Source organism: Molothrus ater, chromosome 4 (assembly GCF_012460135.2).
Source record: "Molothrus ater isolate BHLD 08-10-18 breed brown headed cowbird chromosome 4, BPBGC_Mater_1.1, whole genome shotgun sequence".
Classification (NCBI taxonomy): domain Eukaryota; kingdom Metazoa; phylum Chordata; class Aves; order Passeriformes; family Icteridae; genus Molothrus; species Molothrus ater.
Window position 1 is genome coordinate 3,590,490 of NC_050481.2, and position 61,680 is coordinate 3,652,169.

Below are 61,680 nucleotides of genomic sequence, written 5' to 3' on the forward strand. Positions count from 1 at the left end.
ACTCTTATTCTGAAATACCTACTCTGTAAATGAGGAGAAAAATCCTTGGTATCACTTGAAGGCATCTCTTCAGCATTATCTGTACTTTTCCACATCAAACCTTGAGCTTTTCACGGTGAAAAGTGGAAAGAGAGGGCTGATTTTTTTCTCACTTTGATGGCCAGTAGTTAAACCAAGTGGGTAAGCAAGACTTCTAGGCTGTCCTTGGAACCACTACTGAGAAAAACATCCACCTCCAGAGGGCATTTCATCCCATTCCACAACAAAAGTCACAATACAGAATTGCAGTCACCTGTCTGCTCACCACTGAATAACTGAAACAGATCCTTTTTGTCAGATAACTAAAGATGAGCAAGCCATCTCATGGAGTGTCTCTGACCAAAGCAAACCATGCAATACATCAAGAAAAGCAAACCTCAACCTCAAAAATAATATATTTTCGTTTTCAGTAAACATCTTGTTGTCCATTTTTCCTGTTTTTCCTATAATTTCATTTAACATTTGTTTTCTCCAATTCTTTTGAGCATTTGTGGAATGGTGGCTCCAGTAAAACAGGAATTCCTGGCCTATTTGGACATCAACAGTTAGAGTGTTTTAGAGGAAAATAAAGAATATATTATGATTAAGTATAACTATGCTACAGATATTTTTATTATCCTAAAGATAAAATGCTATACAAACGTAACAGTATTTTTTCTATGATCAGAATACTCCTTTTAAAAGCTTTATGAGGGAAAAGGTGTTCTTTTTCAAAAGCTTGGCTGAAACCCTTGGCTGAAAAAGCATTAGCCCATCACTTACCTGAGAGACTGGATTTTATGGATGACTATGAAAAGAAAACAATTTTTTCAAGCCTAATTTTATATTTTCTACCTTTGTCAGCTTCCATTCCCTTTTGCACAGCTTTCAATATATTAAAAAATAATGAATAAAGGAGGCTCTAATGGGAGAGGTCAAATTTAGCAAAATAATTAAATTACTAAACATCCAGAAATCTCTTGCTTTCCAGATCTATGAGTAAAATATATGGCAATTCAATTTCCTTAAACACTTGACAGGACCTACTTTGTATGAGATTTATTTGCTAACAGGCTTTCAGTCACATTAAGTGCTCACAAAGTGCACAGAAGCTATATTTTACTGCACAGCCCTAATTGAGCTGTCTGGGCTAAAGTAGCTGAATGTTACAGAAATGTTTATTATACAAATCCATTTACTCTCAAACTAGAAAAGGACATTCCTGTACATTTGAGTGCAATTTATCCTAGAAAAAAGAAAGCAAAAGATCTTTTATCACCCTCTCAGATCAATGAATTATTCTTATGGACTTCTTTTACAACTCAAAATCTGATTTCACTCCAAACTGCAAAAGAGAAAAGTCTCAAATGCTTCTCAGTTATTTTTCAATTACATTTAATATCTCTTTCTCAACAAGAAATATAACTTAGTGAATTGCAGCATTCCAGCAGCACTCTCTGAATGGGGAAATTACATATTTTTGTTTTCAGTAAACATCTTGTTATCCTTTTTTCCTGTTTTTCCTATAATTTCCTTTAGCATTTGTTTTTTCCAATTCTTTTGAGCATTTAACCATCCAATTTGAGTTGACTGCTTAGACACACAAAAGTTACACAGAAAACAAGAAGGAAAAAGTCCTAAAACTTGCATGTGAAACACAACTGTGGCTGAAATGTCACATATCCCCAGACTCCATATCTATGTATCCCATAGGTTTTCCTCATGGCACCAAAGGAGGTAGATGATGGAAATCAACTTCTCTCAAACAGGGGATTAAAATCCAGCTCTCTTACAGAGTAGGGATGTGTTACAGGACCTAATTCAAGGGTAAAAGCTGTAGCAAAGGTATTTTAGATGCAAGAACATTAAATAAAAACTTGACCTGTTGTCCTCATTTCCAAATACTTCTGGAACTGCTTATTAAATAAATAAAGGGGCTGAGAAAGAAAAAAAAACAAAGGCAAAACAAAACCACAACACAAAAAAAATTATATTTTGGTTGAAACCCAGCTTTTGCCTCAATCTGGTCCTACTTAGGCAACCCAAGGTACTTCAACCTGAAAAGAGGGGGGGGCAAAGAACACAAATGAAAAGCAGAGCCTCAGAACTGAGTTCATTTGTAACCATAAGACTCCAAAATAATCTAAAATACATTTTTTAGTAGGCCTCCATGCCAGCACACCAACACTGTAATTGCAGGCACAGACATTAGGCCACAAGGTAGAAAGGAGCTTGCACATAGAACCATAAAGTAGAGGAGACCTCTGTTCTCCTCTCAAGTCCTCTTTCCCACCTCTGCTTTTCTAAATAACTAATTTTATTTTATTTCATTTACTTGTCTCAAATGTCCTCTGATTACAGTTCATTGTCTACACCAGACCTGCACCTTGACTGACTGATTTTTCTCCCTCTGTCCATGCATGGAAAGCATTAAATAATAATTAAAGATTCCTCTATTCAGATATTCCTCTATACAGATAATCAAGAGGCAAGTGACTTTGATTGATAGTCACTGTCTTGGAAACTGGAGGATGAAATTTTCTGAGTTTCCTTGAAGGAAAGCTGGGTAGATGACATGTTCCAAACTATCACTGAGACATATTTTTGCCACACGCCACGTTGCTTAGAAAGATGGTACAAATACCAGTGATTGGCACAATGAAGGAGATTTGCTGCATCCATCTGAATTCCTTATGCATCTCATTTGCTCTGGAACAAAGCATCTCCTCAATATTCCTTGACCCTCCTTGGTGGCATGAGAATGAGCAAATAAAACTGCAGTGAAGCAATTTTCATCGCAGAGAAATTAAGAGAGGAACTGAATCTGACGGAATTCAAAATAATAAGATGTGTGAGCAAGGAACAGTGTCACAAGGTCTTCACAGGATGCAGATGTATGTGAAACAGAAAAAAAACCATGGGCTGCATCTCAAATCCCAGCATGGAAATGGTTAAGATAATTCTGACACACACTGGTGCCAGCAAAAGTTTCAAAAGGGAGGAAACATGAAAGGTGTCTTGCCTCAAATATTAAGAGGTGTGAGTTAACTCAGTGGATTTGAAAGCATTTGAAGTTGAAATCTACCATTAAGTTCACCTTTAAACAAATGGTAAAAAACCTCTGAATACAAGATTAGTCTCTAGTAAAAAAGAGAAATCCTGCACAAAAAAAATCTACTTTGTTGAACACATTGCTCTGTTCTGTTTATTAATAATGTTAAACAGCATGACTTTACATCTGAGACAAATTTGGCAATTTTGTCCTTCCCTCTCTTCAAGGCTGGACAGGAAATACCTCTTAATCTTCAGTAAAATATTGCCTGGGATCAATTTGAATCTTACTTCCAAGTGGGCTTAGCAAAAGTGATGTGAACCACTTAATATAAAAGCTCTAGGTGATCTTAAACTTCACATAAACTAAGCTAAAAGCTTATGAATAACTAAAAGTTATAAATAACACTTTTAAGGACTTCAGGACAGATCTCCCTGAGATGAACAACTTAGTTGAAGTACATATTTCAGGAAAAATTGTAGTGTTGATTTGGTTTTTTTAAACACAGATTAACAGTTTATTATGAAGAAAATAGCATAAATCAGGATGTATTCCATGAAACAGAGTGTGGTGAGATACATCAAAATCTCTACTCAGTGTTTCTTTTGCTATCTTTAATATAGTCTTGCTTTAAGGTTACTGCCTTAATAAAGTGCCCTCTGCCATTTTATGTTTAGCCTTAGAGGGTTTAGCTTCTATGCTGTGTAGTAGGAAATTCTGATTAAGATCTCCTGTCTGTTCACTTGCCATAATAAGTAATTCATCTTTCATAAATATATCTGACTTGCCTTCATTAAAACTTGAGGGGCAAAGCTGAAAATTTAAACCTTAGGGAACCTCAAACCCCTTAAGCAAGGAGGACTTCTCAGCACCTCATGACTCAGCAGCAGGAAGGATTCTTTAATCAACTTTGTCTGAAGCTACCACTCCACCCATGGCATCACCTAAACAATAAAAATTAAAATCTTCTAAGGAGATCTAAAATACTTTTCTAATGGCTTTACCTTGGTATTTTAAAATACAGGGATTCCTTTCTGCTCACGCACACTAGCTACAATGTTTTCACATGTTCTATTATGGTAGTAATTCTATTGTTATTATTATTCCATTATACGTAAAAACAGCGTTAATAATGTTTGTGATTCCTCTATTTCACAAAAAGCCATTTTTGGCTGAAACAGTGGGTGGATAAAACAGGAAATAGTGCAAGAAGCTGCTTATGGGGAAAGAGTAGCAGAGAGACGCTACTTCAGTCACACCTGCCACCAAAGGGACACTTTAGAATCACACTGTCATTGCTGCTGCCACACACACTGGGCAAGAACACACAGTAGAGATAAAATCCAACTTTGCTGCACTTGAACTCAGCAAGAAAGAAACACTGCCTGACAAAAACTGCTCAGCTTTTCCATTCCCCATTCCTACCAACCATAGGAAGCTGCCAGGCTTCTTGCTTCCTTCCTCTTCAAGCAAGTATTAGGAATACCATTGAACACCAAGGAACACCTAAAGGTATTCCTTTAGGACATTTGCCAATGACCTAAAATGGACATTGGGAAAGGCCACTGAGCCCCTACATTGCAGGGAATAGGCTCTGCTTATTGATTTTCATGGAAGCTCCAGCAAAAAGGCCACAGTTGTAGGGGACAGCCCCTTTCCCTGTCACACACACCTCTCCTGGCTCTGCTTCCATGAAGTTGCTATTCCAGCATTCCCATCACTGAAATGAAAGGAGGGAAGCAAGACCTCAAAGCTGGATTTTTTTTTCTTGTTAGGCAGATCCCTCTTTCCCTCAATACTACGTTTTAGTGAGCTTATTGCTTCACAAAGAACAAACATCAAGTTTCTCCTGAACGTGACATCTTCTGATCCTCTGACGCCTTTCACACAAGCTAGAATTTAGACACACAGGTGAAGTGGGAACTGAGAAGTTGCTCCACCTCTGCCTATATTGTGTCTATGAATAAAATGAATAAATGGCTCCATACTGCCAGGCCTTTTTGTTAAGCCCACACCAAAAAACCCCAAACAAAACAAACAAAAAAAAAACCCAGCTGTGCATTTGCAAAAACTTACACTATTTTCTTTACCAAAAAAAAACCCTAAACATTTAGACAGATCTAAAATGAACTTTCCAGCTTTGGGCTGCTACCCTGTAGAACATTCTGGCCATGGCTTTTTATCAATTCCACAAACCAGTATTTTGACAAACAAGTTGGACATTGAAACCAACAGCTGCAATTTGGCAGCCACGGGTTTTCTGCTTTTCATTTTAATAATGTTTCTGCCCAGCACTCCCAGCTCTTGTTATTCCAGCTGCAGCAGCCATAACTCATGTCTCTGGGGCGTTTTTGTGTGTGTGCTTTGGAGTAAAGAGGCCTCACAGGATGTCTAATATGATGTCCTTTGCAATCCATTATTAGGGTATGAATCACCTTGCCAGTTAATCACACCATTATGAATGCTGAAGGCATAAAAAAACCAAGAGGGATTGAAATACTTATATTTCCAGATTAAGGAAAGCTCTTTAAAAAAAAATGCAGGCAGACTAGTGAATATAGGTTTTTGAACAGTGCCAGATTGGCACACAAAAATGAAAAATTTTAATCAAAAGGGCTTTTTGTCTTAGTTGCTTGAAATGATACTGGAAAAGAAAGGGGAAAATACACGAACTTCTATCTTCTGCTAAAAATGGATGAAGTGGGAATTCAGTGCACTTGGAGCAAACCCAAGATGATTTCAAACAATAATAGATAAATACATCAGCCCTCGATTTACCTGCTCTGTCATTTGAAGCTAGCAGAGGCTGATGCAGTTAGTCAAAGTCATCAGCAGCACTGCAGAGCAGCATTAACCTCTCACTCGTTTCTCCATTCGTGGCCTCCTTCCTTCCCTTGCGTGTACTTTGCTGCCACCTCCAGGACACACCTGATTTTAGCCTCGAAGTTTAAAAAAAACTTTTCACCAACACCAAAAGTTAGTTTCCTCTGAGGTGCAATATTTCAAATTGTAAGCATGGGTTTGGTTACATTTAAAAAGGAAACCCCCAAAACTCTGTTTGCAGACACCATTCACAAGCACGGGTGTTGGGAGAGCTTACAGATGCTTCTTCCTTAGAAAAAAGCAAAATGGTGCTTTAAAATAACAGCCTGGTTAGCAAATTACACAGCAAAGTCTATAAAAAAAAAATTATGGCACACACTCATTGCAGAGTCTTTTGTGAGTATTATTGCCCCTAATTACAGGGCAACAAAAAGTAAACAGACTGTTCTTAGCTGGAAGTATTTTATAACATTAGGATTTATTTTTTTAAAGGTGTGTTAGGTCATTGAAGTCACACTCCTACACCCTCAGAAGCAAGCAATAATTGCAATTTTAAAATAAGATTCCAAATCCTCTACAATGAGAAGGTAGTAGCCCTATCTTTCTCCTCTTTTATTAATGAGAGGATCAGGTTCAAGTGGATGGAGTATAGGCATCATTAAGAAATTCATTCTTCCAAAAGCCATAGTGAGGTGTCACAGTGCAGAGCTGGACACTATGGACTATAGAAAATTTGTCCTAAAATTACGACTAACATTAGACTAGAGGAAATCCTTTTAAGATGTTCTACAATTAGCAACATCTGCTTAATATAAACAATGCAAAACAAGTTGCTAAGGCTAATGGGATGGACTGGTTCCAGAAATAATATCTTTATTATTTTATTACTTTATCTTTTGGTACCTTCAAAAACATAAGATTTTGAAGTAATCATTTACAATCCTGAAGAAAAGCTCACCAAAGTGATTAATTAATTTCTATTTAACTATAAGAATCAGTGAAAGCTAGGTCATATTAGGAACCTTTCCATCTCAAAAGCACAGGGTTAATTCCACTGTCTAACACATATTCCAGGTTTCTATGTGCCTGATTAAAGGTAGCAAGGGGGAAATGAACACATCACACACCTTTGCAGAAATGGGCTGTGCCACTCACTGGGTTCTTTCTCTGCAGAGATCATCAGCACAGGTACTGTACATCATAGAAGTTATTAAACAAATTTAGTGACATCTAATCAGAGTCCGTAATTTATTAGACTTTTGTAGAATTTACCAGCACAAACCACATTTTGCCTGGCTTCTGCCAAAGCCTGTGGAGATGGAAGCTGCAACACAGACACAAACATTTTTCCACGCTGTAGCTCAAGCACTTTGCCAAGCATCATTAAAAATTATGTATTTAGGGTAAGCTGTCTCCATTTTTACTTTATTCTTACACTTCTTGAAGACTTCTGTTGCTTAAAATGAGGTGTGTGTTCACTGGGTTCTTCTAAAATTGCAATAATCCTGCCAGAGAAAAGTATTTAATACGATTTCCATCGATTTCCTGTACCAATCATTACAAATTTATCAAAGCATAAAAATGCATAGAATAGGCTCTCACTGGCTTTACAATGCTGAACTACTCTTACCTTTTGGAAGTCAAAAGGCTCAATTACTTTTCCACTGTTTTTGATAGAATTCACTTGCTTTCCAATGTGACCAGAATTCGAAGTAGCTATTAATTTGTACACAGTAAACGTAATATTCCTTTAGAGCTGAGGAGAGCAGTGTGAGAGGAAGAAAAGATAAAAAATTCAGTGGAATGTTTGTATGTAACCTGATTAAATTTGAGCCTCAGTCCAGAAAACAGCCCATTATATGCCAATATTTCAGAACTACTACAGATATTCTAACAAAATAAAAGAACTGCACTCAAAGTAAAGACTCAGTTGCCTGGAAAATCAATCCATATGGAAATACTGCTCTGGGACCTTGGACTAACATGATCATTTCCTGAAAACCCCTTTAAAAAGACTAACACTTTGAAGATACTCAAATTTAACATTTATTTATTTTACTCAAAAGGAAAACCTGTGCTAATTCACAGCATATCAGCACCTCATCAACATGGCACATTGGGAAAAGGGTTTGTCTGCCAAAAGAAATACAGACCATGAAGTAACAAGGGTTTTTGGGATCATTTTCCTCTTGGTTGGCTTTTTTTTTTTTTTTTGCTTGCCTTTTACATGCTCCACATGTAAATATTAGAATTTACACTGAAATATTAGAATTTACACTGAAAAATATTAGAATTTACACTGAAAAAAAAACCCTGTAAATCCAGAGAAGATAGAAATTAAAATGAAAATAGTAAATAAACAGACTTCCCAAGAAAAGACAATTTTTCGTTGTTCACATCAACTTATTTTTCCTATATAGAACAGATAAGGATATCAAGATGCTTTTGCCATCCTGATTAAAGGGTAACAGGCTTTCTGGAATCCCTAACAGAATTTATACACTCCATTACCATATAGTATCATCAATTTCATCTTTTTCAGGTAAGCCTTGTCTCATTTGTCAAAATACAAAAGTGCAACTTTTTTTTTTTTTATAATTTACACTGCTGGTGTGACAAGACTGCTAATTACACTGCTAATGTAGATAAGAGTTCCAGTCTCCTGTGTGGAGAATCAATGCAAATTTCTGACACATTTAAACCTTGTCCTCAGCACATGAGGTTGAGTGGAAACAGTATTGCTTTGTGCTAAAAGGAGGAGTTAATCCTTCCTTAGCTTTGCTTTAGAAATAATGTTCATAAGAGTACTGCAACCCCAAAAAACCCAAGGGGGTACAATTTATAATTTCACACCACTGCAGCAAAAGGTGGTCAGGGTCTCTAAATTCTCTGAACACAGGCATAAAATTCATGACGTCAAAGAACACGGGGGGAAAAAAATCCACATCAAGATAAGCCACAAAGGAAAAAATTAAATTAGTGACCACTGTGGGCATAGTGCAACTCCTATTTCAGGTTATATCTCATTGAGATGAGAGTCCCAAGACAGTCCTACTTAAACTAATTTAGCATAAAACACCACTCAATACAATGGTGGCAATATCTAGTCTCTACTGTCTCCTGCAATTTACTTTTCATCTGTAACCTTCCCCACCTTCTGTGCAATTTCACAGCAGAAAAAATAATAGCTATAAAGGCTACTTGAAAAGAGCATTTCCAGTTACAGACAATTAGTTGTAAAGACATTGAGGTACCCTAGTGCTTCTATTGAAATGTAAATATTTATGATTTTAACAGCTTACTATTCAAAGCAAGACAAGCTACTCATTTACCACACTTCTTTTGTTCAGAACACTTGGAATAATATTTACAGTCAACATTTTATTTTTTTTCAGGGAAAGTATTTTTTTTTCCATTAGTTCCAAATTCAAATGTTCTTATATTATTGCTACTAAATACTATGGCATCTTTTTCAGAAACTATAAAAACTGCAGGAAAAGGGAAAATATTTCAATATTTCAAATATTTCAAAAGCACACTGTAAACAATAAATTGTCTAATTCATAACTGCTGTGCCTGAAATAATGGTAATCATTTCCTTGCTATATTTTTGCCTCAAGACCTTTATCAGTGACATGTTCTTCCCATTTTCCACCCCTTACTCATGCCCACCCTACCCAGCAGGAGTTAGAAAGGCCAGTGCAGCAAAAGCTAAATTTTAAGTGTTATTTCCCACTTTTCCCAACTCACCTCACCCAGCAAAAGCAATAGACACAAGAGCCAGCAGGAACAGGCAGCTGAGAAAAAAGAATCACACAGGAGAGGGCCCTGAAGGTCCCTTACTCCCTGGAATCCTGACCCTCAGCACCCATGGAAGTCAATGCTGAATATCTCAATAAAAACACACTGTTTGAGAAAGCAGATTTTGTAGAACCTGAGAGAAATGGAGCAGCATTCTGTTACTTGCAATGACAAGTGTTTTATTGGCATGCTTTTTATTCCCAGAACTTGTTTAGGTGTTACACTTCACAACTATAATGAGTTTCTAATTCTGTGCAATTCTATATTTGAACAGTAGTGCTAGAGATCCTTTTTTTGTTAGTGGTATATTAGAACAGTCCATTTTCTCCCCAGTATGTGCTTCCTTAGGAATATTTTTACAGCTGCTCTCCAAGTCTTGAATTTCATTTTCCACAATGGACGTCCTACTTGTGTCTTGTTCCCCATTCAGGATTGCACACAATCAAATGAGACTGGAATACTTCTCCATCAATATTTTGCAGTTTAGCATACAAAACAGGCAAAACCATTTCAGATGGCCTCTGGGACACTATCTAGCTGAATATAAGTAAACAAGTTTACAGATTCAAGATTATTTCAGATTATTCTAACATATCTCCCACTCATTCCCAGTAATTTTTGAAACTATCAACATTTTCTCCTAAAAGTTCTTAGCAATTATCATCCCATGGTAGACCAGAAGTTCTAATGATTTGCACAGAAATAATTGGTAATGGGGCAAATATTTTACATCCAAGTATTGTTAATGCATTGGGCAAATTGACTGGAATAACTCTTTTCTCACAGGTACTGGAAAGGCATTTTTACTGCCTTAACCACAATTAAATAATAACCTGATGGGTAATTTTAAAGAAAATCTAAATTTATTACAAAATAGAATTGAAGATCTGAACTGCTTTAATGGGAAGGGAGAGGAAGGGGAAGTAAAAATGTTGCCCACAAGTGCCAGGCTTCATAGTTACTCTTATGCCTCTACCTTCTAATTCTTTTCTCTTCTTTTCCTTCTTACTTCAAGGGAAAACCACAGACTTTGGACAGTCCCTTTTTTAGCCATTCAAGCCAGGTTGCTCCCAGAAATGGGAATGCACAATAAACATCATCCTGGTTTCAAACTCCTTGATTATTATTTAAAGGTAAGAAGATGCTAGATAACACCAAAAAGTTAAATAACCATTGGCACAATTCTCTTTTCACTGAAAAAAAAAAAAAAAAAGGCAGCTAATCTCTGGAAAGTTTCTAAATGCAAGTCTTGATATTTCAAAATATTTCAGCTCTTAAGGGCTGTTATTAAAGGGAACTGGCAAACCAGTCCTCTTGCTGGGTGTGGGAATATGTACATCCATAAACATATAACCTAAGCAGAGAGAGTAAATGCCTCAGAAAAGCTCTGTTTTCATTTTCTAATGTGTTCTACACCTTTTAAAGCTAAAGGGATATTTATGGAATGACAAATTTTAAAAAAAGCAGCAAGATCAAAATTTGTTGATGGTATGGTCAAAGTTATATATGAAGCGGTTTTCAGGCCAGAAATTAATCATGGGTGCATTTATACTCTAAAACAATAAGTTTTGGGTAATCATTTTCACAAGTTTCACAAAACCACACAGTTTCAAACTCAGTGGGAAGGTAATAAGATCTCCCTTCTGTTCTAATTTAACAGAAGGCAAAGCGATGAATTTAAGAGATGCATGATGATACCCAAAGTCTCCCTAAGGAAAAGCAAGTTATTTTGTTGCTGGGGCCACAGCAGCATGCCAAACAGCATTTGTGAACTTGGATACCCTTCCCAAAATTGCAGCAGTGCACTTAATGAGCCATACTTCAAAGGTACATAAAATTAGGACTGAGGTAGACTGCAGACCTAATAAATCTTTCATTACCACTTGTTCAGGTATCACTTTTCCCAATGTCACAATGAAACCACAAGTGAGGGAAGGCCCATTGACTCCAAGGAAGAATCCCACTCCATTCCACAGTGACCCTACTGCTTGAGAGGTGCTACCAAAGGCTTAGATAAAGCTCTGCTTTTGACAACAGCCTGTTTAATCCAGGCTGAACCTGAAAACAGCCTGTTTAATCCAGGCTGAACCTGACACACCATCATTGGTTCACCCTTCCAGCCAGGGATACAGAATGCTCCTCAGGAACCCAGCACAGGAATTAGCAATAAACAAGCTTGCCAGCTATTTCCAAGGGTATCATGTTGAGCATTTTTCACAAGCACACAATTCAGTGAAATGGAATGGGGTTTACTAAAAGAATTGGCAATTATGAAATCAGCAGTGGGGTGTTGACAGTACCTGAGAGTTTTGCCTTCAGGACCCTCTCTAAGCAGCAACAAAGCGTTTAACTAGAATCTAGCTTAGCATGAACTTGCAATCAAAATTAATTAATTCATAATCTAATAAGCCCCAAGAGCACTCAAGACTCCTTCCCCCTGCTCTCCCATTTACTTTTTTCACCAGTATAGGGACAACTGGTAAATGGCAGAAACCTGCCAAGGAACTATGGAGCTGGTCTAGGAGTTTGAGACCTATCACCATATCTTATTTTCTCACTTGAAAATGACCAGCCATGAATCAAAGCTCCATAATTTTGAGTCATTAGAAAGACATTTCATTCCATCATCATTATTTACTGTGACTTGACAAATATGGTGAAGTGCTAAGAATAATGGCATCTATTTTCTTCTATTTTTTCTGGGGAAGAGGGAAGAAATGTACATCCCTGCTAAAGGGCATGTATCATATCAAGGTATTTGTTACACATGACAACTCAGAAGAAGACAAATAATTTCCAAGTGAGAGGTTTAGAAAACTTTAAAGGTCTTACTGTAGTATCTTCTATGCCACTCAGGTTCAAGTCATTTAATAAATTCACCAGCTTAAAGCTTAAACTATTTAAGTAAGGACACACAGTAGGAAAAGACACATTAAAAGTAAAAGCCATATTCAGATGTAGCCATGGTAAAAAATAGAGAAATTGCAATGAGCCCTATGCTTAGGAGAGAGTATTGTGCAGTTAATGTAAGTAATGAACCTTTCATGTGAAATGATGTAGTGTCACAACTCATTTGCATCCCACTTAAAGTGTAATTAAGTTTCCCTGACAGCCTGGCTTATGGCTGAAAGAACAGACCTGGCTGCTAAATTAATCCAGAATCCCTCTAGTTAAACAACCCTCTGCAAAGAAAACTTAACACACTTTCATTTAAAGTTCCTCAACTTACATTTAAAGTGGCCCTACACAGAATTTCAGAGACAAAGACTTCAAGATGCCCTCAGTCACAGAGCTGACTTGAAAACAAGTGTGCTGAACCCACACCAAGGTTTGGCCCAAAGCACAGTGCACAAGACAAGGCAGAAACATGTCTAAATGTTACCATTTTGGGGTTTTCTTGGAACTGACCTACAACATGGCAGGAACTCCATTACCAGGACAGGATTCTCAAACGCAGAAAAAGGTCAAAAAAATATTGAAAAGGTGCTACTGAACTAACTACAGCAAAATGGGTAACCATCAGTTGGATCATTACCTGTAATGATACCAACGTCTGATTTTTTGATAGAGTAACATCCAGCAATAATAAGTTCAATATTAGACAGGTGTTTTGGTTCTAATTGAAGGAAGCCAGACTATTAACCATTCTTTTCAGCCACCTACAAAAATCATTCCCTAAAACCAAGTTACTAAAAACATGATAGGAGTGAGTGGCTTGTGGTCTGGAGAGCCTCAGAGGGGACATGGAATTGTGGAGTAGTATTCCTAAACCAAAACAGGGAGTAGCATCTTATGGCTCATGACTCAGTTTATTCTTTACTGATTTTCATCCTAAAGGTTCTATTTAGAGCAAAGAAAGTTGAAACACTCCAGTATATATAATCCTGTAAGATTACATATGAAATAGATTACATATATTTCTAGATCCATATGGATCTCAGAAAAGTGAACTTTTTACCATGAACCACAAGTATGGACTGTCCAGAATAAACAGCCATCCTATTTTCCATTATATTCCTACCTGCACGTCACAAACAGTGAGCCATCTGTGCGGTCTCTCCATGGTTCTGAAAATCTCCTTAGAGGGAATTCCATTTTGGCCACTGGAAATAATCCAATTTTAGCAGCATCACAAGATCACTCCCAAGAGCCACCCTGAAACATCCAGCATGAAAATCTGCAAAGTCAAAATCTGTATCAAAAAGGAACAGGTACATCATGGCTGTAATTAAACTGTAGCTCTTAGAAAGGTCTGAGTCCTTTCCTATAAGGGAAGAAGTTTCAGCAGCTTTTTTAATGAGTGAAAAACAAAAATCGTGTTTGGCAAAATGATCTGATGTTCTGGAAAATTATTTTATTCCATAAAATTATTTTACTCCAGTTAAAGAAAGGGTAAGCTGGTAGCAGTTATTTTATACATAATGAATGTTTGAAATAGACACAGAAATCATGGTTTTAGAGATGGTAGTAACAGAACATGAACAACCACATCTCTGAATTTGAGAGATTAAGCTATAGCATTTTAATAGAAATACCATCACTACTTGGAAGATTGGGAAAAATAATTTCAAGTATTTTCCATTAAGGGAATGTTTCAGGAAAGATTTTTGTGCCCAAGAAGAGAAGTTTAAAGCCCCGCTTATCCCTCCACAGTCAGAATTGGTAACAATCAAGGCAAAACACAAAAAATATTCAAGTGTGGCCCCTTAGAACTTGAACATTTGCCTGACTGGGATTTTCAGCATGAGACAACATGGTTTAACAAGCTGGATCAGATGCTTATTTTCATGTAGTTTCAGTCATTACTCGACAGTAGCAACGGATTTATCCACATCCACAACAGTAAGGCAGTTGGCTCCCAGATCCTTCCCACATTCCATTTTTGACTCAACATTTTCAAATACACCAAATGGCAGCTCGTGATGAAAAGAAGGAACAGGAAAACACTCTGCAAGTAAATGCTATGAGTTCCACTAACCATTTCCACTTAAATTCTCTTAGGTGTGATGAAACCAGAATTTAGTCTCTGGCTCTCATATGAAGCCACTTGGAAGTCTACCACAGCACTCTAGGATGTACCTTGCCAAATACTGCTGTGTGTTGGACACACATTTCAGGGCAGCAAAATTCAATTTTGCTTCAAATGCAATGGGGTTTTAAATTAATGTAGCAAGTCATTATAAGGAGTTAATTGGCATTAACCAAAGCAGAATTTCAGAATAACAATTCTATAGTAATATTGTGTAACATTACAAATGGAAATGCTATTATATTCCCACCAATCAGGTAGCTACACATCAAAACACTAATTTATTTTTTAAGCAGCACAAATATGGTTTTTTGACTGGGACTGAGCAGGAAGTGGTGTTCTAATAGAGTAAACCAGAGACCACCTAGGTCCTTCAGGGAGCCAGAAAATTCTGAGTTCCTATGGAACCACCAAGCCTAAAATGAAGGAAAAACTCCCATAGTTTTTTTGGAAAAACTCCCATAGTTTTGTCTCCAACAGCATTCTGCTCAAGTTCTGAAATCAGGGCCTCTGTGCCCTATAAATCAGCCCTGGATCTTTCAAGTCAATGGAATCCCCCATGTAAGGAATACAGTTAAATATATCATATTCTCTGCCAGTTGTTTGTATATTCCTTCTGTATTTCCTCTAAAACATTCATTCCTTGTAACTGTATGCAAATAATCTACTTCACAAAGGATGCTGTGTATTCTCATTAGATGAAAGGTCCTGGTTTGCAGAAATTCCATTCTGCATTTAACCCAAAACATTCAAGTCAAAAGGAAAAAAAAAAAAACTTACATTGGCCTTAAAGCCCAGTCTTGCTTTTTTGACAAAAATAAACTGTTCCTACTCACAAATCAGACCCATGAATCAGTTTCATCTCTTCTTTAGGTATTGGATAAAATGGTTATATATTCTTCCACTCCTATTAAATAGTGTAGAATTCATTCTTCTTAGGTGGCACAAGCTTTCAATGAATAAATGAGAAGAGAATCACAGAATAATTTGTTTTATGAGGGATCTTCAAGACCTTCTCATTCCAACACCTCTGTCACAGACAGGTTGCTCAAAGCCCAATCCCACACAGCCTTGAACACTACTTCCAGGACTGGGGCACCCAGGATTTCTCTGGGCGACTTATTCCAGTGCCTCACCATTTCCCAGTGAAGAACTTCTTCCTTCCATTTAATCTAAATCTGCCCTGTCTATATATAAACTGAGAAGTGCAGGCCTTCCATCAAAGCCCTAAGTGGTACCATCAGTTTCTCCATTTTAAATTCCATTTGAACTTCTCAAAGTGAAAACCACTGATTTTTCAATCAAACACTGATGCAAGGGTACAAATTAGTTTCCATGTTTTAAACTTACAAAATAGTGTGTGTGGACATTTCGGGTGAAGACAGCCATGTCTAAACCACTACCACCCTGAGAGATAACTGCTTTTCAATGTTTAATTCACTCTTACTGTGGACAGTGCTCATAAAGGTAACACCTTTTTTCTTCTACAGCTCTCTCAAAGTCTCATTAAAAACAAAGGACAATCATGAAGTTGTCCAACCGTGTTCTCCAACCCACAGACAAATATAAAACATTAAGATAAATCAGGAAAATTACTCTCTTCTTTAGCCTTGGTTACTGCATAGTTAGATATTACAATACCTCAAAAACCTTAGTGCTACCCATTAAGACAGAAAGTGGTGGCTGATAAAGAATATTTATGTGCTTATCAGAGCAGTGGGCTTCACTTTTTCTCACTTCACGTACTTGCACAGACACAAAATGCTGCAGAAACGCATAAAAGTACCTCCACAAAAATCTAGGGTTAAAGGACACAAAAAAAAAAAAGCCCTTTAGATGAGATCAAATATTTTGTTGGAAAATACATCATATTACTCTAAAAACATTAACCTAAGCGTGCAGTTAGCTGAAAGTCTGAGCTACTGAAAAACCATCTTTGCATTCTGCACAGTGTGCTACTGTGAGGTTGGACTTTGTCACAATTAACAGGGGAAAATCAGCTCTGTATTTCATGGAGCTTAAATGTGAACTTGGATATAAAGAGATACTCAACAGTTTTATGGTTTACTGGATAACCTGAGCCAATTTACAAGGGGTACAGAGGTATCCTGTTCTTACTCAAAGGGCATCACTTCACTGCTTAACTTTAGCACAGTAGAACAAATTAAATGAAACTTACAGGTTTTAGAAACCAGAAGGAAATCAAGATTACAGAGGGGAAGATGGTGAAAAGAACAACAATGGTCAATTGGAAAACCATTAAAAGAAATACTAGAGAAATCAATTTTACCATTATGGTTCTCACCTATTTTTACATAACTAAAAAATCCACAATTATTCTAATATCAGGTTGCACTCTTACTGATCACAAAATTATCCAGATGATGCCCAGGAAGTCTCAGAATTTGGCCCAAACTTGATTCAGTCTAAATGCTTGTAGACTTTAAATCTAATCAATATGCCAATCATTACAGCAAGGTAACTTAACAGAGTTTTCTGGGAACAACAGGGCTGATTTAATAAAGCCAGTATGGACATTTGAAATTACAATCTCATCATCTACCACAGATTCCCTCCTGTGCCCCTTGCAGAATTTGCTGGTTTCAGTTTTCAAACTCAACTTGATTCCCAAGGGCTGTGCTGTACAGGGGGGGCTCACTGCAACTTAGGGCCTGACATAGCCAATCACAAATATCAGCATTCCAGACTGGGTAACAGGTGGCATCATCTGTTTCCTCAAAATTAGAGCTCTTCCAAGGTGCAATGGCTTTTAACACCCAGCCTTTCAGATCCACACATCACTTGAGGCTCTGCCAACCTTTCACCAGGAGATACGGACACAGCCTGCAATACCAGTGCTAATGGAGCTTAAGCAAACGTGAAAAGCTTCAGAAAGCCTGCTAAGATATCAAATGCAAGCACACAGAGCGTACCGAAAGGTGCACAAGCAACTAAAGTCATTCTTAAAAAGAAAATCTCAACATACTCCTGTTGTCTCCATTGTGTGAAGCTGGTGATGGATACTCAGCAAAATCAGAGCCTGACAGCAATTACCACCTCTTCTAACAAGACCTGAGATTCTTAGGTGGTTTCTAATGCAGTAGTAGGGCTCAGGGAAGATGGAACACAAATCCAATGGAAAGCAGGCTTCACAAAACAGCTTTTAATTAGGATGTTCTAATTAGATGCTGAAGAGACACACACAATCACCCACAATTAATTCTACTCTTGATAAGGCTTAGGGAACATCACAGCTAAGTCAGAAAAGACACAGGCAGTTTAACACTTTAACTTTCAAACCTGAATCCTCCAAGAGGCAATGGGAAAACATTCCTTACTTCTTACTTGTTCTCTAAACTGTCACCCACTGCATGTCCTACTGAAAAGCAAAAAACTCATTTTGCATAATACCTGCCATTTATTTTTAAACAATCCAGCCCTTATGACCACAATTAAATTCATTCCATCTGCTGGAAAACTAGGCAATTAGTAGTTCTAATAAACTAGCCATTAACTTGTACTTAGAAATGACTGATTTTAATAGCAGTATAGTTAACAGTTTAAAGGAATCATCACATTTGTCAATTAGTCCCATCAATTTTTAATTAAATGATCTTCCCACAAGTGGAGGGAAAAAAAAACCCAGATGTTTCATTAAGTTTATTTGGAGCAGAGAATTCTTCTGACTAAAACGCAGTTTTTAAGGGCTGTTTTGGCTAAACCAACATTTTGAGACGTAAATGTTGATACACAAGCTAAAGACAGAAAGGAGAAAAGTTGATCTTCAGACAAAGGCCTTCTCTAATGAGGTTTTTGTGATCTTGCTAATCATGAAAAAAAGATTTCATCAGAAGAAAAACAGATGTTGAAAAATTACAGAAGACTTTTGGAATACATCTATATTTATGTGTGTATATATATATATAAATGTATTCTATATATATAGAGAGAGAGGGAGAAGGTGTTAATAACCAGAGAGGTTATTTACTCAGCATATCACATCACAGTGAGCACCAAGCAGTCAGTCAGTGCAGGCGATACAGGATCTGTGCAATAGCCCTCATTTTAACAGATAAATTGCACATCTTATAAGCAAGGCCATCAGGATTTGGAGCACTACAGGCATTGTAGACTCAGGAGGGTGAAAGCAAAGACTTGGCACTCTGAAGCTAACACATGCAGAATGTGATTAGTCTTTGCTGTATCATTTACTAAACCTGCTAATTAATCTGGAGGGCCTCACACAAGCATCAAATAGACAGACTAACTGATATGGAAAGCAGTCTATTTACTTCTCTATTATACCTAAACAGGTGCAGAAATAAAAAGGGGGAAAAATCCACTTCTCATTAGCTCAGACATTCTTTTCCAATCCTAAACATTAAATCTCAATAAGTCTTGACACTTGAGAGGTGCAGCATGTGGAAATGGACTCAAGTCTGAAGGATATTCCAGTACATAAAAGAATTCCCCTTGTCTTTAAGGACTCATTTTGCAACTTGAAAAATTCTACTGTGAGCAGAAAAAGACAGGTCAAGCCAAAAGCACTGGCAAGATAAAGATGTCTCCTTTTAGGCAACAGCCTGCACTTAAAATCCAAAACCATTTTTCATGCCAAACACTTCTCTAATGACCATCTCATCAACAGTATCTGAACAGATAAAATATAGTCCCCACTTCCTACCCAAAGAACAACATTAACAATCATCTGACAGAGCTTGATGCATGAGATCCCTTCAAGGAGGACTTGACTCTTGCCTTCTACACAGATTTTACCAGCAATTTCAAAAAACAAATAAGATGGTCAGACTTATTTAAGAATGTAGGGAAATATGATTAATGTTAGTTTGAACAGTGATTCGTGATATACAGGCTGGTAGCACTTCACCTCTTGTCTTCAGCACAAAAGAGCCTGCAGAGGTGGTTGAAAGGATCCATCCAAGACTATAAAGGAGCACAGAAAGGCATTGTGGCATCAGCTTCTCAAGAGTTCAGAGGTGAGCAAGTGCCCTCCAGCCTTACACATTTTATATTTATTTTCTAGCCTATGACTCTATGATCCTACACTCCACTGAACAACATGCATCATGTGAACTTCACTGAGAGGGTGATCACACAGGAACCAGAACTGCCTGCCCAGTTCAAGAAACTGGAACAGGTTGTCCAGGAAAGTGGTGGAACCACCACAGTCCCTGGAAGCATTCAAAAAATGTGTGATTGTGGCATATGGGGACATGGGATAGTGTTGAACATGGCAGGGTTAGGTTCACAGCTAGACTCAACCTCAGAGATCTTCTCCAGCCTTAACAATTCTTTGATTTATGCTGTACTCTCACTTCACCCTACAGGGAGCATGAAGAGAATGAATCTGTTACCAGCAAGACACATGGAGATTCCTCCTCTTCATTTATGGTTTGCACTTAGCCCACAACAGCAAGGCCTGAGCTTCCCAATTCCCTGAATTCTGGCAGCTTTCTGCTTCCACTTCTCCCTACTTTTGCTCAGCACAGAGAGTTTTGAGAACATGAGCAAGGAGCTCTGCTTTGCCCCCAGCTATTAGCACACAGTTCTAGTATAGCCTGTAAGTAATGAGAAACCACTGCAGGGAATCACAAAACAATCCCTTCAGTTGGGTTTCCAGCTACAAGAATAGCTGCAATATTTCCAGCCAACAATCCTTCCAGCACAGTCATCTTTTTACATAGGTAGATGCCTAAAAAAGAGTAAGGAAGAGAGCACACGCTTATCTTATCACACTCCCAAATTCAACTATGCTGAGAGGATGTCTTTAATCTGATTTAATGTACTTTAAACCCACCCCTTCATCTTCCTGCCATGTACCTTTTGCAGTCAGCCTCCCACTGAGTCCACAGAACCTTCTCAAGCACACAGTGGCAGCAGAGTGTAAAGGGAAATAGCACCTTCCTCTGCTCCCAGCATGGCTGAAGGCAGCCCCAGCCTGAGCAGCAGGTGCTCCCAATCAAAGGGCATTCCCCATCCCAGAACCCGCCCCTGCCAGGCACAAAGACCACTTCCCACTGACAAAGCCAAACCCTGGCAATTCCACCTGCCAGAGGTGGATTCCTGCTCCCAGCAGATTCTGCAGAGAATTCACCTCTCAAGCTGTGCTCTTCTGAAACTTCTGAAAAGCTGCTTCACAGTAATTACAAAAAGGCTCCTGACAATATGGACCTCTCACCAAGTCTAGAAGTCAGAGGAACTTAAGAAGGTACAAGACCACAGTTCTGTCTTCTGACATCATGAACTACCCTTCCTCTAAAACCACTAAATATTTTGCTGAAATTAAAAAGGTTTAAAGCAGATACTCGGCATAAGAGGTTACAGCCCCCCTGTTAACATTTAGGAAACTAATATGCAATTTTAAAACAAGAAGCAGTTCTTTAAAGTGCCAGACAGTATTAAATATAAATACCATGGCTTGTATAAGCTATAAAGCACTGAGAAGTACCAGTTTCCAAACAGTTTCATTTGCTGAAGGAAGCAAACTCAGCAGTAAGAAGTGAACCAATTACATTGCCTAGAATTAGAGATGAATAATTTTATGACAGCTACTAGTGGCACCAAGATATAAATTTCATTGCCTGCAGAGGCTGAGCTCAAGAGAAATAACTCATGAAATGAAAGGCAAGATTAAATTGGCAACAAATGTGCTCTACAGAGGGAATTTCTGTATTATAAAAAGGTAACATCTGAAAACTGCTCTGTTTTCCCCTACAAGAATCTGTTCCATATTCCAAGAAAGCCACGGGACTAGTCTGGCTGGGCTGGTTTTAAAACAGCAGTGAGGACATGGAAATTTAATTTTACTTCAGTAATGTTTACTTCAGGTATTTTAACACTACTTAGTTCTGGGCTACCACATTTAAAAATACATTTGTATTTGCAAATACACTACATAACTGGCAGACAGTATTTACACACACTCTCACTTTGTGAGAGTCTACAGCATAATTTCTGAAAATGAAACAGGAAAATATTTTGGTATGTTCATAGCCAGTGCAGATACAAACAGTGCCTCCTGATCCATCACTGGAAAGCCTCCCACAGACCCCCTGCAGCCAAGGCTTTTACTTGTTTAGAAACAGAATAATGGAAACAAGCTTGGACAGAACAGAATTCTCCTGACAATACTAATTTCAGCAGACAGACAAGTAGATGGAAAAAGGCCTAACTGCAATACAGTTTATGCTAAGTGTTGTATTATCTCACTGAGGCTGTTTATATGTTTATACACAGCTGTTTATACAACCTGTGCAAATAAATCAGGCTTAACACACACTTCCCTGTACTTTTGCTGAAGCACTGCTCAGAGACACCGTAGTAAACCAAAGCACTCAGCAACAGAAAAAAGAAGGGAATCACCAACTAAATAAATGCAGGTTAACTATCAAATTTCAGCACCATTATTCTAAAAGTACCATAATTGAATGCAATGAACTCCACTTTAGAGATTGCCCTGGCACCAGGGAAGAAATCTTTTAAACTTTATGTGCAGCAAGTTATGCATTGTGCCATTCACATTTCCAAAGGATTTGTACATGGTCAGAATTTAAAACACAAAACATTCTGTGCTGTGCCTTTCAGAGGCACAAAACAGCCTTGAAAAAAGGAACTGCAAGCAACACAGTACTTAACATCACATTCAGCAGGAACTTCATCATGGTGCTGGGCAGTACAAATATTAACTCACTCATCTGATAACTAGAACAGATAATACAGTAGCTGTATCAGCTATAGCAGTTAAAATATATATAGACCTGAATGAAATTAGAGCTTCCTAGCTCTAATGTCTGACCTGGCACATCAGAAAAAAATATTTAAAAGTACACAAAGACATGAGCAAAGTTTTACTCCTGTTAAGAGCTTTTGCCTCCAAAACGTACAGGATTATTACAAGAAATATTAGATATTAGCTGACAGCTTAAGTTGCTCCAGCTTTGTATTAGAGGTACAAATCACTTCTAACAGTAACCAAAGTTACCATTCGAGTTTTCTTTACTTTTTTTTTTCATTTTGGTATTGAAAAAAAAGAATTTTCTATCCCTCTTAAGCCACAGTTCTTGTGTTGTTTTACTGCAGGTTGTTTGAACCACTGAAGCCTCACCCTTGAAGGGATGCACCACCTCTCACAAAACAGGCTATATTAAAAGAAATCAACTCCTTCAGAATTCAAAAGAGCCTTTTTGGAAAGTTGGCCAGAGACTATCCCTGACATTTGCATAAAAAAATTAATCCAGAATAACACAAATCATTTGAACACCACAAAACTACTTTTACTACAGATTGACACCTTGTGGAATTTATTTTTCATTTTCCAATGGTTTTGTCTCAAAAATTATTTTTGACAATAGCCCTGCAGGAAAGCAAACATTAGAACTGTAACTGCACAGCATAAGTGTTTCTTGCAACAAAGATGTCTCAAATAAACCAAAATAAGCCACCATCAGCTTGACTGAAACATCCTTTTCCTAAATCAAGGATACAGCAAGAAGGAATGGATCTGGTTAAGGACAACTAGGGCTGGCAGCACCAAGGCACAGTTTAGACAACCTTCTTCTCCCACCTAGTGGCAAGAAGCAAAAAGAACAAGGTCTTTGGGAGTGCAAACATCATTTCCACTTTCTGGAGCACCTAGCAGTTGCATTTCATACTGCAAGGATGATGGTTTTATTTTAAATTACTTATTTGGGGAAAATCATCGATTTCCCTCCAGGTTCATCATTTACATCCAAAGTCAAATCTGAAGCAGTCAGTTTGAAGTAGGAATAAACAAGAGATAAATAAAAAATTTTATTTACTGTCCTTTACATACAAAGTATCATTCCTCAGATGAAAACAACCTCTGTGAGAAAAGCAGTACACCCAATTTGAATCTTTGCACACAGGTTTTTCACAAATTTTCCAAAATAAAGTCTAAAAGTTTAGCAAAATGGCATTTTGGTTTTGACTAAAGTTTTTAAAGCAGCTTTGAGGCATCAATGTCTAGATGATGCTTTAATCAATATCTATTGAATTACTCAATATTTCAGACTGATGTCATTCTTTAGAAAACTGTACACGGATAGAAGGTAGAAAAGAAGCCAAACAACTGATTGTACAATACTTACAATTTTCAACAGATGGCACTTTACAGCAAGGAACCTATACTGCCTAATTGAAACAGAGCAAATTGGATGGCTGAGTGCACTGACATGTCAAAGTCTGCCACAGGAAAAAAAAACTATTGATATCTTCAAATTTGAAAGCCCGGCTCTATAAAACTGAAAGCACAAAGACAGAATCTAAAGCTAAACAAAGCATGTTAGTTCAGTTTATCCCAGATATTAACCACACTGAGATGTTCTTCACAAAAGTGAGATATTCCCACCTTCTTCTCAAGCAGAACTTACAGCTAGAGTTCAGCTGAAAGACAGCAAAGAAAATAGGACCATCAAAAGGTGTTTATTACTGCATACTGGCAAGGATCTAAGTAGTGGGCAAGCTTCATATTTTTAAAGTTTATTTATAGAAGATTAAATCAGCAGCCACAATCAAGCAGCAATTGCTATGCTAGACAAAGAAAAGGAACTTAAGATTGGCAAATCTTGTGAGAGTTTACAGATTAGCTGTTGCCACCTAGGAATATTCACTGTTGTTAAAATGATTCATGCCCATACACAGAAATGTACACCTGCAGTATCTCCAGCCCTCAGTGGTATGCCAAAAAAAATATCTTTAGACATCCAAGATGAATTCTTGAAGTGATGTGACAAGTCTTAGAAAAAAAAAAACTGCTTTTGCATGCACACAACTATACCACAAGATTTTACTGAGCATGATTTGTCCCAAAAACTTCACCTGAAATACCTCAAGCCTTTTGTAAACCTATCCTCTGCACTCAAACAACATTAGAAACTCCACAGAGAGGTCTGTGAGATAATAATTCCCCCTTGAACATGAACCAAGGGAAAACTTCAGGCACAGGAACATACAGGAAGGGGCAGTGTTATCCCAATTGCAGGGCGAGTACTGAGCCTCCAAAATCCATTTTTTCTTCCTCCTGATTGTAAGCAAAAAACCTAGGCACATAAGGATCACCTTCAGCAGTCAGCAAACAAACAAGCAGCAGTTAAAATACAACAGAAATGCAGCAAACCAAAAAAATTCAATCCTGGTATTGGCCTTATCAGACTTCAGAGCTCTCACAAAAGCACAGCTGCCATTTCAGCACATTTCTCTTCCTGCACTGGCAGCAGCACATTCACCTCTTGCACAGATGAAAAACTCCAAGCCATTCATACATTCAGAACCAACAGATCCACAAGCTGTGCAGTTGATTTTCAGACTGATCCATGATTTTGGTGCCAAGGAAAGCCTTGCTAATCTGGTACCTACAACCTCTGCTCAGAATGAGGAAGTTGTTTCCACACAGCTTCAGCCAACTTCAACATTACAAAAATTTATGCCCCAATCCATTCATTTAGTGAGAGATTTCCATATATCTGATTCAGGCTGCTTCCAGTCTTCTCCTGTAAGTTCTTTCAGGTTCAAGTTTTTGAAAAACTCCAAACGATGACTGCAAACAAAAGAGAAATAACTACAAAAGTTAGGACTTTGTTTATCTGTAAGAGCAAAGACAAACAGAGTAATGAAAACAGCAAGGACCAGTCTCCCCACACAATTTCATCTGCTACCAACATCTGAAAAAGACAAGGGTTTTTTTTAAAGGGGTACTAAAGAAAGAATTCCTTCTTAAAAGGTATTACAGCCATTCTCCAGTGCAATACAATAAATAAAAATAAAATGAAAATTTCCATTTGTCACAGAATACTGATGTGCTTTATTAGCAATAGCTCAGACTTTTTTTTTAATATACAATTGCAGAAGCCTAATTTTCTTAAATAAAGGGTAATTTATCAAAAATTTACCCTACCTCACCATCACTTATGTTGCCTGACAAGTTTAAGAGCTATGGTGTGTCCTCTAGAGCTGGTTCATTTATACAAAATACCCAGGAGTAACAGGTTTTATCAGATCATCTCAGCCTCACAGGCAAAGAAAATAAACAGGCTCAAAGCACAATTTAAAAATCAAAAATCCAAATTTGCAGGTTTAATATTTTTTGGGTTTTTTTCCTTTTTGTTTAGTCTGCCTTTTCAATTTTTTCCATAGCATGGAAAAGCATCTGTGGAGGTGAAAGCTTTCAGAACAGTAGGGGAGGAGCAGAAGAGACTTACTGGAAACATATCCGATGAAATTATCACTAGAACAGCACCTCAGGAGGAGCTGAAGTCAAGAAGGAAAAGTAGAACTACCTACCCATGATTTAGATGAGAAAGGTGATAAAAGCAGATACCAATGGTACTGAAAGTGTAATTTTCTATGCCCCTATCATGGAAACCGAGGACTAACTACAGTATTTGATACAAGGTACAGCACCAGTGAATCCAGAGCTAAGTACCATAATAAAAATACTAAGGGCATTCAACCCAAAAACCAGATCAGCTTTTTCCAGTATTCCAACAAGAGTGCAACCCTTTTACAGAAGAGCTCTTTTTATGCTTACAAATCTGGTTCCTGTCCTTCCTGCACTTGGTGTGGAGGCACAGGATAAAGTGCTTCATATTTTCTCTCTTCTCCCGAGCCATGAATTGCAAACGCATTGAACTTGTCAGTGCATGGTGGAAAATAACTCCAAGGGAGAAGAGCTTTACCCTCCCATTTGGTTTTCATTCTGGTCACCTCAAACTCCAAAGGAAGTTCTTCCTGTTAAAGAGGGAAAAAATTTAAATAAGAGGTATTGGCTATCTTTTGATGGGGAAGTAGTTAAATAAAAATCATTTTGAGTGTACTTGAGCACTTACTTTCCATGCTTTTCTTCTGCCAGAAAGCAGCAGCAGTAAGTACTGCCCGTGGCTGTCAAAGAATCAGAGCACAGTTTTCCTAAAATTATGTCAAGTTATATGCCAAGGGCATTATACCACCCCAAATATGTACACTCCCCATACTGACACAATTTCTGTGTCTAGTCCCCCTCATACATGTGTCTCACAAGCATTAGAACTGCAAGTGTAAATTAACTTTTGGGATTTTTATTTTATTTGTAAGTGCCTGTACTTACGGACAAAGCTCAACTTCCAAATACTGCTCAGTTCTGTCACTCAGAAAGAATGTTTCTACAACTGAAAAAAACCAAACCAAACAAAAAAAAATTTAAAAAACACCAAACCAACAAGCTGTCAGTATTTTATATAAACTAACCTGTAATATCCTGAGATCTTCATAACCCAATACAACTAAATTTTTATGGGTTTGGACCTGTGCCACCCCAGAGCCTGACTCACTACTGACACATATACAGTAACTGCAACCCAAATATTCAAAATGCTGTGCCACAATTCCAGCTTCAGGAGCTCCTATTTTTAATTGCTGTGATCACAAAGAGCTTTGTAAAGTACTGTACTGGCTTTATTAGCTTTACCAATCCTAGTTTTGAAAACACTTAGCTTGATGCAGCAGGAAAATAAGGAAAATAAGGGAAAGAGGTTCACACATTCAGAGCAGGGCACACACCCTGTAACTAAAACTGTTAAATCTCAAAAATCATAAGAAAGCACTTAGCTCTTGAATGGTTTTTCCCTGTAGAGGGATATTTTGGATAGAGGATTACTGTTCCAGGTGTACTTGAAAGCTGCACACATTTGTACTCACATTCAAGCTGTACTTGAATGCTGAATCACATTTCAGGAACACAAAACAGAACTACAATGGTGTTTTCTCATGTAAAATTACAACAGTGCTTCTCACAGCAGCAACATTATCAGAAAACTTCAGTTTGAATTATGATATGACTGACACCTTTATTTATTTTTACTTAAGCATAATTATTATAATAACACCAAAGAGGCACTAACACCATTTTAGTAGAGCTTGAATCAGAGTAGCTCAATAATCAGGATGTAAGGAACTGCTAGAAATATTCAAGGCTTGCATTACTCAAAGCAGTGGGTAAAAGTGACAGTATGGACAGGAAAGGAGAAAACACCCAGCAGTACTATGAGAGTTTTCCCCGTTTCATTTAGGTACAATTTGAACTGCATTTCATGAGGTGTAACTTCTAGGTTTCACACCTTCCCATTCCTCAAAGGAATTTTGGAAAAATGATTAAAACACTTCACTGCTTAAAGCAAAATCAGAATCAGTCTTTAGGATTTCACTTCTCCTGCCACAAGGGCATTTAAATATATCTATAAGCCACAAAATTATTTTGATACTCAAATATGTCAAGCCTCTGATAGTTCACAAGTTGCATCAGTAACCCAAAACCTAATTTTGAGTGTAGATACTATTGACAGGATTAGGAAGTCAACTTCAAAATTATTGAAATCAACACAGATTACTGAACCCTGATTTTGGGGTTGTTTTGGAAAAAAAAAAAAAAAACAACTATCACAGATTAAGAAGTCTCTTAAAAAAAAGACCAGGCATATGAAGTACAGAGAAAGACCAGTGTCTACAGAAATCAGATATACTTGCAGAGGAGTTACACTTACCCTCATAGTCCCAGAGTCCACCAAAAGGTTTCCCCGGCTCCCCAGGAGGTGCTGGAGGGTCATTAAAGAAAGGAGCACGAACTTCCATCAGCAATCCTGCATTATCCGGCCTCAGCCCTAATTGAAACCGGCTCGTGGCTCACAGGCAAACCATCCCAGGTGTGTTCAATGCGAAACTCCAGCTTCGGGTACTACAGAACTGAAAAAGGCAAACTGTGTCAAGAGCTCAGATTCCATCTCCGTATGAATTGCCCTTTGGCTGCCCAGAAAAAAAAAAAAAAAAAAACACACACACACTTTGGTACAAAGTCAATTACCAAGTCGTGTTTATAGACATCAGAACCGAAACAAACTAGCTTTGTAAAAAACCTAAATCAACAGTTACATAAATGCTGTTTCTTACAGTTTTTTATACCCGCAGGCTTGCAAATGACTCTCAAGTCTTATTAAGCTTTTCACACATATGTCTAAGTAAATACCTTCCAAAACCACCAGAAATATTTATCAAGAGGACAGATTAACAAAACGGTGTCCACTACGTGAATTTAGAGGATTTGGTAACATTAGAAAAACAGACAGAGGAAAACTTGTAATGCTTGAGACACCAGGAAATACAGCAACTAGCTAGAGCTTTCATTTGCAGTCACTGCCAACCAGTCTTTCCTTAAACACCTCCAGGGACGGCGTGCAGCTCGTTCCAAAGTCGAATCACCGTTTTTATAAAGAATTGACTCCTAAAACCCAACCTGTCCCTCCCCAGATGCACCCTCGGGCTGTGTCCTCTCTTCCTGCCGCCGGTTCCCCGGGAGAAGCGGCCGGTCCCGCCTGCCCACAGCCTCGGACGGGCAGAGCTGCAGGCAGCGCTCTGCTGCTCCGGCCACAGCCCGATTGTTTTCCCGAAGGGAAACTAAGCACCGAAGGGAACTTTAACCACCAGAGGGAATTTAAAAACCCATCTTTAACCCACAGCAAGCAGAGAACCCCCCCCCCACACAAGCAGAGCTTAACGAGGCGTTCCTCCCACCCGGCCCCAGGGCCTCGCCATGGCCGCTCCCCACGTGACGGGGGCGGCGCTGCCGGCCGGGCCGGGCCGGGCCGGAGAGAGAGGCCGGGCCCGACCCAGGCTTCGGCGGTTGTGAGGCTGCTCCGCCGGGCCCTGGAGCGGCTGTGGCTCCGCTGCTGCCGGGGCTGCCTCCTTACCGAGCGGGCTCTGGGAGGAGCGGGGGCACCGGCGGCTGAGGGGAGCGCGTCCCGCCCCGGGGGCACCGGCGGCTGAGGGGAGCGCGTCCCGCCCCGGCGAGCTCCAGTCACCTTCTCTCCTCCGGTACAGCTCCTGCCGCCTTCCTTCCTCCGGTGCTGCTCTGGGTTTTCTTTCCCTCCTCCGGTACAGCTCCTGCCGCCTTCCCTCCTCCGGTGCTGCTCTGGGTTTTCTTTCCCTCCTCCGGTGCTGCTCCTGCCGCTTTCCCTCCCCTCCAGCCGGACAAGCGGCTTTTCCCGCCGGGGCTTCGTGGAGTTTGCCTGGGGAAAGCTGGGAGCGAGGCACGGCCGGGTGAGTGTGGGCAATGAGGGTTTAAATTCGCTACCAGTCTGAAGGTTTGTGTTCCGTAGGTTTCCCAGTGAAGGAAAGGCTTTTAGTTAGCTAAACAGCAGCAATTAAAAGCTGCTAATGAGGGTGATGGCCACAGCACGTGCGGTTTTGTATGAACGGCTCTTTGGTAATTGTGAAAAACGCCAATCACTTGGTTTTTTAAAAAATTTAAAAGCCTAACAGTAATAAAATGGTCATAAAAATAGTAATACAATTAGAGTAATAATAACTTGGACAATTTGAATTAGAACAATATGCGACAATAGAACCAAGAGTTACGTACGTCCAGATACCTCTTTCTGGGCAAAATAAGCCCCAAAAAGGGCACAAGTTAACAAAGGATTAACCCTTAAAAACAATAGCCTGTTGCATATTCATACACTTCATACACGATGGATAAATTCCATTCAAACACAGGATTCTGTCTGGTCAGTGTCAACTTCTTCCTCCGAATCCTAACAGCGCCTTTGAGGCAGGAAGAAGTTCGTTCCTTCTGATAAGAGGGCAATAAATTCTTCTCTGAAGATTTAGGTGTCCTGTGGCTGCTATCTCGCTGCGAGTCCTTTCTTTAAAAAAAGTATCCTACATAGCATAGTTTCTATTGTAACAATTTTTATAACCTAAAACTATATTTAACACAGTACTTAAGAGAATTAATACAGCATAACTTTCTGACACAACACATATAACATTCATTTTAATATTTGCTAAAAGCCAATCATAAAACATGCATTTTTCAGACTGTGGTTTCATTACTGGGAAAAATCTGTGTTTTATGATTGGCTTTTAGCAAATATTAAAATGAATGTTAATGTGCTGTGTCAGAAAGTTATGCTGTATTAATTTTTAAAGTAGTGGTTTAGGTTATAACAGTGTTAAAATAGAAACTATATATGTGAGATGTTTTTTAAGAAAGGAATGAGGTACTCACACTGAGATAGCAGCCACAGGACACCTAAATTTTTCAGAGAAAAAGAATTTATTGCTCCATTATCAGAAGAAATGAACTTCTTCCTGCCTTGCTCAGCCCTGAACACACTGTCAGGATGAAGAGGAAAAAGCTGACACTGACCAGACAGAATCCTGTGTTTGATGGAATTTATGTATCATGTATGAGGTGTATGAATATGCACCAGGCTATTGTTTTTAAGGGTTAATCCTTTGTTAATGTGTGTCCTTTTTGGGGCTTATTTTGCCCAGAAAGAGGTACCTGGACTGTCTGTAACTCCTTGTTTTTGTTGTCTCTTATTGTCCTAATCACAATTGTCTGAATTATTATTACTCTAATTATATTACTATCTTTATAACCATTTTATTACTATTAAGCTTTTAAAATTTTAAATACAAGTGATTGACATTTCCTACACTTCAGAAAGCTCTCTTGCCAGTTCTTCATTAAATTTGCTTTACGGACTAAAATCAGTATTTTTAATTATGTGTCACTTGATGGACTTAATATGACTTAACAAGAACACATCTAAGTTACCCACAAAATAACCAGCCAAAGAGATTTGCTTTTGCTGAGTTTATATTCCTGGGAGTTGGAGATGGGGTAGGTGCTTTGTCCCAAGGGATGTCCGTGTCCCCAATTAGTGCTGCAGGAAAACTTGGCAGCTCCATCACTCAGACCTCAGAATTTCACTGGGTACCAAGTTCCATGTGCTGGCAAAGGTGAAAAAAACAACATTTGATTCCAAGGATAGCAGAAAAGCTTCTGTCTGAGATAACACAGGCATTCTGGTTCAAAAGTCTGTATCTTTCTTGGGCTTTATAAGGGTATTCATTATCCTGTGACATGAAAAAATTATATTTTTTCAAATATTAGGAAGTTCCTGTTGTCATTATATTGCAAAAGTTCCTTATTGCTAGAGTTTCATACCTCCTTGATGTTTCTTGTAGGTAGCTCCCCCAGCACTGAGTCTTCCTCATCCTCACAGCAGTCCACTGAATCCAGTTCCCACCAACTCACTCTTTTATAACACTCTTCTTATAGGCTACAGCTGTGGCCTGTTAACATCAGGCCTGCTCCTAATGCTTAATAATTGGCAACTCTTTAGGGGGTAAGATTACATTCTATACTTCCTTTCTTTACTTATATTCTATCCCCCTACTTGTTGCCTTTTCCTATGTATTTCTTTTGGCTGTAGCTTATTTTGTAAGTCTTTAGAATCTAAGTAGAGCTCAGACTAAATTCACTGTGAAATCACAGAATGGTGAGGTTGGAAGAGACCTCTAAGATCATCGAGTCCAACCCATGCCCTAACACCTCAACTAGACTGTAGCACCCAGTGCCATGCCCAGGCTATTTTTAAACACACCCAGAGATGGTGATTCTACCACCTCCCTGGGAAGAGCATTCCAGCACTTTATTCTTCTTTCAGGGAGAATTTTTTTCCCTTTCCTAGCAAAGAATTTAATTTTTTTTTTTTTTTTTAAGAAATATTTGTACATTTTCACAGGACAAGATGTGAAGTTGGCTTCAATGCCAGCTGAGCCCCAAGTTGTTTTAGGCCTACTCTGAGCCTGATGCATGGATTAATGTTTCTCTTGCTTCACAAATGTAAAATCAAAGTTGTAAAACACTGGATGTGTGTAATGCATCTGAAATGAGATTCTCTAAGCAGTACTACACTTAATGTTGTAGAGTGTTTGTTGTGTTAAATATATAGCTGTAAAGAAGGCTGAGTTTTACCTGAATTTTTTTTGAAATATTAATAGCCAGAGCTACAAATAATAATCCTCCATTCCATTCCATACTTTTGTAGTACATGCTGAACTTTTTTTTTGGAATGTATTTAATGCTTTACTGTTGGAAGTGAGCTTCTAGAAGTGATGTTTCAAATCTGTCCCCTTTTGCACCTGTGGCATCTCAGGTTTACATCCTTTGGCTAGTAAGGGCAGCAACTTTCCCCTTCCTATTTCCTGGCATTCCTTTGCTGTTACCTCCTTTGTGTCCCCCCGTCTTTTTCCTATATCCTCCTTTAGAATTTTAGAACTAGTAAAAGAACCATGGGATGGGTATCAAGAAAAATAGGCAAGAAGTTGTTGAAATCAAAATACAGCCATTGCATTCCCAACTTCTTTTTTTCTTCTTGGTTACCCATTCCAGTTACAAAAGTATTACTCAGATTCTTACAGAACAGAGGAAAACTAATTCTTAAAGAAAACTGAATATAACAGGAATGGAATTCATTATTATTATTATTACAGTTCCTGTAGGTTTTTTTCAAGTACTTTTTCTTTTAAACAGTTGTGCTAAATAGAAGAATTTTAGAAACTTTTTTTTGCCCTCGAAGCATTATATTGTTAAACATATTTCTGACTGCCAGTCCCATTTATTTAGATTGAGGCCTGTGTTATAGCCATGATTCTCAGATGTGGTGTTTTTCAGATCAGAGGCTAAAAATGGCACTTGGACACTCTGAAACCAATGAGGTTCTAAGAATTACTGCTGAGCAGGTATGTGAACTCAGACATGGAAATAGTAAGAATTGTTTTGATTATGTTTTGTGATAAACAGCTTTCCAAACATGGAGCACAGCTCACTTCAGTGTTGTCTGGCCCTGTTTTGGGTCCTTCATACAACAGAGCAACAGCAGAAAAAACTGCCCTAACAGTGGATTGTGGTATTTCTGGTTCATTTCTGAAAGTTTTATCCCTGAAAGAGCACTTGATTTGTAATTCACTACAAATTTCACTTTTCTAAGAGATTGGCCTCATGTTGAGGTACCTTTTGGTGCTGGGTACCATAAGCCTGTCTGAAAGCTGCTTTCCTGATGCTGAGATGCATGGAAATGAACCAAGTACTTACACAAACTGATGATGGTTCTTTTAAGATTGAGTTGATTTTCTCTCAGATATAATCATGCTTTAGATCAGAACATGTTCAGGAAAAAAAAAATCTTTATTTTTTCATATGGGGCCAGCACTCAAGGGTTTTTGAACATAAATCTGAAAGTGATTCTGTGGCATGTTGTGTACAGATTACAGTACAGGCAGTTTTGGGTTTCATATAAAAATTTAAAACCACATACATTTATGTGCAATTATGAATGATTAAATTATTATTCCTTTACAGGAGCATGCCCTTGGTGGTGATGGCACATCAGGATCCAGGATGATGGACCATAGGTAACTGATTCCAAGTGAATCATGGGAATACTGCAGTGTGTTTGAAGGAAATTGTCATGTGCTCACCGGAGTGTAAATATCCAGATGAACTAGGTCTTGTATACATGTGTCTGTAGAGGTGTTATTGTAAAAGTTGGTTTTGGGTGGTATTGTGTTTATTCAGTAAATTAAATTACTGACCTTGCTGCCACAAGCTGTAAAATAAAGGATGAGAGGTGAATGAAGTAATTTCTAGTCCAAGTTTTGAGAGAATAAACAAAAGTTCTGGTGAGACTGCACTGATCTGCAACAGATAACTGCTGTCTGTTGAGATTGGGGGATGTTTTTAAAATGTTTTTTTGGCACTCTTCAATTAACAGTTGTCTACCAGTAAATGGTTTCATGATCATTGTAATTTCCTCTTACAAAAATAATCTAGCTTTTCTTGTTGCTTTTAATGTGGACTTTTCAGAGAATTCCTAGCAGTTAGGAAAATATTAGGAGGGAGAATGTTATAGAACTACAGGGTTCTGCATTGTAGTCTAGTCTTTTAATATGTGGGATTCTGTGTGACTCAATGAAATATTAATATTGTATTAATGATAATGTATTATGTCCCATTATATGTTCTATTTCTGCTATCTAGAACCCTTGCTGTTAATAATCATTATTTAAAAGTAGTGATTAAATTTGTTCATTTGATTCTGAGCAATGTCAAGCTTGGAACTCAAGAAGAGTGACTGCTCTGTTCTGGCCTCTAGGTTCAAAATTCTTTCAAACTAGTTAATTATCAGAGCAGTTCAGCATTTCCAAAACTTATTCTGACCATATTTTTCAACTTCTTAGCTTGTCAGCTCTAATCACAGAGTATGGAAAACAGGTGGAGGAAATGAGAGAGCAGCTGCAGCTTTATCAGGTATGGGCATTCCCTGCATTTCAGACTGGAAATTTCTCCTTTTAGTGGGGTGGATATGTGGGCACTAGTTTTTGTCCTGCTTCACAAAGCTGCTGGACTGCAGGCTGCCTCAAGGGGATGAATGGAGAGCTTCTGTGAAAAGGTTGGGAGATTGTCCAAATTGTGTCAGTGTAATCCTGGGAGTTGAGGTGGGAGGCATCCATCTTCTTTCACGTAACTGAAAATATAAGTGATATTAAAATTTATGGTACACAGAAAGCAATTTTTGCTTGTGATCTTCATGCAGAAGTTACACACCACTTTTGGTTTCAATTCACTTAATTGGTTTGATCTGTCCATCATAATGATTTTGCAAATAGTCTTGCAGCTTGATCAGTTTCAGGAGGCAACAGAAGCACTATGGCTTCCTTGCACTAGTAAACAAAACAGCCAGTTTGGTCCATATAAGTGGAGTTTCTCCTCAGTGAATTGCTAAACTTTTTCTGCTTGCAGCATAAAAGATGAGTTATCCACTCTATCCCTAAAAACTTGAGTTAATTAAAAATCAATCTGTAAGAGCCGTAAGAATTTCAAAAGGTTAAGTTTAATGTCTGTAATAACTTCCAAATGCTGAGGTGTAACAGGACTTGGCAGCCATGAAATTCAAGTGGCATCCTGTGACTTGCCTTAAAAAAGCAATTGACTTTCATTTACTGTATTGTGCTGGATTAAATTGTCCATCTTTTACAGTGTCAGTCAGAAATACAGAATTGACAGTGTTACCAGAGTTGGTGTTACTTAAATGAGTGCTAACTCTTGAGTGTCTCTGTGTCAGGCACAAATGGGTGGGATGAAGAAAAAACTGGAAGAAGTCACCAAGGAAAATGAAAGGTAAATAATTGCACTGCTTTGTTGCTGCTACTGTTTCTCATGATTTCTAAACATTAAAAAGCTTTTTTTTTCCTAGGACCTTGAAATCCTTGAAATCTACTTAGTAAATTCAGGATCCTAATGTTAGAATCTTGAAGTGCTTAATATAGATTAGAGCACCTGGTAGAGGAGATTTTACCATGTCACTAAAAGTTGTGACACTATCTCAAACTGTCCATTTTGTTTATAGAACATAATTGAATATATTTAAATTTGACTTGGAAGGAAGTAGTATGTACAGGTGGAAGGCACAGTATATTTCAGTTGTTAAAAAAATTCCTTTTAAAGAAATACCTTGCTGAACTTAGTTCTTTGAATTTCAGGCTGCACGCAGAGTTGAAAGAGCCTCTTGAGAAGCAACTGGAGGCTCTTCCTTATGTGCATCTGGAAACTGATATTCCTGCAGATGAAGGCACAGTGAGAACCCTTCAAGAGGAACTACGTGTGGCAAAGCAAGTGTGTGAGATGAAACATTTATATTGTTTTATTTCTCTTGTTGTGCCTTGGCAGATTAGGGGAGGCTGTTTTATTTTTTGATTCAGAAATCATTTGATCAGAGTTCCTTGAGGCTGTTTTGAGCCCCTCTTGAACTCAAAGACTGAAGAAACTTCTTTCCTAGATTCATAAAATAATTTTTAATATCAATTTGTGTCAGTAATTTTACCTAGTTGACTTCATCTGTATGTCAAATTCATGATCAGCAACTCCATGAAATATTTTGTTCAGTTCAAGCTTTTTGTAGCAACTTGTCATTTTAATCAAAACTATTGTAATGTGATATGAGGAGGGAAGTGTGGGATGTAGAAAATAGTATCTAAGTGTAAAAATACAAGTGAATTTTTTTCAGTTTATTGCAATATATCAATTGAATTTTGGTATTTGAATAGTGTCTATACTGCAGGCCTGCCTTAAAGACCTGTGAAAGTTTGAACTCTTTAAAAAAAAAAGGCAACTGGAAGTGGAATTTGAACTTCCAAGCATCAAGTGTTTTTCTGCACTTGAATTTAAATTTTAAAATATGTGCAGAGAACAGTAGAGCTAATGGCATTTCTTCAAAACAGAAGTGAAGACCTGTCTTTTTAGCCAGTGCCAGCTGGGGACAAACGTGCTGTGGTAGAATATTGTTCTGTACCTCAGGAGAAGGACCGGGCAGTTGAGCGCTGGCAGACGCTGTCCCAGGAGCACGACCGCCTTCAGCAGCAGTACCAGGAGCGCCTCACCAGAACACACGTTCTCATAGCTGAGAGGAAAAAGCAGAGTGTAATTCGCATTTATTTTTGTTCTTTGTTTTCTTTTTCATATATATATATATATATATATGTACACAAAATGGGCACGTGCATATAAATAATCCTATCTTTGAATTGCACGGTCGGAAATCTTCGGGACGGTAAAACATCTGAAAAAGTTGCTTAAGATTTCTGAATTCTGAGGCGAAAGTCTTGCTGTATCTGTTCTCCTTTGAATAGCTGGAAAAGAAGTCACTATTTCCTGCTGTTATTCAGTAAGGAAGTAAACAGTGAAAAATCAAGTTCACTAGCCTTTGTCTAATGCTAGCTTGTGTTTAGCAGCCTGTTGCTCTTCTCCTGAATCTGGGGAAGGCCTTTCAGGAAATTCTTAGAGAAGTTGTTCTGCTCTGATGAGCTGTGTAAAGATGCTCAGTGTGTGAAGAGCTAATAGAAACTTGATGCATTTATGTACTTTGCTACATGTATTTCTAGGAGAGAACCGACAAATTCCTTTAATATTTCCTCTCTATTTTCAAACACACTTGACTTTTGGTCACAGCTACAGCTCACCTCAGAAATATTTTTTACTGATTTTCAGGTTTTTGTAGTATTAAGTTCACCTTGGCAATGTGATCTTTTCTGAGAAACAGTCTGTGCAGCTGTTGTACTCTGTCAAATTTCATAATTATTTCAAGAAATAGTTAAGAGGGCTCTGATCTTTGTGTAGTTCCAACTTTCTGCTCCTGTTTCTTCTGTTAGATTACTTTTTGTGTTGCATTGTCAGTTACTTGTAACATACTCACACAGTAGAGTATAGAGAGCCATTGGTAGCTGTTGTAGGGCTTCCAGATTCCATTTCTTATTAGTAAATAAATTTTTGGAGCATTGTAACTCCACCTTGACAAGAATGAGGCTAAACAGCCTTTTATTCTTAAATGTCTCCCAGAGAAAACAGCTCTCCAGTTAAATAAAATTTTATTTTAGGTTTAGCTTTCAATGAAGGAGCAGCGAACAGCTGTCAGAGGTAAAGAGAAATAGCTAAGATCAAGTAGAATTGGAGTTGACAGAAGGCAAGGAAGAGAGGGGACATGATAAGGGCTGGATGCAGAAGGTAAGGGAGTGGCAGGAACAGGTTCCTAGCATAGCCTTGGCCTTGAGACTGTTAGATAGGACAATCAGAAAACACTTGAGTCCTCTCTCTGCTCTGAAGGCACCTGGCATGCTGCAGATGGTTTTTCTGAGTTAGGCCAGTTCTCCTAGAATGATGGAGTTCACATTCAGAGACTCAAAAGCTGAACTGAGTTGTGTTTTTTTAGAGAGACAAGACATCCTGTATGGCAAAGAACAAATTAAAATGTCCATAAACAGGCATTTTTTAATCAGCGGATGCATGTCTGTTACTTTGCTTAGCAAAAATGCTTGTAGTAGCACCACAGTCTGTGTGACTCTTTAAAAACACTGTTCATGTGTCCTTTCATGTTTTCATAGTAAGTGCATGTGAGGTTTGGAAAGAGGCAGTTTGTGACCCAGGAAAAATTAGATCAATTGTTCAGTAGTAAATCTGATTTATGGGGTATGAAGTCAACAGCTAAAAACAATCCAGCTGAAATCTGTGAAGACACACTGCTACATGTATAAGTTTTTTTTAAATGTTTTCAGTTGACAATGAAGCTTTCTAATTATTCACTCTTTCTGACTGTAATAATTATAAAAAACTCTGAATTCTCTTTTTAGGATCAGCTGAGTAGCATTCAGCAGCTGACTCGCCAACTGCACGTGGTGAGTAAAACCTTCTGAATAGTGAATTAGTAATTTCTTTATTTTCCTAATAGACCCTCAAAGTGCAAAACCAAAGCAAAAAGGCCTTCACACATACCTGGTGCCACTCAAATTTGCAGACTTCACTCAGAATTACAGTATGTGGCTAGTGTACTTCACACATGTCTTCACAAAGGAAACTTTTCTTTCAATTATGCCCTCTTGGATATGCTAGCTCTGGCACATTTTTATCCATTCCTGTTTTGGTGCTGCTGTCTTCAGTGTCTTTGTCACCTTTATGCACATTTTGGTGAGCTCTAATAACCTTCCAGTGCTTTATCCACATCCTTAGACTGTGAGACTTCTTAGTTAATAAGCTTTAGCCTAGGCCTTGCAAAATTGACAAGCAGTTTTCATAGAATCTCTCAAGTAGCTTTTTGTTGAAAAATTGAGGTGAAAGAGGGGGTGAGGTTTTTGACTGGGCAGCTTCTTTTTGATTCCTGTATGATTTTTTTTTGAGTGTTTGTTTTGAATACTGGCAAAACCTACTCTAACAGTCTACTCTTGTTTTTATCAGTGAAATATTTTTTCCTCACATCAGAGAAAAGAGTTAAGACAATATTTAAGATAATCCATTTGTTTGCATTATCCAAAAAAACATTTGGCACCATCTGTTACCAAAGGCATAAAGATGTCATGGGATAAAGCATGAAGCCCTTTTTTTGAACTAACAAACTGAAAAATAGCAAGTGAGGAGACATGTTAATTAGTCACACTTTTTATTGTGGTAAAACAGCTGTGTTTCCTGGATGTGCTCAGGTTGGAATTGCTCAGCATATTTATTTATGCTCTGGAAATGAGATTCAGTATTGAGGCAAGAGTGTTCACTGCTGATGTTAAAATACTTAGGGTAGTAAGAACTGAAGTAAACTGCAGAAATTTGCAGAAAGATCTCATTGATTATCTGAATTCATTTCATCTGATATTATGTTGTTATTAATGAGACCAAAATAATAGATCTGGGCAAGATGGGGTTTTTACTTTAAGTATGCTGTGGTGGTCTTGAAATGAACTGTTAGCACTCAGAAGAGATATTTTAGAAGTAGGAAGTGCCTGAAAACAATTCTTAGCAACAGTCAAAAAAGCAAGAAGAGCATTAGCAATTAATAGGAGGGAGGGGAGAAAAGAAGAATATTGTGCATTTTGAATGCTGCCTGCCATTGTGGTCATCTCTACTATCTCAGTGTAAGGCATGTGTAACATTTTCAGAACCATAGTGAACTTATTACAAATCTCTCTTTATTTCACAGACCAATCAGCAGTTTCTGAAAACCGTGACAGAACAAGATGTGGAACTAGAGCAGCTACGAAAACAACTGAGGTATAAAGCAGGCAGATGGAAAAAAGAATTACCATCTTTTCTGTAGGTTTTCCTGACCTGCTGCTGTGTCATGGGCCTTGTTTGTACTACAAGCTAATTTCATCCTCACAGTTAAAATGGTTTCAGTAGCTGTTTCTGAGTTTGCTAGTCATCATTAGTGTTACATATGGTAACATATTTCCAGTTAGTGTTCCAAAAGGTCCAGCTTTTCCCTGAAACAGTCAACATTTGACCTTTGATTTAAAAGAAAAATTGGCAGTATCACATTACAACTAATTCTGAAGTTAGGCTTTCATTAGAATGCAGTTTGCTCAAAAGCCAGTTATCTGGTTGCTCATTACAGTTCTGAAATTTGAATGTTCAAACAAGCTTCCAAGTTTTAATTTCTTAAATAAAATTTGCTTTCACTTCTTATCAATAAAGAGCTCTAAACTGTAGGTTCTGTGGAAGTTGAAGGTAAAAGAAATGTTAATTATACTCCTGAAGTACGTCAAGAGAAAGGAGAAATAATATCTGTGACAAAATTTCATAATTATTTGTGTTTACAGCTATTCAATGCCAGTTTACTGTGTCTCTTCTCTCTTTTAGCTGGTGATGGTTGATGCCAAATTAAAATCTTATTTCATTCAAGAGTGGATTTATGAACTGAGAGTAAAATAAGCAATTCAGTCATTCCATCTCCTTCCATCTCTAGTCACAGACACTGATATATGCTCACCTTCCTCTCAGATCAGCCTGAAGTCCTTGCACCCCTAAAAACAGTTTTTTATTCCCAAAGTTAATGGCAGCAGCTCTGTCTGACCCTAGAAAGTGCTGCAGTGTTTCTCCAGGAAGTCTGGAATATTTTCACCAGTTGCTTCTATAACATGAAGATGTAGTCTGCATGGATTATATAGCATATGGTGCAGACAATTCTAATCCTTTGGGATGTTTTCCATAGTTTTACATGATTTATGGAAATAGACTACTAAGTCAGGAATGCAAAAGTAGATTTAAAAAAAACCAACTTGTGTGTTAGAGAATTCAGGTTTAAATTAGCTTTGTACAGCCTGGATAAAACACACAAATTAAAAAAACTTGGCATAGCTAGGGCATGGATCTGCATTTCAGAATCTTAAAGCTCTTACACAGAGATAACTTGCCAAAATTAGGTCAAAGATATATTGCACAATAAAGAATAAAAGCTGTAACTTTAGAATCAAATTGTTGCCTGTAAAATGCAGGCCTCTGAATTTGATCAGAATCTGAACCTGGCTGTTAAAATGCATTGTTAATACTTAAGGTGCTCTGATTTTTATGACCATTTCTCTTATTTTTCCCTTCTTGTGCTGCCTTTTGAGTTTTTATTTTATTTTACAACACTTGTAAAATATTTTGCAGGAGGCAATTTAATGTCCTCCTGAATTTCCAGTACTTCTTGTAGGAGAAAGATGCATTGTTTCAGATGGACTAAGGTCAAAGTTTTGGGCCCACACTGAAGACCATGTGTTTAGGAATAATGTTTTTATTGTAGTTTTTGCATCTAAAAAAAACTGTAACTTAAATTAACGAATCCAATTAATTGGGCTGAAATGAAGTATTTCTGTAGAATTGCTCGGATTGTATATTTTGCTTAAGATTTTCATGTAGGTACAGTACTCTTGACTTGTATGCCCTTAATTCAAAATCAGTATTTCTACAAGAAATATTTGGTTGAAGTTGTTTGTTAAAAGTATGAAATATTTTCCAGCTTGTTTGTGACTATTGGTGCTGCAGTTTGCATGAGCTAATCTAATACATGTTTGCTCACTTTTATGATAGAGTCAGTCATTGGTTTTTAAATTTAGCCTAATATGCAGCCTGAATAATTGGGTTACAGCCCAGGTGAAGGCTCTCTGTGTCTTTTTGTTCCCAAGACAGAGGAATGGGAGGGTTGCTTTTTTCAACAGACTTTTCTACTGAGGATGAAAAGCCACTACTCATTAACATCATTCACTAACTATTCCTGGGGATTTTTTCCCCTCTTCTCCTTCAGATTACAAAGCACATCAGCTGAATTCTTCAAAAGCGTACAATGATTGTTTTAATTCCTGATCCTGTTGCTTTAAAGTGAAATGTAATTCTGCAAAAGACTTCTCTGTTACATATCTGTGACTGATTATACTTAAGTTACTGAATCACTTGAAGTTTTTGATTTCCTAGTCCTTTAATCAATGCATACACCTTCCTTATAATCTGTGTGGTAATTTCTGCAGGACTTTGGGAATTTGGTATTCCTCTCTCTCTGTGCCACATAGGGAGAAGAAGGGGGAAACCTCTTCTGCCCTGTGAGAACAGTATTTTGGAATTTTTCTGCTCTTCACAGCTATTGTGACAAAGTTTTAATTGAGCCATTTTTTCACCCTCTCTTATAATTGTTTTTCTTTTTATATACAGACAAGCCAAAATAGATGGGCAGGCAGCAAATGCTAAGCTTGAAGAAATGGTGGCATTGAAAGAGAAGCTTCAGAGCCAATTGGAGAGAAAGGTATTCTAAGAAAGGAATCATTTCTGCTGCAACTGAGTGGGCAGTCATTTTCTGAATGCTGACATTAAATGAACTGCAAGTTGTTATCTAGCTTGTTTTATGTGACTATATCTTTACTTTGTTCAGCTCAGATCAGGTCTGGATAATACTTTCATTCTTCCCAGGAAGAAGACAGGAAGTCTGCCCAGGAGAGAGAAACAGCATCTGACAAACGCTTGCAGCAAATGCAGTCCAACATAAAACAGTTGGAAATAAGGTAAAGAGAGCTCACTGTGTGTTGCTAACAGGACACAGGCAAAAACTTACACCCTACAAAAACAGAGGGGTTGTCTGCCCTTGCATGTTTTGTGGCAAACATGTTAGGAAGCAACAAAGATGTTTCTGATGATCCCTCTGAGGCTCTCTTGTCCTTCCTCATGCCTGCCAATACTGACAATCATAATTAAGCAATGAGAATTCCTGAGCTGTTGTGAAATTACCAGTGACTTTCTTTCTCTAAAACTGTAGCTGCCACTTCATTGCCCACATCCAATTATTCAGTTTCCTCCACAGAGAAAAACTTTTATTTCTTCTGGGGCTGTTCTGTTCTGGTTTAATATAGAACATTTTCAGTGATCTATCCCAGGATATCACTGGGATTCTTCAAAGGATCTTCTGAGATTAGATATCTGAGTTAACTCCTGTAATTCTGTTTCTTTCTAGGACTTGATTGATCATCAAACTCAAAACACTCTGTCCAAAAACAAGCAGAAAACAATGCATTTTGGGCAATTTATGAATAGATACTTACTAATAGCTCAGTTTGAATGGATCAGTGTCCTGATTGACCATCACATTGTCAAATTTCTGCTGTCTTGTAGATTGTGTGTGGCTGTTCAAGATGCTGAGCAGCTGAGAACAGAAAAAGTAGCCCTGGAGGAACAGATCAGAGAGCTTCAGGCCAAGTCTGCCAATCTAGAAAGTGAGACATATGATGCTGTTGCCAAAGTCCAAGATTGCATACAGCTCTTGGAAGAGGCTAACCTGCAAAAAAGTCAGGTAAGTCATTGGATGGAGGTGTTTCCTAGAAACTAGGATATTTAGGATACACCATCTAGCTTTTTTTGTGTCTGTTATGCTAAAATTAGTCATGCACAGAGAGCAAACTGGGATGTGACCACTCATCATTCAGAGTTATATATAAATATGTATAAATATTATATATATATATATATAACTATATATAATATAAGTATATACTTATATTTTGTATGAATATAAACTTCAAAGCATATATTGAGGGCCCGGATCAAGGTCATCTAAGTGATAACACTGTACCTAAACATGAATCTTCCCAAGTTTTTGGCAAGAGTTCAGAGTTTCTTACCAAACACTGGTGTCAGGAAAAAAAAGGAAGGTTCTGTTATGAATTTATAACTGTTAAAGACAAGACATAGGAAGCAAGGAAAGTACAGAGTCATCAACAGAGAAACCTGTGGAGGGCCTCAAAAGAAACTTTCGTATACAATGTATGATTGAACTATCATAGAAAAACATTTATGCCAAAAATACTAATATGAAAAGAAGGCTCAAGGAGCCAAAACAAAGTAGTCAATTCTTCATTTACTCCTCTGGCTTAAACATCCTGAATTTTTCAAACTGGGAAGAAAATTCAATGAACATAAGAAAAAAAAATCATGTTCAGTTAAGAACAGAATAAAAAAACATGTACATTAATATATATATCTGTTAACAGTTTGTGTTTCAAATTGTTTTCTCCTTGCTCTGCAGGAGACTCTTGTGGAAATTTTGCTCTGGGTTCCTGTGCTTTCTTCTGTATAATTCCATGCTCAGCCAAAATCTCCAAGTCCCAATAGAAAAAGGCATCTTCTGACTCTAATTCTTCGTGTGGTTCTGATTTCCAAGAATATGCATTTAGTGCCACGTGTTGTCAGTGTTACTGAGTCTCAGTGTAAAAAGTAAAAGGGAAAAGAAGGTGTTTTTTGAGCAATGTCTGTTTTTCTCTTGGTGTTCTTAGTATCACACTGAAATATCAGTGATATTTCATTTTGTTATTTTTCTTTTAGGCACTCTTTGGGGAGAAACAAAAGGAAGAAGAGATCAAAAAACTGCAGGATGAAATGTCTCAACTTGCAGAAAATACTGCTGCAAGAATTAGAAAGGAAGTAAGTTATGATGTTCAGAAAGATGGGAAGATTTTTTTGGTTTTCCTCAGAGTGAAAAGCAACTGCTGGTGCATGGTCATCACAAGCAGTTTTCTCAAAAGAGTTTGGATAATATAAGTGGCAAGGCAGCATGCTGATAACACCATCCTCTTCAGCATTTATTGTCTAGACACGTGTTCTCAACAAGAAGCAAAAGGGTTGGTGTCTCTGCAGACACTGGCATGGAGAAGGCTGCACTGGGAAGATGTGAATGGCACTTGTGGGGTCTTCATTTGTGATTTATTTTTTCCCCTAAACACCCTCAGTTCAAGCAGTGTGGATTGATAATAATCATCCTTCTAACATTTATGTCATAAGAGCTGTCAGCTATTGCAGTCCCAGCTATTTCCATGCTTTATATTCATGCATCACCTATATACTACACATAGATATCAAAAAGCAAGATGGAAGAGAAGTTAATGGGACTAATTTGGAAGTTTTGTTTTGATCACAGGTAGACACTGCAAAGAAGCAATGTAACATGCAGGTTTCTCGGCTGACAGAAGAAGTTTCAGCTCTTCAGATGGTATGGAGTTGAGTGATAAAAATATTTTCAGTAGCAAAACATTCTAAGACTTTAACTAAGACTTTTGCCTGATCAAATATTTCCACTAGAATTTAGTATTTTAGGTCAATCAGTGTGTGATTAATGAGTAATTGTGTAGGATAGTCCTCTGTTGCTGTACAGCACATTACATCCTGCATGTCTCCAGAGATGAATTCGCTGGCATTTTGACAGTGAGATCTGTGCTCTAGAAAATATTTCCCATGTGATGGCACTTCCTAAGTATCCCTGTTTCTTTCAGAGATACACTAAACTCAGCCCCCCATGCTTTTCTGTAGTTGTGTGTGCACAAAGGAAAGCTGATATGAAAGCTGAGAAAATATCCTAAGAGAGTCTGTGGATCACAGACATCCTATTTCTGAATGAACCAGGAACTTGTAATAAATTATGCAGGTGACCAGAAGAATTCAGTGCTTATGCACCTATTTATGCATTAAATTTATTTTTTAAAGGTTTCATTTGATGTGTCTTGGTCTGTGTGTTGAGTGTTTCTGTAGAGAAAATAATGAGCAGGTAAACAAAATCAAATGCATCCATGGCAGCAGCAAGAACTGCATTTACACTGGGTGATGTTTGGCTTCAGCACTTCTTGAGTTTTTATTTTGATTTATTAAATCTTATTTAAAAATTACTTTTATGGAAAGGAATGTGCAGAAAAACAAAGTCAAATTGAACGAGCCATTAGAGAAAAGAGAGCAGTGGAAGAAGAACTTGAAAAGGTAAGGCAGTTGTATTTTTACATCACATTTAAGATCTCTTTACAGAAGGAAAAATACATAATTTTTTTTTCCATTTTTCATGTATTTCTCCCTTAATTTCTTATTTTATTTTTGAGTAGATTTTCTAAATTGTAAATTTTCATATATTTACTTTAAGGTTGTTTGCATTCTTTTTTTTTTTTTTAATCCAGAGGTCTTTTAAAGCTGCAACACCAAACTGAAAGAAAAAGTTCCTTGAAAAGTGTAAAAAGTGAAAGAGAGGTATTTAGTATAACCAAAAGAATGCTGGTACATATTCCAGTTAAGACCAATAGGCAGAAAACAAAATAAATGTCTGATCAGATCATTGGAAACTTTCCTCTTTTTCAAGTGGCAGCAACAATGTTAGAAATACAGTTTAATTTTAAATCATGGGAAAGTAGGATGCAATGAGGAGTAAACTGACATGTAAGCTGACTCTTTAGATTTACAGGGAGCACAGAGAGCATGAATCTGACAGCAGGAAGCTGGAGCAGCTGCATCAGAAGTATTTACTTGCAGAAGCTGCCAAGGATGACCTGCAGCGGAGTCTGCAGGTGACACAAAATAAACTGAAACAGCTGGAAATGAGGTAAGTGATGGTACAGGTGTTTACAGATGTGAGAAGGCAGTGGAAATTACTTGGACTGTTTAAACTTTTCAGTGTGTGTTGTTAGGGCTTTGTCAATTCATTAGCAGTAGCAGACCTAGTATTAAGATACCATAATTGTGAAACTAAGATTGATTTTATCAATTCCATCATCATGATAAAGTTCTTTGCTGATTTGTGGATAGCTCCCAGTCTGTTTCTTTCATTCTCTGCTTCAGGAGTTGTTCAGTTCTTCAGTTGCAGCCAGACTTTCCTTCTCTTTTAGCTCTGAGGAAGAGAAATCCCGTTGCCAGGAAGTTATCTGTAAATTGCAAAGCACTCTGGATTCAGAAAGAGAAAAGAGTTCCTTTGTCAGTGAACAAAGACTGAAACTTCAGCAGGAGAATGAACAATTGCAAAATGAAATGGAGGGTTTGAGAAAACTGGCAATGGAGGCTCAAAAAAAAGCTAAAATAAAGGTATGGTTTTTTGGTTTTGTCTTTGAAATGCAAGGCTGATATTTGCTTAGTAAGGCAGCAGTTCTAAGAAAAAAACATAAAATGTTTAAACTAAGATCGAGAGTTTCAGTGATGCTTCCTGGTTGCTGCTTAAAAGTAGTTTTATTGTCACATTATGTGTCCTCAGAATCCATGGGGGAACTCAATCTCTGCTAATTAAATTGTATTTTAATGTGTATTAAATTCTCCTTGATCAGAAGACCCCAAATGTTCTTTGCTTTAAATGAGCAATGAATAGATTAAATAATGCCATTCCCAATCTTTGTTTATTTATTGTCTCTAATGTGTCAGAAATCTTTGTCTGTCTGACTTGTTGCCCACAGTGTTCCTCTACTTGTGTGTCCACCATGTTGACAGGGCAGTGTGTAACTAATAAATAATTTAACAGTGTGGCTGTCAAGCACCGTTTCTTATTTTCTGGGCAGAGGAAATTGTTCTCTATGCTTAGCTGCAAAAAAAAAAAGAGTGTTAACTGCAAGCTGCTTTGTTCTTTTTGAATATTCTCCACTAAATGCTGAGCAGGCTGCAGGTGGGATAAGGAATCAGTAGTAACCTCAACTGATTCAGGGTGCCTGTGGCTCCTGGAGGGAGGAACTGCTTTCATCCTTGCTGTGCTTTCTGAAAGCTGGTCCTTTCCCCTCTGCAGTGTAAAGATACCAGAGAAAGGGGTCTGAGGATCTGGAGCAATGAAAACAACCTCAGTAAGCAGTTTTGCAAGGTGTGAGTGGGGACCAGCTCAAATCTGGCTTCCACTTTGCACTGCAAGATAAAGCAAGCTGTGAAATTAAACAGGGACTCTTGTACAAGTCCAGAACCCTTTGCTTAAACAAAGGATGAGAATCTTGTGACAGAGAGGTGGTGGATATGAAGCACAGAAAGCATATCCTAAATCTTTGTCTGTCTCAGTTTTAATCAGGCAGGCTTCCATTACAGTCACAGATAAGATTCACTGCTTGATTTCATTTCCCTCTGATGTACAAAGGGTTGCAGATGCAGTTATGAAACTCCTAACACATTTAGCTACTTGAAAAAGAACCAACTTGTTTCTGTGGAGGAAACACAAGGGAGAAGAATAAAGATTACTTAGAAAAATAAGCATACACAGCTCATTATCCTTTATTGTCAGTTGTCCTATTTGCTTAAATTGGCTTTGGGAACACGTATCTCTGAGTATATAATTAGAAGTTTAATTATTGTATCTTACACACTTTCAACAAATGTTTATAAATTTAACTCAGGCATTGTAAAACAAATATTAAAAAAAAAGGTAAAGAGTGAAAGATTTGATTGTGCTGGATTTGTGGGGGTTTTTTAAGATAAGCACAATGGAGCATGAGCATGCAGTGAAAGAACATGGCTATGAAGCTCGGCTCAGGGAGATGGAGGACACCAGCCACAAGTCCACCACTGAGCTCAGACGTCTCTTGGTAGCTCAGCAGAAAGCAACAAACAGGTGGAAAGAAGAAACAAAAAACCTCACTGAAACTGCAGAAGCCAGGATCAGTAAGCTGAAGTAAGTGCAGTTTTGTTCTCCTTCTGCAAAGTGTGCTTCAGATACTGTTTGGGGGATGGCAGTAGGTGAAAAACTTGTGAAAAACCATAAAGAGCAAAGGATCCAGACTCAAAGGTGTGCTTGCAGCAAAACAAAGAGTGATCTAAACAGAACCTGTGATGCTCTCTGAAGTGAGCACTGAAGTAAAACTTCCACTGTTTCATTATCTTGTTGATAATGTATAAGGTTTTCTAATGACAAAAAGCAAATGGAATATATTACTTTTCATTTTTCTCTTTCAAGATACAGCACATTCAATTTAGACAGTTTTAACTTTGGATTATGAGAACTTCTGTACCTCTTCAGAAAAGCCATAACATCAGTTGTGGAGTGAATCTCCAGACTTGTAAAATAAACTGGACAAAAACCTCTTGGAACGTACATCTAATGTGCTCTTCTGAGCAGTTGCTGTTATAAATGAAGATAAAAATGGGTTGTGTGATTCTCCTAAGGAAAAAAATATGGTATCAGCTTTGTGCATTTGTATAACTTATGCATAATATAATTTGCATAACTTTTCTCTTAATTCATCCACATTTCTAAGCTGATGCTTGTATTTTGCAGTGTAGAATACAAGAATATTTTCAGTTTTGCGAGTGTCCCCTATGCTTCATTTCATTTCTGGGCTCAGGAAATGCTGTCAGTTAGCTCAAGCAGGCTATTAATTAGAGATTAAATTAGCCTGGTATTTTTATAGAACTGCAGAGAAGTTTATGTCCTCAAGATCTCCTCTTCTTCAAAACTGGTTAAAAATTGGAGGAGGTTGACCCACTGGTCCACAATAACTGCTAAAATAGGAAGCCTTATTTCATAAGTCTAATTTCTCTAAAATTAAAGTGGTTAGGAAGGAATATAACATTGCATTACCTTTCAGTGGGTTTGAGAACAAAAATTCAGGTTATGTAGCTCTGTTAACTTGATAAATTGGAAGCAGCCCTCTAATCACTTAGAGTGATGCATTTGTGGTTCTTTGCTGAGAGTGATTTTAGAAGTTGCTTTGCTATCATGTTAACATGGAAGCAAAGCTTTTCCCTATTAAAATTGGGAACCTGTGAATTCTAGCTTTCCCTTCCTTTGGGGTAGTCTTGGGGTTTTTTCATGTTTTATTATTAATGTAATGCTTTACATGTTCTCAGCTTCAATCATATTTCCAGTATCCCACACCATTTCTGTAGTAACAGTTTCTGAAGCATAGCTTGGCTGCCAGAATTCCAGTGGTGTGAGTGGAATTAGAACCCAGCTCTAAAACAAGCCAGGAAAATCTACTTTGCCACTACTGTTAACCTGGATATCCACCTTTTGCAGTGAAATACATGCTCATCTTTTCCTTCCCTTAGCAAACATTTACAGGGGGCTTTTTACCTTATCTGTTCAAGTACAGGCTGGCTTTATTTCCCCCTAAAACATCCTGCATTTTGCAAAGGTTATTCTTAAACAGTTCTTTAGGAAAGGGAAAAGCCTCTTTCAGAAGACAAGAGTATTGAGCCTGTTTGTGAGACACTGGGAGTTTTAGTGGTGTAACTTCACTGTATGTAATTAGCTGGCTCTTACTGATACTTTTTTAGCTTCTTTTGTAAATGCAGTAACTGGAGAAGAAAATTATTTTGCAATCTTTCATGCTACGGTAAATTTCAGCTCTTAAACTTGTAGCTTATTTTCTGTGAATCAAAATACAAAAATTCACAGCTGAGCATCTAGATCCTGGATGTGGTTCAGCAAGTTCCACTTAAAAGGAGAAAATTGCAGACTTCCAAAATAATTAAAGTTATCTGTGATATAGCTGTTTTCCCTCTAAAAGCTTTAGTGTTCAGTGTTAAAATGTTGTTACAGCAGACCAAAAGATTTAGACCTTATTTATCTGCAGCAAAATGCTGACATAGAAAATACAAGGAAGTCTGCTTTGTGAACCTGGATGAAAAGTGGGTAATAAATCTTGAAAATGTCCCTATTTATGTGACTTCAGTAGGTATTTTGGTGCAAGTCTAAAAGCTAAGTCAGTTACTTTATGATATGGTTTTGTGTGTTATGCCTTTTCATACTGGGTAGGCTAGAAATAGAAGTCTTTATCAGGCATTTGCTCTACCTGGCAAGGAAGCTGGCAGCAGAAACAGGAAGGCTGTCATTTAGACTGACATCAGGAATTTGGTGTTAAATCTCTGCACTGATGCTCTGATATCATGGTGACAAGTAGTCTGACTGACCCTTATCAGTATTACCTGGAAATTTTAAAGCCAGCTTGTTTTTTCACCCTATCTGCATTGCCAGACACTCAGCAATGTAGTGCAGAATGCAGTTGGTATGAAAATCAGCTCCAGAGTTTACATTGTAGTAGTTACTCAGCACAAAAGTCCTTGCTTCAACTATAAATGTATAATTATATTTCTTTTCATCTATCACAATAACATTTTGACTGCAGGTACAGAACAGCAAGTAGCTTCTTACTGAGTTGGGAACTAAAATCAAGTTGCTGATTATTTAAAAAGCAGAATAATTTTGCAGTAAATGCATTTATCAGGGAAATTTCATTAAGAACACAAAATAAGACTGATACTGGTAATGGATTAATTAATCTATTGTTAATTAAATGCTGTGTTTGAAAGGTCTCTTGAGGCTAATGCAGGAAATGTTCTCACCAAGCCCTGTGGTGGGGTCCAAGGGAACAGAGGATCCATGTAAATACGTGAGCAAATGCAGAGGATGTGTTGGTGACATGTAGCAGAATTCAATTTTTTAACAAAAATACAGTTTTTACCAAGAATCATTATTCTTGCAGCATGCTAATGTGTTTTATAGCTGAGTGGTTTTGTAGGAAGTTACAAACTTCCTAACCAAGTCCTATGCATGTGTGTGGGGGAAGCATTTTGGATTGCATTGCACCAGGAGGCTGCTGTTAGTGCAGCTCCCATAAACACCGACTCAGTGTCCCATTTGTTAGTGTAGGTGTTTCCTATTCCTTTGCCTGAAAGTCAGGGTGGTTTTCCAGTTCTCTCCTCATTGCTTTCATTTCCCATGTGAAGGTGTCTGAAGCATTTTGGCTTCTTTATTAAAGTGACCAGCAGCAGCTGCTAACTTTTCCACATTCTGTGCTGCTCATTTGTCATGTTCTAAGGCTGCAGGGTTTTGTTGCTGAGGTGTAATCCATATGCACAAAGGAAGCATGAAATAATTTTAAATAATTCTAAGGAATGAAGCAGCACCAGTGAATGTTAAGGGGGTTTGAATCTGAAAAAAAATTAAGAAGTAGAAGTAAATTTTGCAAACTGTAATTGTAGAGCATATAATGTAAAAAACCTAAGAATCTAGTAGATCAGTGAAAAACCTGTAGAGAGAAGTGTTGATAAGTAAATTGATACTTCCAAGCTTCATTGAAAATTATTTTATGCTTTTCTGGACCTTTGGGTCTCATTCAGGTTAAACATGTAACTGGTGCTGATAAAACTGAACTTGGAATTCAGAACCAGGGCTGAAACTGGAGGCAGTGCACTCAATACTTGTAGACTAAATTACATTTACATTTTCTTCACACAAATGTATTACAGTCTTCATTTATGAGAAAAGCTTTCTTCCCTCTGAGCATCTTAACATGCTGCATGCATCTCAAGGAGAATTTCTGGGTAACAGCCCTCATCTTCACCTTGCAGAAGGGCAAGGAGCCACTTTTGCTTCACTTTCATTGGCCCAGTCAACCCTGAAGGTATCTAAGGAGGTCAGTGCTCCTTGTGACACAGGTCATTATTCCAGAGACAAACCTTGCTCTTGGCAGCATGGCCAGCAACTCACTGCCAAGTTTATTCCCTTTATTCCCACAGTGTCTACTCTGGCAGAGTCAGAAACCAAACTGCTCTGACCCCTGGTTGCATCCATGGTAAATGTACTTTGAGTTCTAATGCTATGTTCTGAAGTCAACTTAGACAGCAAATGCTTGCAATTATAAAATAGTAGTAAATGAGTATAAAGTGAATGATCATTGTAAAAAGTTATAAAAAAAAAAAGGTCATCTTTCATATTCTTTATAGGGGTTTAATTGGAAAACAGAAGTATAGAAATTTTATAAAGCTGTCAAACTTCTTTCATAACACGAAAAGAGCTTTTAAGTCTTGGTGAATAATTTAAGTATTTTATGTTCATGAGTTTAACTGATTCTTGAATTACTAATTTATTCTTCCCCCTCCTCCTCTATATGTGGAATTTTGTCCAAGTAATCTAAATAACCAAAGCAGACTTAGTGTTGAAAAAGCCATTTTGATCTCCAGTGTCACTTCTCCACAAATGGGTGCAGAATTTGATAAGAACTAGAAGCAATCCATATTGCTGTTGTTGCTGATCTACAGGCTACAGAGCTTCCAATTGTAAAGCTTTAGGCTCTCAGTTTGAATGTCCCAAAAATTTAAGGTGATCTGCCTTTGACATCCATGCTAAAAAAAATTCAACACCAAGTGCTTTTTACTTTTCTTGTCTTCATTTGAAATAATTTACTTTTGAAAGAAGTGATGAAAGCACACACAAGTTTTTAAAGGCTCTTGCTTTGACTGAAGCACTATAATCCAGAAGAATGGTTCCACATCTGGATGAGACTGCTCTTGTTACTCTACAGCATCCCTGTAAAGCTCTGTAGCTCTTCAGACTTCAGCTGAGAAGAATGACAGCCCATAGGAAGTGGAATCAGCAATACCAAAGGGATGTTCAGGAAATTTGTAAATTGGAAGGAAATAAACTTCAGTAACAGCAGAACAGAGGGTAGAGTGGGAAGGGTTGAAAGAGACAGTTCTGACAGCAGAATTCAGGCAAAACCAGGGTAATTCAGTCTGCCAGCATCTGCTCAAATAAAATGAAGTGACAGACTATGCAAGTTTTAAAAATAAGGGCAGATGATTGATTTGTTCTGTAAAGCCCACCTTTACAGGTCTGTAGATAAATGCACAAATACAAAAGATGGTTAATCATATCTGCCATCTCATTGGCATCTATTTTTTGCAGTATCAGTATTTTTGGTAGCTTTTTATGTCCTTCCCCTGAGAATGAAAAGTTGGGGTAAATTGAGAATTTTGCAGGTAAGCAGATAAACCCTTGCCAGACTCTGCACCAGTGGCCAACACCAAGAGCTTCTTTTTGTTGAACATGATTCTGGTTGGAGCAATTATAAGATTGACATGGATAAACAAAGTTTTCTATTGCATCAAATGACTGAATCACCCCAGAATGCCCTTCAGGTGGACTAGATCTGGACAACTGCAGACAGGGAGAAAGGTCAACCCTCTAACTTGAAAACCTGACAGGAAAATGACAGTTCTCTCGACTTTGCCATGGATAGTGCTTTGGCCTGTCAGACACCTGGATGATTGCTCAGTTTAGCTTGAATAGGGGTAGAAATAGGTGTACACAGGTCTGTTCTTCTACAAAACAGTGCATGAAACAATTTATAAACAATTGGCTTCCATGAAACATTGCATTTGAGGAGCTTTAAAATCTGAACTCTAATTACAGAAGTAATAAAATGCAGTAACAATATACAGTGTGAACAAACAAATTAATAATCCTGTTCATCTGCCATTATTGTGTAGTAGCAAGATATAACCTTTGAAGGGGGAGGAATAAAAAGCAGTTGTAGCATAAACCCATTAATTTGAGTAACTATACAGGATGGCTTAATTTCCTTAATAGTCACTTGCATGGTAATTGTCAGTACTTAAGAAAAGGGAATCCTTGCCATATTGTTTTTATATTTCAAGTCTTTGCTTAGCTTAAGCCATCTGACTGCAGCTATTTTGGGTGTCTTTGTTCCAGTTTTTGCCTCTGACACATTTCTTTGTCATAGCTGGAGTCCCTGACTCATCAGTAGGCATGTGTGGGGTTTGGAGTTCTCTGTTTTTGTCTTTTCTGTGATTGAAAATAGTCTGCCTCTGAGGAATGACCTTTATTGGTGGCAATATATGAAGTGCTGGCCATGAATGCTTTCTCCTTAGTACATGGAGTAATTGCATGGCATCTTGAGATGAGGAAGTTGCCTCTTTTTCTGAAACATTATTCTTGGCTGCACTTATGCAATGTTTGGCAGCCATAGCTGCTTATTTTAAGATGTTCATTAAAGGAAAAAAAAATATTACCAGGATGAGAGACAGCTGCAGGTACTGGCAGTATACAAAATTCATAATTACTAAGAGTAACTGAAGCATATTATAGTATAATTCAACCAAAAAAACAGCTGGCACATGCTATATTTGTCATGAGAGCTTTGCAGAAAGTACTTGCTGCAGCTGGTGGATTTATCACCCGTCTGCTGAAATGCTGGAAGCTCACCTTTTGTTTCCCACTCACTTAGCAAAGACAATGTGCAGTGGGGGCTGGTGTAATTACCCAGCAGTTGGGGTTATTGCTCAGTTCTAATATTGAGGTCTCATAAGTTGTGTTTGGGGGAGGGCTAACACTCAGAATGAATCAACTGTCTGGCTCAATAGCCATCACATTTCCCGATGCTTACAAGGTTAAACTGTTTCCTTTTAAATATGTGTTCAGTGTGATCTCATTATAAAAATAATTTCTTGATCACAGCTGTGTGTGAGCCTGTAAACTCTGTTTATGGTCTGTGCTGCTAAGCATGCTAATTCCACACCTCAGCACAAGCACAGGAGACGGGCTCCTTTCAGTAACTCACCATTTTTAGGGCATCTAAAAATTGGTCTCCTCTATTGAAAATGACTCATTTGATGCTTGGTACTAATTACAGAAGACAAATTACAAAAATAGTGTTACATACTGACATACTACCTTGATCCTGCAATCTTAATTCTTACTTTATATAAAAGCGTTCACATGTGATAACAGGTATAACCTATATATATGTGGTTTTAACTGTTTAACAACGTTGAAATCTCTGCCTATGTACTTTCATTTCTATGAAAGTTCAATGTTGTTGAAGTTTTTGTGATATTTACTGGGACTGGTGAAAGAGATTGAGAAGGTGGGTTGAGAACAGGTGAGTGGAAACTCCTCACCAGATGTATGGGTGACCTCATGTTACACATGTATTGCAACCTTGTATTTCAAGTGCCACGGATCAAACTGTCACAAAGTACTAAGTTTAAAAGTTTATAAAAGCAAATCATTGTTGAGAACTGAGTGTCATCATTAAAATAGCAGACTTTAGGGTAAAAATCTGAGGTTAAAGTATCTGCTGCCTTACCTCCATTCCCTCAAAAAGAATAAAGGCTTTAGCTTCCCATGCAGTTTCAGCAACAGGTAGAGCATTCAAGGTGAGGTGGTAGAGACTGGTCAGAGGTTAGAGCAGCTCAGTTAGGTTTGCATCTTTCTCTGGCCAAAATTACTGGAGTTGTGTCTTTAGTCATCCTTCTTCTTGTGCTGATAGAAGGCAATAACTGTTTCCTTTAGGCACTAGCTCAGAGATTGTCTGTCATAACCCAGATGTTTTTTGTCTTCAATACTGTGTAAATTGAAGATCACTAAAACTCATTCAGTATAAAAGTAAAAAGACTGCTTTGAAGTAGGTGGTATTTTCCTTTTCCTCACCAAGTGTCACATTGTTGTCTGTCTCACAAGTACAGAATGATTTATTTTTAGGTACTTCAAAGCACCTTTTAAAATGCCTACATTGAGGGCTGGTTATGGAACACTAATTAGAATGTTAATCTCAATATTGAACTTACTGTGCAAAGTGCAGCTTATATTTATTACATACTAGATAGCATGCCTCTAAAATAAGATTCAATAAACAGGGAAAAAGACCCTGTAAAATGTCAAGTGCTCTTGACAAAGTCTTGCTGATTCCAACAAATACATCTTGTTCCTCTGCCATTACACTTCTGAATGCACAGCATGAAGAAGTGCTGTGTGGTGCTTTTGAAATGGGTGGTTTAAGAGTAACCCTGCAATTAAAACGCACCATAAGCCTCCACAATTCAGGGAACTATCTATGAAATGACATTCCAATAACTGAAGCACTACTGTTTGCCAATCAGCATCTTTTCTTGTGATTCCCAGAAGTGAGCTGCGTCAACAAAAACTCCGTAGCCAGGAGCTCATTTCCCAGCTGGAAATAGCAAATGAGAAGGTAACTGAGGTAAGATAATGACTGATGTGACAGCTACTTTCAGTGTGCATACACTTAAGATCTTAGCAGAAACCTATTTGGGTGAGTTATGTTGATGGCTTAGAGAAAATTAAGGATTTTTGACAGGGATAGTAACAGTTGGGAAGCCTCACTGTTTTCTTGCTGACTGACGTGTTCCAATGGCAGGAAGACAAATGAACTTTACTCTCAAATTACAGAGGTGAAAGGGGAAATCATCTTTCTGTCTTTCTAAGTGACTAATCTAGCAATTCTGGACAAATTTCAGGAAATGTTCCTGAACTTAAGTTCTGCCTGTGAATCCCAGGCACACTGGGATTATGGATAATGTGGCACATTCAGATACCAAGTTCTCCACATGCTGTGTGTATGCAGAATTTAAATTCTGTGTCCATATATGAATATAGCTAAAAGCATTATCCATTAAAGATGAAGGGCAGGGTTGTTTTGGAATGTGCATTGTTCAATAATTAATGGGCACTTTAGGAAAGGGCTTTCCTGTCAGCCTTATAAATCTGGGATAACATCTACTTCTATCCAGAAGGATAAGTCCTTCTGTCTTGTTTTTTTTTTGTAGTGCTGTGTTATTTAGAGGACAGAAATGATAGGAGAAAGTGAGTAAAGGCTGGTTAAGAAAGGCTTTTTACAGACCCTTTGAAGGGAAGAGAGGAGATCTGTAGCAGATTTATCATCCCATTTGTATTATCTACTGTATTCCTCTTTCTTCTGAGCTAAATAGCTAAACCATTTACGTTGTATGGTTGCATGGATTAAATAGCCTGAATTCAAATGTTAGCCTTAATCCATCTTGCTTCAAGGTGGTGAAATGAGTAAAACTTCCCCTGCAGTTTGAGGGATTGGAAAAGTCAGATGATGTCACATTTGAGCAGAAAATTCTCTATAAGGTGTCAGCAGTTTGTCCTCAGGCTTTTATTGTAAGGGGAAAACAGTTCCACTTCTGGCATTCCTCTTGTGCTAAGCTTTTTTTTGCTACTTTATCCACTGAATGAGTGGGTTCAGTGAAAAAGCACTTGGCAGTGTGCTGAGAGATTGTGTTTCGCCAGGATGAGACGCTGATGACGGAGTATCGGGAATACATCGACAGGCTTCAGAGGCGGCTGAGCCAGGCAGAGCAGAGAGCAGCCACAGCATCCCAGCAGGTACCCAGCTCACAAAAAGTCTCATCCAAGCACATGGAATGTGCAAAAGTACTCACTGTGCATCATTCCTGAGGCAGAGGTGATCACTGATCAGCATTATTACCAACATGATTTTAACGAGTTTGGATTTTTGACATGTCACTTTCTGACAGGATTTTTATTTGACAGCTTAGGTTTGTTTGTGGAATTTGATATGAATGAAACCTGCAAGGTTAAAAATGTTTGAATGAAGGTGTACATGGCAAGTTAGCAAAGACAAAAAACCCCTTAAATAACTGTAGCTCCAGTTTGCTGGAGTGCACTCACTGCAGTTACCCTTGGCTGTGTGCAACAGCTGCAGCAGCTCCTGCAGTGGTAAAAATGGTGCAGACAGAGTAGGAAATGCTTGTTTCTTTCCAGACCATTGGAGAGGTAAAGGAGAGAGAGTGTATTCCTCTTGGTATTCAGTTTTTCCATAGTGTTTCAGCTGTACAACTTGAAGCAAATCCCACAGGGGTTTATACACTGAGTTCATTTTTTTGCCAAGGAAGTTCATTACTCAAGTTGGCCTCCTATTAAGTAAAGATGGTCTTTCTGCCTCCTGCTTTTTTTTCTTTTTTTTTTTTTTTTTCAGTGATTTAGGAAAACCATTTGCAAATTACAGCTTGTTAATGTGGGTGACCCCATGTGAGCTGCAGAGAGGAGAGATGTTTGGCTGACCTAAATTGCTCAGTTAGGACAAATGGCATTTTTTTTCCCAACAGCAGTGAATAAATGGGCATAGCTGCCAAGCTGTCATAACATAAGCTGTGGTTCCTGGCTCTAAATGCTCTCTGTCATGACAAGGTCTATTCAGCTGCTGAAGATTTGCTCTGAAAGAGGAATTTATTTTTTTAACCTCCTGTTTGTTATGTGGGTCTGTTTAGCTGTAATGTTTCTAAGATGCTGTCTCCCCATAAAACCCCAAACATCCTTCTGTCACGTTTCAAGGGAACAAACTCCTGGCCTTGGTGCCCACAGAGGAAGGGGTCTTATGGTTCCTGGAAACACTGGTAATTAGCTGTTCCTCACAAGGCTTTCTCTGAAGGATAAAGAGATTTGATGTTGTGCAGCCCAAATGCTGTTGCCAGAGTTTCAGAACTGCCCTGCCCTCGTGGGAGAGGTTAGTGCAGAGGCCTGGCTGCTCTCTAGTGACTTCAGAACTGCTGTGCCAAGCCCCTTCCTTTTCTCTCCACCCCAAAAAAACACACACTGGCACTGAGCCTGCTAAAGGTCTCCAGTAGTGCTGCAAGAATGTCCCCTCTTCTGAATCTGGGTATTTGCTCTCTCCTAGGCCCCAGAAGGCTGAATGTTCACATGTGAATTCCATCAGAGTAATGATTCTCTCTGTTCCCAACCTGTAGGCTGAGGGCTGCTTTCTGGATTGTGTGTTCTCACTACATTATCCATCTTCACTGTAAAATTGTATCAGACATAGACTGGAGCTGGACTAGTAGGGAGCCTAGAGATTACCCCTTTATGGTGGTCAGTTCAATGACTGTCAGTCTTAGCTTATTCTGAAGTAATAGTGATTCAGTAAGAAATATAAAACATACAAGATAATGTTTGCACAAATTTGAAACACCTATCCTGTCGGTGTCTCTTAAAGTGAATTCCTGCTACCTCTCATCTTGCATTCTCTGGGATCTGAAATAAGACAAAAGCAGTAGTCATCTACAGAGTACATTGTAAATTCTGCTGTTCATCCCAAATTCACACTGCCTGTGCTTGTTCCCCCTCCTTCATGACACAATCAGTAGGGAAGTGCTACTGTTACTTTGATCCTACAGAGAATTGTTATGAAGCTATCAGCTGCTTCTGTTTCTTTACAGCTCAGCCTGCTAACTACACAGAATAAAAAAGCTGCTTCCCTGAAGGATCTGGAAAATATTTAAACACGTGTTTTTATCATTCCTTTATCGACTCCCACTCATGTTGGGAGTTAGGAGGGTTGCTGGAGAAACTTCATATTGGAGCACTACAGTCAAAAGCACAGCAAGGCTTGTAAAACTTAAAATTCTGGTAAGAAAAGGAGTGGATGAAGGTCCTGTCTCTGTATGCACAATAAAGATTGGAAGAAGTCTGCAAAATGTTGTCATTCAAGTCCTTTAATGTAGCAAATGAAAAAATGTGGCACATGGAGGGTTTTTTGGTCTAAAATCCAGTAGCTCTAGCTGTGATGAGATTGTGTACAGAGAGTAGGTAACGCTTCTGTTGAAATTCATCTTGGCCTTGCTCATGTGCAGTCAGTATCTTTTTAATTGTTCTGTATAGTGCAGGTAACTTGGGAACAATTTGAAGATCCTTTGTGAATTATAATTAGTCTTATTACAGCATGAGTGCCAGAGTTGCTCTTTTCTTGGTCAGTGTTTGAGCTGCACGATGCCTCTGTTGCCTTCCAGTGTAAAGAATTCAGTTTGGTTTGGTTTGATGGCCCTAAGGTGCAGGTGATAATGAAAATGCTGCTGTGGCTACTCAGCTCATTCCTAAGCTCTGTCATCTTCCTTCAGTTGTGCTTTTTCTTCGTAATGTACTATTAATTTCATAATTATTTTACAATTCCTTGTTTTTCTGTTGGTCTGCTCCCTTGGTTTGGGCATATCTGGGAAAGTCCATTCTCTTACTTCAATTTGCACCAGGGTGAAGTCATCCAGCCCTTCTGCCCTTTGAAATAGTGGGTTTCAGTTGCACAGATGCCAAGATGTGGGAATCCTCTTGTATATGGGGTTTTTTTGATAGTTCAGACAGATCATAGCTATCATTGTACAATTACAGCCAAAGTCCATTTTCTCTTTTAGCATATATTACAGACATTTAATAGGTGTTTGACTGATTTTTGAAGTGCTCACATCTTGGCCTTAACTGACATAATTGCTTGTCCTTCCACTTAAATGTGAAGAGTGCAGTTCTGGTTTCTAACCTCTCATTCAGCTGCTGGGTAGTACTTGATGGAAATGTCTCATTTGTGTCCATGGCAGTGGACCTTCACCTTATTTGCATTTCAGAGGACAGAGTTGAGCTGATCCCCCCTGTAGAAACAAGACTTTGTGCTGCCTCCTGAAATCCTGGCTGTTCAGGTAGAGCCTGCAAGATGGATCCACCCTCAGAAACAATTCCTGCTTGCTGCAGGGAATGCCACTAGTTCCTAGAGTGGTTGCTTTTTCTTCTTGATAGATGCCTGTATCCACTGCAATCTCTAAATCTCAATTTTGGTTAAAAGATGTGGAAGATTCTCCAAAACAACACGGATACATTTTTCAGAAGCTCCAAGTGTCTGTCTGGGTGAGGTTTTCATCAATCAGCAGAGAGTGATACAGAGGCAGGCAAGTAGCAGGCACCTTGTTTCCATTTGTATAATGCACAGCTGAGATGATGACAGGCCACCTGGAAGATTTTGTGTGAGCCATTAATCCCCTTCACTCCTCAAAGGCAGGCTCTGGCTGTGAAGTGAAACCTGGCTGGAAGGGGCAGGCACTTCTCAGGATTTGGGTAGTTGTTCCTGGGGGCCCAGAAGGGCACCTGCAGGCTTCCCTGTTAATTATGGGAATATTCATTTCACCTTGGGGTGCAGCTCCTGCCTG

The 61,680-nt window shown here is 38.1% G+C and overlaps 2 protein-coding genes across 4 annotated transcripts; one reads left to right on the forward strand and one right to left on the reverse strand.

Annotated features, from left to right (window-relative positions):
- Positions 1-23,521: 23,521 nt before the first annotated feature.
- C4H4orf33 (chromosome 4 C4orf33 homolog) lies at positions 23,522-29,321 on the reverse strand. Its single transcript, XM_036382666.2, is given in 8 exon segments — positions 23,522-25,299; positions 26,290-26,489; positions 26,588-26,639; positions 26,845-26,905; positions 28,277-28,394; positions 28,396-28,467; positions 29,023-29,183; positions 29,285-29,321. Coding segments are annotated over 8 exon segments (801 nt in total). The 3' UTR covers positions 23,522-25,199.
- A 68-nt stretch (positions 29,322-29,389) lies between these two features.
- On the forward strand, positions 29,390-60,189 carry SCLT1 (sodium channel and clathrin linker 1). 3 transcript variants are annotated; one of them, XM_036381759.2, is made up of 21 exons: positions 29,392-29,825; positions 33,256-33,323; positions 33,943-33,995; positions 34,821-34,890; positions 35,705-35,760; positions 36,123-36,255; positions 36,937-37,059; positions 38,763-38,807; positions 40,097-40,167; positions 42,583-42,673; positions 42,838-42,929; positions 43,534-43,711; positions 44,740-44,838; positions 45,332-45,403; positions 46,087-46,161; positions 46,626-46,771; positions 47,055-47,247; positions 48,603-48,799; positions 56,834-56,912; positions 57,986-58,081; positions 59,932-60,189. In XM_036381759.2, exons 2-21 carry the CDS (start codon positions 33,270-33,272, stop codon positions 59,992-59,994), a joined length of 1,986 nt encoding a protein of 661 aa, XP_036237652.1. In that variant the 5' UTR covers positions 29,392-29,825; positions 33,256-33,269; the 3' UTR covers positions 59,995-60,189. The 3 variants fall into 3 exon arrangements, with proteins under 3 accessions (XP_036237650.1, XP_036237651.1, XP_036237652.1); XM_036381757.2 differs by lacking the exon at positions 59,932-60,189 and having other exon boundaries at positions 29,390-29,825; positions 57,986-58,240; XM_036381758.2 differs by lacking the exon at positions 59,932-60,189 and having other exon boundaries at positions 29,390-29,825; positions 33,261-33,323; positions 57,986-58,240.
- Positions 60,190-61,680: the final 1,491 nt, after the last annotated feature.

Coding starts and splice junctions, on each gene's coding strand:
- SCLT1 (XM_036381757.2), top strand. CDS start 33,270: ATGGCACTTGGACACTCTGAAACCAATGAGGTTCTAAGAATTACTGCT. Junction 42,930..43,533: donor ATAAAACAGTTGGAAATAAG/GTAAAGAGAGCT, acceptor GCTGTCTTGTAG/ATTGTGTGTGGCTGTTCAAG. Junction 46,162..46,625: donor TGGAAGAAGAACTTGAAAAG/GTAAGGCAGTTG, acceptor CTGACTCTTTAG/ATTTACAGGGAGCACAGAGA.